Consider the following 72,089-nt stretch of genomic DNA (forward strand, 5'->3'; position numbering starts at 1 on the left):
AAAATTATTTTCATAAAAATCCTCACTACACACTGTGACACTAGCTCCAGTATCAACTTCAAATATGGTTTCTCGACCTTGCACTAGGACTTTAATCTTAATTGGGTCAACTCTAATTCTTTTACCGTGAGTTTCATTTACTTTAAATAAATTCTGTATGTCCTCGACATAACTCTCAAGATTTTCATCACTCTGAACATAATTCTTAGAATTATTTGAATCTGACAGTTCTGAACTATCATTTACAAAATTATGTATCTTATAATCTTTGTTTTTCTTGTTTTGAAAATTAGACTGATAAGATATACCTTTCTTAACTTTCGAAAGCTGATTGTCTGGTAACTTACTAATTTCAGTAGATCGACATACCTTAGATATGTGATTTCTTTTACCACATTTGTGACACACAACACCAAACAATTTGCACTGCTTCCTATAGTGACCACACTGCCCACAGCACGTACACTGCACCTTGACTTCGTGCCTTGCGTTGTAGCTCGCGCTGCCACCGCTGCCGCCGACTCTCACATGTGGGTGGTGATGCGCTGCCATCCGCTGGACCCGGCTGCCGCCGTTCACTGTCAATGCCGCTGCATTCTTCTCCGCCGTTTCCACTGAGCAGACGATTTTCACAGCCTGGTCGAAGGTTAGGGTGGTCTCTCCCAACAGCCTCTGCTTGGTCGACTCACTCCTGATGCCGCTCACCAGTCTGTCTCTGAGATAGTCGTTGAGGGATGCGCCAAACTCGCAGTATGCAGACAATTTCTTGAGGCTGGCGATGTACTCTGCGACTGATTCTCCTTCCTGTTGATTCCTTTTGCTGAATTTGTACCTTTCAGCTATGAATGATGGCTTCGGGTACAAATGGTCCTGAATTAACTTCACTAATTCATCAAACTTTTTCACTGAAGGTTTTTCCGGCGTACATAAATCTCGTAACAAACTGTACGTTTTCACACCCACGACTGTTAGTAACGTACTAACCTTTTTGTCGTCACTAATACTGTTACAGTCAACGAATAATTCAAATCGTTCAACACACGAATTCCAAGTTTCTGCACTGTTGTCGAAGTCACCAATTCCGCCAATAATTCCCGCCATTTTTACTGTTTCACTAAATAAAGACGAAATGTTCTAATTTACGACCTTGTCTTCCAACATCAAAATGTACCGATTTTGAGTCCACGTGACGCCAAACTACAGACACACTTCCTCCCACTATAATTTTCGGAGAAATTATTTACGCACAATCGAACAGGTTGCATTGCACTCGCGGGATCGCATTAATACCTCGTCGCCAATTGTTGTGTACGGGTTACGGGGAATCGGAATAAAAGACTGAATTAGTTTACATCATCGACTGTGCTCGGTTAAGGTTGGAGGGTAACAGAGAGAGAGACAAGGGCAGGACACTGGAAGTGGTAGGTGGTGTGATCTGGTGGCGTGATGAGAACAGCCAATGGCATTTATTCAAACTAATCACCCCATATGACGTCACAGCATCATAGATCATACAGTTGGTCTTTGGCTGTGGCTTTAACTTGCCAGTAACAATTTATAATATGTATAATAATTATTATTATAATTATTATTGTAATTCAATACATTACATTAATGTTCATGCTGTACAATCCACAATGCTTTCTGTGAGCCATGTTAAAGTTAGAAGACAACAACATCAATCTCAAGAATAATCCACTGCAAGACACCCGAGCCCTCGTTACTGTCTGTACTTCACTGTACACGAGGTGTAACTGTCCATGCTGGACAATCCACAATAGTTTGTGTGAGACAAGTTAAAGTTAGATGACAACAACATCAATCACAAGAATAATCCACTGCCAGACACCTGGAGCCTCGTTACTGTCTGTACTTCACTGTACACGAGGTGTAACTGTTGTAAGACATGCTGTACAATCCACAATAGTTTGTGTGAGACATGTTAAAGTTAGATGTCAACAACATCAATCACAAGAATAATCCACTGCCAGACACCCGGGCTCTCGTTACTGTCTGTACTTCACTGTACACACGGTGTTAATGTGTTGTAAGACATGCTATACAATCCACTATAGTTTGTGTGAGACATGTTAAAGTTAGAAGACAACAACATCAATCACAAGAATAATCCACTGCAAGACACCCGAGCCTTTGTTACTGTATGTACTTCACTGTACACACGGTGTTAATGTGCTGTAAGACATGCTATACAATCCACTATAGTTTGTGTGAGACATGTTAAAGTTAGAAGACAACAAAATCAATCAAAAGAATAATCCACTGCAAGACACCCGAGCCTTTGTTACTGTCTGTAATTCACTGTACACACGGTGTTAATGTGTTGTAAGACATGCTGTACAATCCACAATGCTTTCTGTGAGACATGTTAGAGTTAGAAGACAACAACATAAATCACAGAAGTAATCTACTGCCAGACACCCGAGCCCTTGTTACTGTCTGTACTTCACTGTTCACGAGGTGTAACTGTCCATGCTGGACAATCCACAGTACTTTGTGTGAGACATATTACAGTTAGAAGACAACAACATCAATCGCAAGAATAATCCACTGCAAGACACCCGAGCCCTCGGTACTGTCTGTACTTCACTGTACACGAGGTGTAACTGTCCATGCTGGACAATCCACAGTACTTTGTGTGAGACATATTACAGTTAGAAGACAACAACATCAATCGCAAGAATAATCCACTGCAAGACACCTGGAGCCCTCGTTACTGTCTGTACTTCACTGTACACGAGGTGTAACTGTTCATGCTGTACAATCCACAATAGTTTGTGTGAGACATGTTAAAGTTAGATGACAACAACATCAATCACAAGAATAATCCAATGCCAGACACCTGGAGCCTCGTTACTGTCTGTACTTCACTGTACACGAGGTGTAACTGTTCATGATGTACAATCCACATTAGTTTGTGTGAGACATGTTAAAGTTAGAAGACAACAAAATCAATCACAAGAATAATCCACTGCAAGACACCCGGGCTCTCGTTACTGTCTGTACTTCACTGTACACACGGTGTTAATGTGTTGTAAGACATGCTATACAATCCACTATAGTTTGTGTGAGACATGTTAAAGTTAGATGACAACAACATCAATCACAAGAATAATCCACTGCCAGACACCTGGAGCCTCGTTACTGTCTGTACTTCACTGTACACGAGGTGTAACTGTTCATGATGTACAATCCACATTAGTTTGTGTGAGACATGTTAAAGTTAGAAGACAACAACATCAATCACAGAAGTAATCTACTGCCAGACACCCGAGCCTTTGTTACTGTCTGTACTTCACTGTACACACGGTGTTAATGTGTTGTAAGACATGCTATACAATCCACTATAGTTTGTGTGAGACATGTTAAAGTTAGAAGACAACAATATCAATTACAAGAATAATCCACTGCAAGACACCCGAGCCTTTGTTACTGTCTGTACTTCACTGTACACACGGTGTTAATGTGTTGTAAGACATGCTATACAATCCACTATAGTTTGTGTGAGACATGTTAAAGTTAGAAAACAACAACATCAATCACAAAAATAATCCACTGCAAGACACCCGGGCTCTCGTTACTGTCTGTACTTCACTGTACACGAGGTGTAACTGTTCATGCTGTACAATCCACAATGCTTTCTGTGAGACATGTTAGAGTTAGAAGACAACAACATAAATCACAGAAGTAATCTACTGCCAGACACCCGAGCCCTTGTTACTGTCTGTACTTCACTGTATATGAGGTGTTAATGTTCATGCTGTACAATCCACAATATTTTGTGTGAGACATGTTAGAGTTAGCAGATATCTACTGCTGGAGTTTCGTCAGGTACGAGACTGCAGCAGGAGGTTTAGGTACCTTCGGCACGGCCGCTATTATCGCTGTAGTTATCAGCTGGACAAGGGTCAATTATTTACCTACTGATATCCTCAATCAAGCTTTCGCTTATGTACCGCTTACATATACTGGGTGCTTACTCTCTTTTCTCGTGCTATTCCAGTCAGTGCATAAGATTAACTTTACTACTGATTTGGGTTGGATGGTGAAACAGTCAGCAAATTCAAGCTAACCCAAGACTTGGCTGCGGTTGCGATTATCATACTACAGCCTGCCATTATATGACCTAAAAACTAGTAAAATAATATTCATATCGATTGGCCTGTTAAGTGGAAATATTGCTGAAAGGTTTTTCTTCATTCTAAAAAAATACTTCTTTCAATTAATATCTGTCTTTAAATACGGCTATGTTATCTATATGTAAATCCAGTACATATTTATGTTTATTTTACAAACTTGTTGCTTACAAAGTATAATCTCTTCATCAATCTGTAAGCCCTATTAACAGTTCTATACCACAAAGGGTATCACGCTTGTAATCAAAATGCTTACCAACTACTGAGCTCAGTAACCTTACTGATATGAAGTATTTATCTCGTATTTATTTAATGGCTTAGTAATTTCGTTTCTACAAATTCGAAAACATTAGAACATCGGAAACCATTTGTTTAAGAACAATAGCGCTTTAAAAAAGTTAATATCTTTCAAAAAAATATCTATGTAAGTAGAATATAGCACGTTAAAAATTCATTACGATATGGCACAATAAAAGATCTACCGGACTCTGCCCAGCCAGATCCAATAATCCCACATTATCTGCGTGGAAGGGTTTCAAAACATCCTTCTTCTGTCTCCCTGAGTCGGCATTGTTATTGAAATCAATGTTATCTTGTGGGATATATTTATAGGTTCTTTATACATTCAACTTGAGGGTTCCAGTTTCTCCTCAGAGATATGTTTTATTATATTGCTACAGGAGAGATTGTAAAACTAGTCTTCAGTGTTTATCCAAAACGGCTGCGTGCACCCTTATCTATTATGTTTCCTCTAAATTGAAAACTGTGAGACCCAAGATACCTATTATGGTAAATATTTCATAGTTAAAGAAACCTTCAAGTATTTTATAAAGATAAGCGGACTGAGTTGTAATTTTGGACTGACAGTTTCCTTAACCCCAGAAGAGTTTAACAAATACTCATCTATCGAAAAATGTATAGCTGTAGAAAAATATACAGGGTGATACATATTTTGGAACCACCACTATAACAGTTGAACGGTGTCTAGTATGAGGTGTCTGTAGAGGAGACGCTACGTTTAAAAGCTATGCCATTAGTGCCGGCCATCTTGAAACCCACTATCTTGGATCTGGTAAGAAATATTCAAATGGAAAGGAGGTTAAGTGACGTACCATTTTGAATCACCACCTTACCAGGGCAAAAATGTCATAAATCCTACACAAATAAAGATGTCTTAAACATGTGTTGTTCCAGAGAATCAGGGAGTTTAAAATTGTGTGCCTGAAGATCATCGTCCTATTTGATGAAGTATTCCAAAATTCGAAATTGCGGATTTTCAGATTACATCCGTTGTTCCATAGCCCCCAAAAGATGCAGTCCTCATACGATTCCCCACTTCAGCCGCTATTATGATTCATCATTCCATTTGACTTTTATAGAAGTGCATTCAGAATTTTGCCTCAACATTTAAAAGTTAATGCTTTATAATTAAATAATTACACAATGTATTGTACCAATTGTATTAAATTGTAATTCTGAGGTAACTGGATAACCGGTGGAAGGAGTAAGCCCAGAAGAATGATAAGGACTGGACAGTACAAAAGAGGCTTCTATCAGCGAGACGCGCATCGCAGATGGGAGTGTTTGATAACGAAATTGAGTGGTGGGGTGAGGTAGACGTGCCGTACCTCCCGTCTCAGTTGATCAGTAGTAGCAGTAACGAGTACTTTGAAAGTTATTCTTGCTAATCGTCATCGATCCTTTGAAAATTGAATAAAGGATAAAGCTGTAAGAACTTTGCACATTTTTGAGTGACTGAATATTACAAGTTTCGTTTTAAAAGTCATCAAGAAGTTTTAATTTTAATTTTAAATCCAGTAATTATATTCAAGAAAAAGTTTTATTTTAGTTTGTACTTTATTTATTTCAGAAGATTTTCTTTTCCTTTTTGAACCTTCACAAAAATTTAAATTTCAAAGCTAACTCCTCATGTGCCAGTAAAACGGTACACAATTTTTAAATTTTAATGCCTTCTGAAATATAAAGTGCTTATCACAGACAACAGTGATTAAGATGTGCACCAAGCCCTGTTTATATTATATTTACAATCCAAATTAGTTCCTATTGTTTTTTTCAGAAGTGTAGTATCACCTCCAACGCCACTATGTCGACGCTTGGTGGCAGCAAAGACACAAGATTGATGGATCTAGGGAGAGAAACTTGGGAGACTGAGGGCGATGATTAATCTGACCTATCTCGTCCTTGTCTTGAACACAACACTGAAAAACACAAGTTTACCACTGGCAGCTAAACTCATCTTTGTAGAATACTTAATTGTTTGTAACAGTTTTATAATATTTTATTACAGTGGTACAATAACATTAATAAATACGTATATTTTTTATTGTATAAAGATGGACTAATAACTTATACACTAGTTAATTTTTATGTTTAATATTCTAATTTAGAGACACCAAAAATATGTTTATATTTTTATTGAATAAAAGAATATTTAATAATAGGTATAATGTCGCTTAGTAATTTCCTACTTGATTTAAAAAACTTGCCAAGGTGATGCAATGAATGGAATAGCATAAATACTAGCTTTTCAATACTGTATAGATTGAAAAATAGTTTTTTTCTTTAAACTTATAGTCCTTTAAAATTTTTGAGTAGAAAATGTATGCAATTTTGTAAGGAGATTAAACAATTATTTACTAATATTTTTCATTTCTGTTCTAGGTTCTTCTCGATAATCATGATGACATGACACATCTGGGAACAAAAAGATGTTTGAACCATTACAGTCAACCAAATTACAGTCAACCAAATGTCCTATCTTTGTAGCTATGGCGGAAAGGATCTATACAATCTGAAAGTTGAGGCTTGATTCAGATTTCACACGCTGGCCTTAGCGGAAGGTAAATCGGAGCTAAACTTAACTTTCACGTATATGGCCTTTCATCAAAATATCACCTGCTATATTTTTACACACACTTATCATTAGCAGTTAATTTTCTTACAGTGTCAAAACTGCTTTAATGACGGCTTTCAATTACCAATGATATTTAATTTTTTTTGGCTAAATTTAAATTAACGTTTTGCTCACATATACAAGGTGTTTTAAAACGGTTCAAAAATAGTTCAAGACCTTATCGAGAGTTTAAGACTTGGAGCAAAAAATAAATCAATGGACAATATCTCCGAAAGTGCTCTGTTCTTTGTATATGTGTAGGTGGGATTTAGAAAATATTCTTTCCGTTAAAGCTTACTATGGTACGTATCGTTATCTACTTCTTAAAGATTACAAAGTATCTTTAATAAACGATACAGGTTGGTAGGTATCGCAGGTTAGTATATATGAGTATACGTTAAAGCTTACTATGGTACGTATCGTAATCCACCTATTAAAGATTACAAAGTATCTTTAATAAACGATACAGGTTGGTAGGTATCGCAGGTTAGTATATATGTATATACGTTAAAGCTTACTATGGTACGTATCGTTATCCACCTATTAAAGCTTACTGAGTACCTTTAATAAACGATACAGGTTGGTAGGTATCGCAGGTTAGTATATATGTATATACGTTAAAGCTTACTATGGTACGTATCGTTATCCACCTATTAAAGCTTACTGAGTACCTTTAATAAACGATACAGGTTGGTAGGTATCGCAGGTTAGTATATATGTGTATCCGTTAAAGCTTACTATGGTACGTATCGTTATCCACCTATTAAAGATTACAAAGTATCTTTAATAAACGATACAGGTTGCTAGGTATCGCAGGTTAGAATATATGTGTATACGTTAAAGCTTACTATGGTACGTATCGTTATCCACCTATTAAAGATTACAAAGTATCTTTAATAAACGATACAGGTTGGTAGGTATCGCAGGTTAGAATATATGTGTATATGTTAAAGCTTACTATGGTACGTATCGTTATCCACCTATTAAAGATTACAAAGTATCTTTAATAAACGATACAGGTTGCTAGGTATCGCAGGTTAGAATATATGTGTATACGTTAAAGCTTACTATGGTACGTATCGTTATCCACCTATTAAAGATTACTAAGTACCTTTAATAAACGATACAGGTTGGTAGGTATCGCAAGTTAGTATATATGTGTATACATTAAAGCTTACTATGGTACGTATCGTTATCCACCTATTAAAGATTACAAAGTATCTTTAATAAACGATACAGGTTGGTAGGTATCGCAGGTTAGAATATATGTGTATACGTTAAAGCTTACTATGGTACGTATCGTTATCCACCTATTAAAGATTACAAAGTATCTTTAATAAACGATACAGGTTGGTAGGTATCGCAGGTTAGAATATATGTGTATACGTTAAAGCTTACTATGGTACGTATCGTTATCCACCTATTAAAGATTACAAAGTATCTTTAATAAACGATAAAGGTTGGTAGGTATCGCAGGTTAGTATATATGTGTATACGTTAAAGCTTACTATGGTACGTATCGTTATCCACCTATTAAAGATTACAAAGTATCTTTAATAAACGATACAGGTTGGTAGGTATCGCAGGTTAGAATATATGTGTATACGTTAAAGCTTACTATGGTACGTATCGTTATCCACCTATTAAAGATTACAAAGTATCTTTAATAAACGATACAGGTTGGTAGGTATCGCAGGTTAGAATATATGTGTGCTTGCTTTGGTACATTCGTTATATACTTATTAAAGATTACTAATTATCTTTAATAAACGATACGGTTTTGTACGTATTGCAGGTTAGTATAAATGTGTATATGTTAATTATAATAAACAAAACATAGAATCCACCTTTTATTCATTAATAATGGAGGAATTTCAAAATATTAGTAGTTAATAATAATACATTTAAACCTTATCTAAGTAGACGTTATAAATAAATGGTACTGTGTTTAAAAAAATGGTTGGCATTCACCGAATAATCTTAATTTTACTTCTTAGTTAATGTTTGTTGTTTTGCGGTGTGTAGTTAATTATATAAATCTAACTTTACAATGCCCGTTGATGATAATTATTGCAATAGCCTTCAGTACGGATATATTAATCAAGTGGGTCGATTCAACCAAAGGATAAGCTGTCATGAACATGCATAATAGAGAATGTTGTCTCAGCTCCAACATGTAGTGTCTTTATCAGTACAGGAGCAACTGTCAGCTGATAAGGTGGATTAATGACGTCAATGGGAACGTGTCAGCTATCCTCTATTGTTTGGAAGATTCATAAATAAATGGTAAAATCTTTATTAATAGACAGTTTATGTAGTATAATGTACAGTCAGCGTTTATTCTTTTGCGATGTGAAAATATGTTATATAAATAAATTGAATTAATTTAAAATTCTAATAAATTACGAGTATAAATGTTTAAGTGCCTTTGTGTGTTTGTTTGCCTTTCTCACGTAAAATATTCATCTGATTGTACTGAAACTTAACGTGGATCTTTTATTCTCAATTTCACAAAACTGACACTCATTGCTATTGATCCATATCTCTGATAATATTATGGTTTCAGGAAATTTATTCATATTTTTTAATTCTATCAAAAAAGTTCAAAGTTTTATTTTAAGCTAAGAATATTTTGATGTATTATTTCAAAATTATTAGTTAAACTACATGATTGAGTCTGAACTACCATCTTTTAAGTTAGAAATATAAAAATAAAATTTTAAAGTACTGATTACAAGAACATTAATTTAAGTCTAATAAAACCAAGATTTTTCAAAACAATGACATTGTTAATTGTATGATTTATTTTTCCTTTAAAAAAAGGAGTTTAGGACTACAATAAATATTACTGAAAAAACAATCATTAAACTTCACTGACTTAAATTTACTAATTTTTTAAACTTTTACAACTTACTAAAGTCATCTTGGCATGTTACATGTCCCACTGGCTGTCCATAATCTCGTCTCAAAAATATCTTGGCATTTCGGATCCATAAATACTTAAAGTTCTTCGTCTTCTTTGCCTCCCGGGCCATGAAAAAAAGTCTTTTCTTGCCGGTGACAGTGACTCGTTTATATAAATTTGGCTGTCCATGGTAATGTAGATGTGCCGTGTAGAGAAATTCCTCTACACGTATGAATATAGGTCTATGCGTATTTCGAAAACCCCTCTAGGCTACTTCCCACTGGTTTTTAAAGTTGCTCAAAATCCCATCTTGGTCTCTGAATTTGTGAGATATTAATTAAAATAGTCTGTAAAATGAAATCAACAGTTATGTGCAACAATATTGCTTATAACAGAACGGTTTAGTAAATAATTAAACATAAATTATTTAACCACTATTTTCATTTTGTTTACATGTATATCGTGAAAGCATAGAGTAAGCTTGAGTAACAACATTTCTTATTTCGATTATATACATGTTACTACAAATCTAAAGCCTTATAAAGCCCATCTTAGTTGAATTATAACAGAAATAGCCTTCTCAGATATGTATATGTATATATTTTTTCTTGATCGGGAAAATCAACTATTGAACAAAAGATACCTAGACCCGAACAAATTAAAATGACTATAAGTATACATTTTTGACAGATTTACTTTTTTGTTCTCTTTGAAGCCTCAGCTTCAGCGATACAGGCTTCGATGTAAACTGGTTTGTTTTGAAAGTGCACTCGCTGTTTCATGTCTATACATTATTGGCCCTCCCTGGGATTTGAACCCGGGATCTCTCAGTTAGACAGCCGAGACTATAACCATTAGTCTACGGAGGAGGATAAAGATTTACTTGATTGTGGCAACAAAGCAAACTAAATAGTGGCTTCGGTAATATAATACACTGAAAACAATCAGAAGTGCTCGTACACATGCAACACATCTATAACAAGTTTATTCTATCATAAAATGTCAATTAGCGATTCTAAAAACCGTGACGTTTTGCTACTAGCTTATTTTCTAAAATCATATCTTGACGTTGGCCAGAATTGAAATGTATGGCTCTAACCAGAACTTATAAAAGTATTTAAAAAATTATATTTCCTCTCCTAAGATAACTCCTATGACTACATAAACTATAGAGGTTGTACAGCAGAAGGTCTGATGATCCGTGACACCTCTTGTACAGTGAATTAGAGGCTCTGACGAGGGTCCAAGTGGCTGGCAGTAGATTACTCCTGTGAGTACACAAACTATTGTGGTTTTCCTGTAGAAGATCTGATGATCCGTGACACCTCTTGTCCAGTGAAGTAGAGGCGCTGACGAGGGTCCAAGTGGCTGGCAGTAGATTATTCCTGTGACTACACAAATTATTGTGGTTTTCCAGTAGAAGATCTGATGATCCGTAACACCTTTTGTACAGTGAAGTAGAGACACTGACGAGGGTCCAAGTGGCTGGCAGTAGATTATTCCTGTGACTACACAAATTATTGTGGTTTTCCAGTACTAGATCTGATGATCCGTGACACCTCTTGTACAGTGAAGTAGAGGCACTGACGAGGGTCCAAGTGGCTGGCAGTAGATTATTCCTGTTACTACACAAATTATTGTGGTTTTCTAGTAGAAGATCTGATGATCCGTGACACCTCTTGTACAGTGAAGTAGAGACACTGACGAGGGTCCAAGTGGCTGGCAGTAGATTACTCCTGTGAATATACAAATTATTGTGGTTTTCAAGTAGAAGATCTGATGATCCGTGACACCTCTTGCACAGTGAAGTAGAGACACTGACGAGGGTCCAAGTGCGTGACAGTAGATTACTCTTGTGATTTATGTTGTATACTAACCTGTGGGTTGTTTCCATCCCACGTTTGTTGTAATAATGTCTGACGTCAGAGTTGTTTATACTGTACGTCACATATGCTACTCGGTTTCTGTTCATCCCAATTAAATGCATCACGATTAGTACTGGAAATTGACTTTAGACATGACATATATTACGTCGACTTAAGAAGTTTGAATTGGACCACGATGTGTGTTTAGATCTCATTTAGTTTATAATACGTTACAAGAAAAAAGTCCTTAGTCATCAAATCTTTTCAAATAGTATCTTTTCAAGTCCAATAATATAAAAAGTATGTAATTTGAAATCCTAATAATCATCCTTCCAGCTATTTATTTATATATAACTGAAAGAGAGAATTATGTAATATTATATACTACTTCAACGTGTTAGAATTTTGGTCACGTGTATTTTGTTACACTATTTTATTTGTATTATGTACAATCATTTGTGTAGTAAGTATTTAAAATAGTTTGTTACCAATTTTTGAAGTTTAATTAAATGTATTACGACCATGATGTATAATTCATTGAATATAATACGAAGTCACAACTCCTACCGCTCGATGAGGTACAAACGTCCATGGGGCTGCTTCAAAGATCTCTAAAAAGGCATAGCCAGCTAAGGGTTCCAAGGGGTTCGAACCCCCCAAATTTTAAGTTTTTTCAATTATGTTTTTAGTAAACGAATATTATTATTTACTTAGTAGTACCAATATTTTACTGTTGAGATATATTTATATATATCTCAACAGCGTATATATATATATATATATATATATATATATATATATATATATATACGCTCGGTAAACTATGGGAAACTAAGTTGTCTGGTCCTCCCTCCAAATTATTTCCTGGCTACGTTCTTCTCTAATCAAGATTAATCAAATAATCGAAATTTGCATCTGTAGCTTAAATAATATGTGACACGTAATTCCTGCTGTGAATAAGCAAGCAAGAATAGATGTCACTGCTACTAATCTAGAAGCAGAGTACCAATTTGTAGCGATTAAGCGCGCAACCTGGTTTTATTTATTTATTGTATAAGGTTAACACCATTTTTACATTACATGATAAATTTACAGCTTGGATTTAGATGGCTAACAATACAGGCATCTAATTCAATGTATAGTTCTAATATATAATACACAGACAACCTGCAGTTATAATATCCGTAGCTGCAAACATTACAACAGGCACTAATATTCATGTTTATATCAGGTTACCTCCGCCCTTATTACTATTAAATACATAAGATACACTCTTATACACAAAACCCAAATTAATCAACAGACCATGCAATTGATTTAAATAAATAATTAAAAAGACGTACAACTTGTGCTAAATCATTACAAGTATTAAGAAACCTTATTATTATATTATAAATATATATATAGAAATGGTTCTAAACAACAGGAAAGTTCAAAATATGTCTACACTCTACATATTCCAGAATAAACAGATCACCATTCAAAAATAAAACTTGGAGAGTTCTTTTTTAAAAGTTACCTCAGACATAGTAAAGAAATCAATGTGATCTGGTAAGCTATTTCCCAGGCGGTGAAGACGTGGCACTGAGCTGTGGTAAGAATACAGAGTCTGACATTATTTCCTCTCAAACATATGATTTGTTCTGGCCAATCTTGAGCAGCGAAAATCTATTCTCCCAAGTAGATCAGGGGAATCCACTGAAGATGTAATAATCTTTCGGAGAAGAAGTAAATCATTGATCTTCCGCCTGGTGCTCAGAGATTGAAGACCAAACTGATGGCTGATGTCATCCAAAGGAACCTCCGCATAATGAAAGCCAAGTTTCATTCCTAGAACTCGAAGAAACTTCCTCTGTATGCTCTCAATGGAATGAATATGGCCTATCTGATATGGCGACCACACTGGTGAACAATATTCTAATATGGGGCGAACTAATTGTACATAGAGTGTTCTAAGCGCTACAGGGGAAAACCCATCCCTGGATACCCTAATAATAAATCGAAGAGCTGAATTTGCCCTACGGCTAATAAAGTCAATGTGACTTTTAGGATTAAGTGAAGATGTCATAGTCACACCAAGATCCTTAATCATAGAACATCTGCTGAGTGGTTCCTCTCCAAGAAAGTACTCGAAGGTCTCCTCATTCATCCGTCGGGAGAAAGTAAGTACTGAGCACTTTGATACATTAACCTCCATTTTATTTCTAGAACACCACAATAGTACACCATTCCAGTCAGCCTGTAGATCTCTGCAATCAGACTTCGAAGTGATCTACTTGTATATTTTGGCATCATCTGCAAAGAGCAATATCTTGGAGTGTTTAATGACAGAAACCATATCATTAACATAAATGGCAAAAAGCAAAGGCCCAAGGAGGGAACCCTGAGGGACTCCAGAAAGCACAAGCAAAGCTGTGAATTTCAAACCTCTGTATCTAACCACCTGATGACGATCACTCAAATAACTTCGAAACCATCGTAGCATGGGACCAACAACGCCCAAAATACTAAGCTTGGTTAGCAGATGCCAAGCTTAGTAGTTAGTAGTTAGTGGATTGGTTTTATTGAATCCATATTGGGAATTCGTCTAAGAAAGAAATGGAAGGAAATGGAAATGGTCAGATGCACTAATTTTAGTGGAGGTCAAAATGGGAGAGTCACGAAAGGGTTTATAATAATGTAATATAACAGTTTGAAATGATGCAAATCATATTTCTCTATGCTTGACAGTCTAAAAACCGACCGTCAGATAAAGTCAAATATAACATGCTTGAAAGTGAATACTTTAACAGCATTTATATACTTCATTGACGCTGATTTAAAAATGTTTACGCGTCTGACGTATGGTTCCCAAGTGATTAATCCTTTTATTAAGTTCACTTTAATAAAGTCGATTGTTTGTGATAATCCATCCATTATGTAAAATAATCAGTTCTCACATACCGTTCTATCCAGACCTCTATAAAGCTGTTTGATCTTATAACGAGCTGTAATGAGTTTTATTACTGATACTTAGTTACACTTATAACACTTAAAAGCAAAGAGCACTTTTAAACCAAACATTAAGAATGAACTAAAAAGAAACAATTTATTACCTTAATAGTAAAACAAATATACTGTTGGACTAATGAAGATGCATTATTAAACTAGAAGGTTCTTAATACTAGAAGGTTGTACATTTTCATTTTCAAAAACAAAAAGAGATAACTTTGTTAACAATAAATTAAACTATAGAAAAGTATCCATATGTACAGTATTTGGTATTTTTACTAAGTTTCATGTAAATAAACCTCAAGGTAAGCTCATGACACCAACGTTATATAGAATAACACATACAAGTAATGAACCGTGTACAGTCAGGATATCACACAAGTTGTGAGCAGTGTACAGTCAGGATATCACACAAGTTGTGGGCAGTGTACAGTCAGGATGTATCACAAGTTGTGAGCAGTGTACAGTCAGGATATCACACAAGTTGTGAGCAGTGTACAGTCAGGATGTATCACAAGTTGTGAGCAGTGTACAGTCAGGATATCACACAAGTTGTGAGCAGTGTACAGTCAGGATATCACACAAGTTGTGAGCAGTGTACAGTCAGGATGTATCACAAGTTGTGAGCAGTGTACAGTCAGGATATCACACAAGTTGTGGGCAGTGTACAGTCAGGATGTATCACAAGTTGTGAGCAGTGTACAGTCAGGATATCACACAAGTTGTGAGCAGTGTACAGTCAGGATGTATCACAAGTTGTGAGCAGTGTACAGTCAGGATATCACACAAGTTGTGGGCAGTGTACAGTCAGGATGTATCACAAGTTGTGAGCAGTGTACAGTCAGGATATCACACAAGTTGTGAGCAGTGTACAGTCAGGATATCACACAAGTTGTGAGCAGTGTACAGTCAGGATGTATCACAAGTTGTGAGCAGTGTACAGTCAGGATATCACACAAGTTGTGGGCAGTGTACAGTCAGGATATCACACAAGTTGTGAGCAGTGTACAGTCAGGATGTATCACAAGGGAGATAATGTAATCTAGAAACTTGTTTTGACTCTAAATGAGCTTAGAATACGTGACAGTAATTGAAAGTAAGTTTTGACGTTTTAGAGCAACTTAAATTAGTTTCACAGGATAGTTATTATTATTAAAGGCCTGGGGAAAATAGCACAAAACTTTAGTACAAACAGTGTTTTTCTTTAATTTTAAACGTTTTTGGTAATTCGACTGTCAAAAGAATTGAAAAGTTGAAAAACAGCACTTGAATTTATAAGGTATAGCCTACTTACCTATCATCTTTGTTCATTTTCATGATCTGAGCTGGCATCCATTAAGTTGAGCTTCATATTATTATTCAAATAATAAAATTCTACACACACAAACTCACTATAGAATGACGTACGAATTAGGGATAGTTAGGATACACGTCTTAATATCACATATTTGAACCTAAAATTGTGTATTGAGCATGTTTACAATCGTATCATTCTGCTGTTTTCTCGTTGCCATCATGGTTACCAACCTGGCCAATGTAAACATTGGCTCAGGCTTTTTTTTTATCTCTTTTAAGAGTCAGCTTCTGCTATGTAGGCTGCGATGTTCACTGGTTTATTATTATTTTTCAAAGTACACTGTTTCGGGTCTATACATGATTGGACCCGGGATTTGAACCCATGATCTCTCGGTTAGAAAGCCGAGACTATAACCATTAGTCTACGGAGGAGGACAATTGGCTCAGTCAAACCCACCACCAAACCAACCATTATTGAACTCAGTGCTCCTCATATAGAAATGAACTGTTAATCAGTCATAATTTCAAGTCTGTAGATCAGATATTTTTTCACTTATTTTTCAATATATTTTTCGGAGAGACAGATAAACAAAATTGAATTTTTCCAGCTCCACCTGCGATAGCCTTTGCTAACGCTAAGCCAATAATGCGATTATAATATGCGAGCTTCAGAGTTAATTAATTAATTAAAAGTAAAAGTTAACAAATTAAATCAACGGTAAAATGTGACTAATTAAACCAGTGGTGACAAAACTTAGAGATGGTTACTATAAAATCCATACTAAAATTACTATAAAACCATAGTGACAGATAAATACAGTATTATTCTTACAGAAAGAATGTAGTAGTATGGTAGCAGTTATGTTCTTATGAATATAACTGATAACATAAAACATGCCAATATAATAGCTACTCGTATTGGCAGATAACGAGTGAAAATTCGGCATTAACGTGTAAAGAATTGAAATCGGAAATAGTTTCCTGAAAAACATACGCTAACATAGCAATGAAATAGTGAGGTAATAATAGACAAATGACAACTTTAATAACAGCACCTAACTCTTCTAAAAGTTATAGTGGCATGTTACCAATAATTTAAAAACTACAGGAGTTTCTTATGTCTCAGCATAGCTATTGTAGACAGGAAAAAACGGGATACGAGCTCTGCTCACACAGCCCATCTAGTTTGTTGCTAGCTATAAATGGGGGAAGTAAATTCCTTCACCCGCTTTGACTAGCTGTGACAGACTTAGCCTCCTGTATATATACCTTGAGCAGTCGTAGTCTACTACGGAGTAAGACTGCTGGTGTGGGTGGAGCTTCCTTACAGTTAAAGGCTGTTGCTAGCTAAACATGGGGGAGTAACTACCTCTACCCGCTTTGACCAGCTGTGACAGACTTAGCCTCCTGTATATATACCATGAACAGTCGTAGTCTACTACGAAGTAAGACTGCTGGTGTGGGTGGAGCTTCCTTAGAGTTAAAGGCTGTTGCTATCTAAACATGGGGAGTAACTTCCCCTACCCGCTTTGACTGGCTGTGACAGACTTAGCCTCCTGTATATATACCATGAACAGTCGTAGTCTACTACGAAGTAAGACTGCTGGTGTGGGTGGAGCTTCCTTAGAGTTAAAGGCTGTTGCTATCTAAACATGGGGAGTAACTTCCCCTACCCGCTTTGACCGGCTGTGACAGACTTAGCCTCCTGTATATATATCATGAACAGTCGTAGTCTACTACGGAGTAAGACTGCTGGTGTGGGTGGAGCTTCCTTAGAGTTAAAGGCTGTTGCTATCTAAACATGGGGAGTAACTTCCCCTACCCGCTTTGACTAGCTGTGACAGACTTAGCCTCCTGTATATATATCATGAACAGTCGTAGTCTACTACGGAGTAAGACTGCTGGTGTGGGTGTAGCTTCCTTAGAGTTAAAAACTGTTGCTAGCTAAACATGGGGGAGTAACTAGCTCTACCCGCTTTGACCAGCTGTGACAGACTTAGCCTCCTCTTCTCTCAGGGTGACATGACTGGGATATAGTACCCGCTATCCCTAAAGTGACCAGACCTCCCACTTTTGACGGGACAGTCCCGACTTAGCGAGTCACGTCCCGGCACCCCCACGATACCCGTAGGGACAGACAAATGTCCCGCTGCAGTATTTTGTTTCAAATTGTAGTATGTCAATTAATTGATCCGTGACTAAGATAATTTGAAAATAATTATGGAATAAGAATAATCTCTTAACTAAAAGGAAATAAGATATGTAAAACGAATTGTATAGAGGAAAGAAAGATATGCGTCAGTGAAGTCAGTTCCATAGTTTGAAGCGTGAGCGTTACTTCGTGAATGTTCGTGAACTGTCGGTCATTATCGGACTCGGCACTTTCCGCTGAACTTGGGTATGTTTAGTCTGTACGTGGTGTTGCTGCGCGGGTTGATTTGAGTTTAGTTCTTTTGTTGTCGTTTTATATATACAAGTGATATTGAGTTTACGATATTAATATTATGCCAATGGTATTGCTTGCGTTAAAATGTCTAAACGGAGCTGTAAGTTCAACAGTGATTTGGAGAAAGAGTTTAAATCTTTAGGAAAACGATAAGTGTGTGATGTGAGATTTTTAATGCCGACTTCAGTTTGTCTCACGGGCAAGATCAGGTGCAAACAAACACACTAATAGAGATAGTGTTTCAAAAACACTATTCTAGGAAACAACGAAGTTTAATTAGCAGCATCCGAAGGGTCCCTCGCCTTTCATATAGTGAACCACAATCAAATATTTCGCTCAAGCCATTATACTTCAAAGTTAATTCAAAATATGTTTGATCAAAAATGTTCTTGTTGGTGTTCAAAGTCCGAGGCAACAATAGTTAATGTGTTGGCCCCGCATGTCATGGATGAACTGAAAGTACACCTTGAGGAAGCAAAATAAATTGTATCGGTTTATATTAAGACTTCAAATCACAAAGCCGAAACTCTTTCCTATTTTGGTGCGTTATTTTGATTTAGTTAAGAAAGCTCAAGTCTGCTTCTAGAAATATGATTAGTTCAGGGTGAGACTTCAGACTTAATTTATGACTATTTATTGGATGTCATTAAAGTCAATAAACTGACAGTTACATTATTCAGGTTTTGTTCTGACAACACCAACACCAACTTTGGCGGTGCATCTCGAAGAAGACAAAGTAATTTCTTTTCTAAAGTGAAACAAGCTATCAATTATGACGTTATTGGAAGTGGTCGTGCGGTGCACGTAATTAACAATGCCATTTAAACAGCTGCAGATGGACTTCCACTATTGATGTTGAAACAATAATTATGAACTTGTACTTGCATTTTTACATTTACACAATGCGTCTAAAGATTTTAAAGAGCTTTTTATGCAGCTAGTGTTGAGCACTAGAAATTGTTCGGTTACAGCGAAACCAAGTGGTTAGCGTTGATGCCTGAAGCTATTTGAGCCCTTAAAATCATATTTTATGGCTAATGATAAATGTTCGAAACTACTCAGAGATTATTTTAAACCTTACAGACGAGCTGCACACAGCCAAGCAGTCATCTCCCATCAAACTGTTTTACAAATCGAGGGCCAACACATAAATTCCGTTGAAGTAGCCGACGTTCTCTCTGATTTGACAAAACTATATGAAGAAAACTTCTTTCTTGTCACATTCTTACAAGCAGCAGTAAAAACACTTTGAAGCCAAGCCAAGTTTTGTGAGTGCTGCAATTGGATTTGATGATACCAGGGTAAAGTACCTCAAGCAATGGTCAGGCTTGAGAAAATTTCGAGGAGCTTGAGGAACTTGGTTGGCTCTGTCTGAAGAAAGTTCCAGTTTGGGAAAATGCAATTTCAGGTAAAAATGCTTCACCCCTGTACTATTTTTAATGTTGTAAAACAAATTTAACAGAGCGATAAGTTGCTGATCTTAAGCTATTAAGCTGATAAGGTAAATTGGAAATTATAATAGGGCTTTTTTACAGGGTCGAGTTGTTTATGAACAAATTTATCAACAGAAGTTCTATTTCCATTGATAACAATGTGCTCTTTGACGAGTTCAACTGCTTAAAAAAGTATTTGAATGAAGAAAAACTCATCTAGTGGCGAGAGCTTAAGATTTCTGGAATGCAAAAAAATCACAGTTGAATGGTGAATGAATGAAATGTATGTTGTTGCTGAAATGTAACGTAAATTTAGGCTGTGCAGTTTTAAGATAACATAACATAACATTCTAAGTTAGTACAATCTATTTACCCCTCTGAGAAGTATCAGTATTTTTGTAGACCTCACACACATCACTTGTTTTTTTATTTAACTTCTATGTGAATATAACTAAAAACTCTGCTTTACAATATAGGGAGTTTTCGGACCAAAACTCAATATAATTTTATTTAACTTTCTATATGAAACCTAGAGTAGTGGCTACGAAATACTACGACTACACAGAAACTGTTCTTATAGTACAGCAAAGTAATAAACAGCAAATATCAATGGATGTATGAGGCGGCATGGGATATCCCAAAGGCTATTTTCATAGAGCTAACAATTAGACAAGAAAAGAAAGTAAGTATAAACAGCTGTAAAATTAATCTCAAAAACAGCAAAAAGTTTAAAGTTTACTTTCAGTTTTAAAAACCTTCCGGCGTCCCGCTTTGACATTTCAAAATTATGGTCACCTTAGCTATCCTTCCACATTAAATGTTCATTATAGCGGTAGTGACCTATCCTTACCAATCCTGAAATTACATTAATTCAGAAGCAAACGAAAAGGTCCTATTAGGATTAAGTTTAATGAGAGATTGCCTTCTCCTTGTCCTAAATGAACAATTAGTCTTATTTCTATGTTATTTTTCCGCTCTTACACACACAATTCTTTTTTTACTTTATTCATTTACTTGCTATGGAACATTTTGGTTCCAAAAAGTGTTGTTCAGGTAAACTCGTCACAATAAATATAAAATATTATTACCTTGTATAACAAAGTATATTAAATTTGTAGGTTCTAGGCCTACCTCAATCCAGTCCAATAAACCGTCAGGACATGGAAACCGATAAACTGAAATTAATTTATTCCCTTAATAGTACAAAACAAATTTCTTTGATTATTAACATATCACATTCCTGCCTTTTTTATTTTAAAACAATCCTTAAGATCGCTTGACGCAATACTGGTAAGAGGAATAAATAAACACGACAGCATTCCTGGTATTAATGTTGTTTTAATATCCTTTAGTTTTGAAATTATCATACTTTAATTTTAAAGAAAGCTATAACCAACTTGTATTATAAAAACTTTACTGGTTCTAAACATTTTTCACAAATAGAATATGTTGTAGAATTGCAGATTTTTGTAATCCAATCATATTTGTTTTGATATGGCGAGATCAAGCGGACTTCAACTGCAACACAGTTAATGTTGCCTCGAACCTGAGGCTCGCCATTCCTCCAAATGGCGATATTAAACGGTTCCCAGGTCGAGGCCCACACAAAACTGCCGCTGTTAATGCTCATCCCCGCAGTCCAATATGTGAAGGGCCCAGTGAGCAAAGGATGCCAGTTGTCTAGGTGGGATCAGTAAGTTGCACGATCATTTGATATAAAATGTGCATAATTTCCAAATGAATATAAATAAGAGCAAAAACCTTAAGCGTATATATGTAAATACTTAAAGAGTGTATACTGTGATACTTAAATTTGGTATACTACTACTACTACTACTACTACTACTACTACTACTACTACTACTACTACTACTACTACTACTACTACACACACACACACACACACACACACACACACACACACACACACACACACACACACACACACACACACACACACACACACACACACACACACACACACACACACACACTCATCTCTCTATCCATTTCAAAAACTGTTGTTTTAAAAAGTTAAAAGCTTATATGCTGGGAATATACAGTATAGAGATTATCGGAGAAAATTAGAAGAGTAGGTAGAAAGTACAACATTAGAACCGTGTTTAAAATACACAACACTCTTAGACAAAGTCTCGTAAAAACAAAACCAAAAAATGGCACACAGGATTCCAAAAACTGTGTTTACAGTATAAAATGCAGTTGCAATAGGGAATACATAGGCGAGACAAAAAGACCACTATACGTAAGGATAAAAGAGCACAAAGAAAACACGAGAAAGAGTCTAACAGAAAAGTCAAAAAATGCACACCATTGTTGGTCCGAGGACCATCATATGAATTGGGATGAAGCCAACATAATACATCGGGAACCACATTTCTTCAAAAGGAAATTAATTGAGGCAACATACATTAAATTGGCAGACCAACCAATCAGTCAACCATCAGTCGAGATTAGGCCGCTTTGGTTGCCAATTCTAAAAAATGAACTAAAGAGAAAACCAAAAGTATCAAACGGATAAGATATTTGTAATAAACCAATGCGTAGTCACAATATGGTTTTAAGAAGTTCATCTCGCATGAACCAATAATAACGAAAGGGCCCATTCCTGTCCCCCTTCCTTTTTATTTCCGCCATCTCGTTTTAGTCTGCCGTCACGATTATCATTGGCTAGTCCCTTTGATTAGTCGTAGGTGGTTAGTAGACGAATGAAGACGCATTGTGACCTGTATTCCGTAGTTCAGTTTTAATGATTAGTGTTTTGTATAGTTTTTTATTAAGTGCATGTTTATAGAGTTAGTGAAGTTGACAAACAACATGTAGGCTGTGATTCCTGACTTAGGCGTGCCACAACGCTTTGGTAAGATTTGCTTATTTTTAACCTAGTTTGTTATATTATGTATTAGGTTAGTTCTTTATCTGAAGAAGAGATCAGATTGCAGATCTGGAAACGTAGTGTTGCTGATTTATTGTTTCACTGAACGATGGCAAATGTCCGGAAAAATCCTGTTTCCTTGGGAATATATCTTGAACATTTTAATTTAGGCACCCAAAAGATCCTTTTAAGTACATTCGTGCTTAAAGGATACTTGTAAAGGACATTTTATTTCCATTACAATATTACAATATCGTGAAAAGACTTTTTACTTGTTTAAATATTGATATTATTGCTACTATTGCAACAAGTGTAATTTATTATGATTCAATTAAAATGTTCTGGATGGTATAATCAATTCTAAATAAAATCCAAATCTGGTTTTGGATATGAATGTAAAACGAAGTTCTAAAATTTGTCATAGCTGTTCACAAAATTCTAGTGTTTTTTTATTAACACACTCATTGTCCAAACATATTGAAATATGGTGGTTAATTCTAAATTTATGTGAATCTAGAGAGTATGAGTTGAGTTATGTTTCCTTTTTTTTATTAAAAAAAACTAAACATTGCACAAATAAATGTGAAAGGACGTCTACTAGAGCGTTTTAACGTAACAACTACGATTTATTAAGATGCATTCTCAGGGTTTAATTTTGAATTTTAGAAAATTTTAAAATTATCTTTATAAAATCTTTGTACTTTGAAAAAACTGACTTGTGGTATCAGATAAAAGCTTAGTGGCTTATTTTGTTTCGTGTATCTCACCAGAGGTCAGTTCACTAATTAAATGGACATACCAAGGCGATAAGTCGGTAAGCGTTTATTGTACATCGCGTTAGGGATATCCATGCAGTATTACATGCAACTGTGTATTCTATTATTTTTAATCGGTTATTTTTTGGCCGGAAAATTTTCTCAAATGTATACTGTAGAGAGATCCACATAACCCACAAAATCTCTTTGCATAATTTTTAATTTATTTATCTGCACTTATGTTTCTAGTTTAAATATTAATTAATTATATTTGTTAGTGAAAAATAATTAATAATATAACCAAATACTTATACGACCACTTGCATTGTAAAAGTTTTCTGGTTTCAAATAAAATAAATTTAATTTAATTGAAATATTGACTAAAAAGTTAAATTTCGTATAAAATTCAAATAAAGTTGTTTCAAAATTAATTCAAACTAAAATCTCTATTATAAGCGAAGCCAGATAAAACTAAACTAAAGCCTTGCTGAAAATGACTTTGTACCACATGTGTCACTTCCTATTACTGTTGGTACAGATTCAAAGTTAAAACTGTAACTAAACTATATCCCACCCAAAAATAATTACTAAAAACTTAATATCTTGATGTATTAAATTTATACCTGACTGTTCTAATTAAATATTTTTGGTTCGGTGCCTAGCAACGATCATATGTTATTGATTTTTTTAGTTGACAGTTTTGTTTCTTTACTTTAAATACTTTAGTCAGTCCAGTATTGTGCTTAATATAACATAAGATTTGTTTACCTGTGTATGTATTTTTATTTTATTTTCAATAGGAATTAACACAACACTTTCCTATACTAGTAACCTATACTAATATTAAAATTTAAAACTTTACTTGGAAATTTCTTGCTAAAACTTGTACTCTATTGCCTACTTACTTTACTTAGTTTTTTCATAAGCCTCTTAATTCCCTTAGTATCTAAATGATACAATAATCCCTGTAAAAGAGAGCTAACATTAGTTAACAACAAATTTCCCACAAGAAGATCGTAATTCGACTACACAGTTTATACTTACACAAAATCCCACGTAGATTGTGTAAGGAAACAGAAAAACCGGAAATACCACAAATCAAATCCGCTGAATACTAAAAAGAACACGCCGAGACGCGCGTGTGGGAGTTTTTATACAGTCTCCTTCCCTAACCAAAACTTCGTCATCACCGACACCCTTGGTTAGCCTCACAAAGCTAGCTAAAGAAATGAACAATTGTCAACAATTACAGTACATACGTTTTAATGCCATTCCTTCCTTCACCGATGTCCACTCTTCAATGTTGTTGATGGTGACCAGCTGTCTTCCAAACTTCTTGCACTCGGCCATGGCTTCATACCACGTAATCTTAACAAAATAAATTGAAATAACAAAAATTATATTAATTATTTATAAAACACAGATTATTAATAAGATAACAGTAGGCCACACCACGTGTCGTGCAACAGGATTCGCTTAGGTTGCATGCAAAATGTGATTTCATTCTCAGGATTTCCTGTGAACAGATAGATAGACGGACTCATAAAAGCAGAGTATAAAAAGAAAATAAATGTTGACATTCCCCGCCGACCAAAGAGAATTTTTCAACTTATTGAGTAATGGATTTCAATGACGCTCAGCCCAATCCTCTGGTTGGTCATGTAACATTATATATATCTCATACTTCTTTTTTATTGACATAGAGTTTTATTCAACATTTACAAAGTACACTAATAAAATCTTTCTTAATATATTATGAACAAAAATACATTCAATCTGCTGTTCAAGAAGTTAGGAGTCATAGCAGTGTTTAAGTAATATAAGTTCCCGAGAGGATATTATTACGCAAGATTGCACTTAAATAAAATCTCACGCAAAATTAACATTGATTTCCACTCTATCATGTATTTTTTATTTTTAAGCTTCACGTGTTGATATGCTAATGTTAAGATCTCCTAAGATTGTTTCCGGTTTGTTTAAAAAGTTTTTTATTGTACAATGTTCCCTTTATCATTATTGTGGCCCATAAGACCAATGAGAAAATATTCGCTAACGTTCAGCGAAATCGTATGAAGTGACATGCACCATCATCGAATTCGATGTTGCTTATATTATAGAAGTGCTTAGCAGTGCTTAATTTCTAAAATTTTAGGTGTGGGAACTCTTAAAGCGGGAAGCTCAGACCGGTGGGTATGGAATACACCCCAGGAAGGAGGGGGGCCCTCACCCAGGAAAACTTTTGAAAATTATAACTGTAAACCTTTGTTTTTAGGCCACCCAGACATAATAATGCATTCATTTTTATAAAATACCAAGTGATATTTTAATGCTGTTTATTTTCTTTAAGGTGCTTGATTAGAATGTAAGAAAATAAAAACATGAATTTAAATTATTGAGTTTACTCTCTACTCTACTCTACTCTACTCCATTAACACCTTGTTGCCTACTTTAAATTTCCCAGAAATATTTGGTTTGATTTCATTGACCATTTTGTTTGAAACAATGAAGCTCGCCAATATTAATTTTTTAATGAATGGTAAAATAAAAACAAATTGAGCCTTATTCACAGTTTTATTTATACACATTACAGTAGTAATAATAATACATATTAATATGTAAATGGATGTTTGTTAATATAACAGCTTTTTTACAAGTTTGCATATTTTACAAAAAAATTGCATACCTTATGGGTACAAAACAATATTAATACATTCAAAATAAACCAACTTCTTGGAAAGGAAAAGGAAGCGTTTAATTACACACAAAATAAATGACACACAGAGTGGAGTAACACGGTTTCATTTTTTAAAATTTAGTGTAGTTTTAAAAAGTTAAGGTTGATTATTTTATTTGCTTATTAGTTATTATAACAAATATGTACGGATTTGTAGTATAATATTGTAAGGCAATGCCAAGACTGTTGGTAAACTTAGTTTTAGTTGTTTGTTAATATTTTAAAGTGAAAACTACAAAAGAAACAAAACAACAATACACAAAACTAACTGTAAGTACAAAAAAGAACTCAGAAACTTGAGTTCAGAACACAACTATAAGTTAGGCATAGGCTAGTTATTTTAATGAAAACTTAATGTTCTGAAATTCTAAAAGATATTTAAAAAACAGATTTAGGAAAAAAGTTCCCACAATACAATGCTGTCTTCATGGTAAGTTTTCTGCCCTCGTTGTTTTGACTTGGTGTCAAGTGCAGAATGGTGTCCCTTCGCCAGCCAGGTTTTGACGTGTCGCTCGGGATTGTATCTAGCCACAGGAGGTCCTAGGAGCATGATCCGCAATAAATCGCAAACAGTGCTAATGTAGAGTGAAGATCTAAGAGGAGACATAATTAGATTCATTGCAGAAAACCCACGTTCACATTCAGCACTAGACACTGCAATACTATTTATGATGGAAATCAGTTTCTTAAACGACGGCGGTTGCTCTAGAATAGTAGGTTTCTCTCCACTTAACATAGGCTTCAGTCCCTGCTTAAAGTGTCTGAAGTCTCTAATTATATCCTGAGAGCTGCTAATCTTAAATCTATCGCAGATTCACTGGATCTCACATTCTCCGTAGGTGATGGATAAGTCTTTTGGCCAATACATGGGGTGGATCACTTTGATGTCATTCATGATTTTGGTGTAGTGTTCAGCCGCATTTGAAGATGATGATAGCAACCTTGAAGTCAAGTTGTTAGCGAGGCTCCGATAGAACTGTTTTTCTGGAATACTGGGTATCTTGGATCTTACACAAAGTTTAACATCTTGAAACATCAAATCGTCAATAGCAATTTTAGCTTCCACTGAACGTCTACCCATGTTTTCAACTCGGTTTTCAAACACTTTGATTAACAGTGTTACATCACTGTGGGCTTGGATAAGGTTGAGGCTTGATTTTTGAAGCTGTAAGGACAAATCCGATAACTCTTCTAGAGCATCGAACATCAATGCCAGGTTGTGTACAAAAGTTGTAGAAGATAATGTACTACAAAGCCCTTTGTAAGTTGAACGTTGCTTCGAGTCCCTTTGTTTGTCTTCAGATGCTTCAATGAAATGATTGTACAAAGCTTTAAAATCTGTCCAAACTGCTTTCACCGCCATTAAGCTGGAGGCTACCCAACGAGTATCTAAAACACGGCCGATTTTCAACATTTGCTCCTCTAGTCCTTTAGCAACTTCTGCCAACTCCCTGCTGTTTTTCGGTGAACAACTAAACATGTTTCTAATTTTATCCATGAATATCTTAAAATGATTGATTCCAGCTACTTCTTCTATGGAATCGTGCACGGCAAGCTCTAAACGATGGTTCAAACAATGCCAAATGAACAAGTTGGGGAACGTTTCAGTAAGCTGTATAGCAAGGCCAGATTTCTTGCCTAGTAGCATTGAAGCACCATCACAAGTTAGAGCAATCATATGGTCTTTCATGAATTCAAAGCTTAGACCTAATGCTTGTAACTGATTTAAAAGTTCTTGTAATATACCAGCTGATGTTGTGCTATTTAGCTCAAAAAGTGTTAAGAACACTGTCATAGGGTTTTGCATTCCCTTTAGAACAGTTCTGATATCAACCACCAAAGCATTTTTGTTTGAAACTGAAGTGGCTTCATCCAAAAGCAGGGAAAATTTATAGTCTGGCTTGATTAGGCCATTTATCAAGTCTGATTTCATTTCATCATAAATATGATGAATTATATTGGAGCAAGCAACATTTGAATGTAGGATTCGCCTCATATCTAAGCCATTCATTATTTGAAGATCAATTTCAGTTTCAAACTCAAAAAATGGCCTATTTAGTTTAGCTTGCTTATAAGCCGTGCGGAAAATGCGCTCAGTTACAATCTGCTGCTCTTTATGCATAGAAGCAACAGCTTTTTTCATTGTATCTTTCTTAGCTTCTATGAGTATTTTTTCAGCTAAAGAATGAGCTCGAGACCCACTGTGTAAAAATATCTTTTTCCTAAGAGAGGATTGCTGGTCTTTTTTATTGTTTCCATAAGCGGTAACAGTTCCTAAAACCCACTCTTCGCTAATCTTTAGGCCCTTCGTTTTCTCTGCACCTAGAGTACTCACACTACGGCAAACGTTGCAACCTAGTTCTCTGTTCACAATTAACCATGGATTTTTAGCTTTAAATTCAACAATTTGTTTTTCAGACCAACAAACTGGCTGTTCACCCCTATTAACAAAATCATTATTTTCATTACTAACCTTAGCTTCGTCTGCATCAGATCCCAAACCCACCAACCTGGATACTATTTTGACCGACGAGGAAGTCGAAGGGGAATGGTAATCGCAATTATCCTCATTGATCCCGATTGCGTCTTCTTTTTTATCTTGATCAACAATTGAAGTTGTAGTCAATGCTTCCGAACTGCAGTTCTCATTATTCGCATAACCTTTTTGTTTCTTAGGGTTAGGTTGAAAGAAATCAACAATTTTTCTGGTAGTCATAGTCAATTAGGAAACTATTTAGCTGCACCAGCACTAATAAGCATAAACACGAACACAATCAACGACCTGCACCTCAAAAACGAACTTAAGCGTGATGGGATGCGATGCAACTTGTAACTTAAACGCGAAACACACCAAGGTCAAGTCAACTAGTCAACACACTTGTGATCACTGGGGCGGTGGCGCGGTGAAGGAATGGAGGGGGAAAGGAAGGGGGTGGGGTGGGTATTGCTTTGTTATTGAGAGGCGCAGCCGCGCATGCGCGAACTAGGATGACTCGCCCGTCACCTTCCTCCTGCCTGATTCCGTGCAAGACTCATCACAGCACAGCTCACAACTGCTTGTAAGGGCGCTTACTATCTGCTTACGAGTCACTCGCAAACAAAGCATAGCATAATATTGATCCTACCTACAATTTTTTTTAACTAAAACTTGTACTCGTAGTTTTAAAAGCGTTCCCTTGCGTTCCGGCACTCTTGGGAGGTAAGGGAACGCCGTTCCCTTGCGTTCCCACTGAAATTAACCACTGGTGCTTAGTAAAACATTTCAAACCTATAGGCAGTTCGTTCGTAAAATGTCGTGCGGATATACAGACAGACAGAGAGCAATAACAATTTTCCATCCCCTGTACGGATAGGCATCCCTGACGCTCAGCCCATTATACATTAAATTTACCCATGTGTAAATTTAATGTATAATATGTAGTATTCCCAGATGTAGTATTCAATTGTAAACCTTAAAGGTATTTAAGACTTTGGATAACATATGCATAACTGGTAAAGTGGTGTAGCCTACATTGAATTGTGTTGTTGACATCCTTATCCTATATACACTGAGGTTAGTTGAATAATTTCAAATCTATATCTCATTTCATTCTTGAGATAACCTGTGGTCATAAATCTATTTTTAGACACACAATCGTACAGAATAGCAAGTGCATCCTCCCTCCTGGCAAATAAAGGAGTAAAAGAGAAATTGTGTTAGTCTCCTGAGTGAATGCCTTCTATAACGATCAGCCTATTCTAATCTCAACGATAAAATTCAATGGTTAGCACCCAACATGACGAAACTTCATATTTAAAATGAGTTTTCATGCAAAATTTCTGGTTTCAGGGTAATCTTTCTTAAGATACTTTGGCACGTGATATTTTACTTTTTATTACGTACAGTTTAACTGCACTGATTAACCAAAACAAGTTTCGGTGAGTAAATGAGGGTACTGAAAACACATGAGTGAGCTGAAATAAAATCTGATCACTAATTTATAACATTTACTTTTCACTCCATAATTTATCTTTTTACCTCTATGAATCCTCATATGATCTTACCCAGTTTATTGCATATGTATTTATCCAGCCATTTTCTCATTGCCATAACAGGAACCCATATGACCAATTAAAAATGTTCGCTAAAACCCATCCAAATCCCGTGGAGACAAATATGAATTTTTAATTAATTAAGAGTTTACTGTGTTAAAAAAAATGAATCAATCCTGCATGAAAGTTTTTTCTTGGTAACAGAAAAATACATATTCCATTATACATATATATATATATATATATATAAATAATACATATACATATTAATATTACATTATACTATAGTAATAATACTATTAATAATAATAATATTACATAATACATATACATATTCCATTAAATAGTATAATCATTACAGTATTATACATTCTAATGTTTTATCTTTTTGCTTGTTTTATTTTGAAATATTTCATTTTCAGATTATATTACGTGAGGATATATACTAGTATTTTGGTATAATAGTGTAAAATGTGTATTAATGTAAATGTGTTAGTTATGTTACCAGTATTGTATTGTAAGATAACCTGTGTGAGTATATAAAGATGATAAATAGTGTAGGGGGTACGTCGTTTGAACTTAAAATACAGTCCGAGTGCTGTCAGAAGTCAAAACATTTTCGGGTTCTCATAGAGATGAGGCATCTTTAGTGAAGATTCACTGAAGATGCCTCTCCAGAGCGAAACTAAAACACTTTGTATTTGATTATGCTCCAGTCGCGTAACGCTAACTTATTTTTATATACGTAAACTTGTTAGCCTACACATGTTATTTATTACCTTCTTATCAATGAAAAAATAGTTTTTCATGCATTCCTTAGGTTTCGCCACCTCAACTTGACGGGGCTGACACACCTCACACGGAGTACACGGTCTGCAGTGTTCAGCTCCTACATGTCCAGCTACTCGTCCGCTGTCTATATCTTTAACAAAAGCATTTGGAAATTTAATGTTCTATGTCTCAAGTGAGCGTGAGATTGATAAAGACTCCTGAAATTGGAAATCATGTTCGTCTGAATAGATAAAAAAGGCAATGACGACGAAACTGAAAATAGAATCTTTACATCCTTTCGACAGTCTGTGCCAGCGGCACATTCCAGACGCTGCAGTGAGAGGAAAGTGAACTGGAGCTAAACTCATCATTCACATAAGAGTTACTCAAAATAACTGCATATAATCCGTCCTCATTTAGTTATGTAGTACTCAACAACATTAAACAATGTGATGGTGTTTGAGATTTCAACTTTCGGTTTTAGCTACTAATGTTTACATTAATTTTTACTTATTTACATAATTAGAACAATACAGCTCTACAACGAAAAGCACTTAAATTACATTTTTACTCAGCTGCACTACTAACAAACTGTTACAAGTTTGCAAAAATAGATTCCTCTAAATATTGTCTACGCTTTACATGTTAGCAACTCTAATCTGTTACATAAAAAAAGTCCCAATCCGAAATCGCTAAATATCTTCGATATTAAAGACATAGCTTCAATTAAATAGTTGTTTAGGCTTTACAGTCCGCAACAGTATCCTCAAAAGTTTACGCTTTGTGATAAACAGAGCCAAAATAGTTTTGATTTTATTGTGGTACTGCGTTACCACAATTACTATAATATGTAGTATTGTACAAAATACAGTTTGTTATTTTTTTAAATAGCCACAAGTTTTTGTGGAGCAATGGAAAACAGAGTGCGTTACTTGATCGAACACAAAACTTGCACACTGCTGTCTGCCCCTGGAGCTATCTTCTGTAACTTAAACAAACTGCTGTTTAAAAATAAAATCAATGCAGTGATAAATTAAAAGGGGGAATTTTAAGATGTTATCTGACAGAAAATATTTCAATCATTTAAGATTATGATGGCTATACTATTTTTAAGTTCAATTGGAAAACACTCAAAATGTTTGAGCATTTAACTAAAATATAATGTAAGGGGAATATGGATATTAAAATATTTTTTGGAATAGTAGAACAAAACAGGTTTTATGAAATCTAAATGCACCCAGAGAATGATATAACTGGAATTTGTGAAAGTAAAATTGAATAAAATATATTAATAGAGGGAAATTTCATTGATTTACATTGAACAGTGGTAACACTGGCCTGTTTATCAGAATGAAGAAGATAGCCTCCCTATCGAAAGGCCTCACACAAAAATGAAAGTATTAAATATTAGTTTAATGAATTAATGTAAGTTAACAATAACCAATGTAAGCTCCATCTACAGCATATAAAGTTAGTATTTAAAAATATATAAATTCACGGAGATCGTGTTAGATGATTCCGTTGAGTTTCAATTTATTCATTGAACGTTTTGATGACGAAAATTATAAATTTGAATTGATGATAATTTTCCAGGTTTCTCTCAACGGATTAACTAACCAAAGGAACTATTAATTCTGTTGGACCATTAATCTGGAAAACTAAGTATCAAGAACTAAATTATTGCATTTGGTTCTAATTTTTTTAAATTAAAAACCTTATCTACTTATATACTGATATTGTTTAGTGAATGAAAGGGCACGATTAGAATAACCTCTAATAGTTTCTATTAAAAATTTAAGTATAATTTGTTTTTCAACATCCCATTGTTTTTCAATGAAGACGATTCCGAATTCATGTTGCAATGTTTATTAATAGTTTTCATACTAAAAATGACCAGTTATCTTTTTTCAAGTTCAGCGCCCTTGCTTCTAAGATACTTCTAAATAAAAGGCTAATTTTTTATGCGAAAGATAAACCAATATGGCATTACACTTATTTGTATGACTATTAGAATGACATGAAAGTCACAAAAAAATAAAATAAGTTTATTTTCCTTTACATTATGTGGAATGTTATTTGACGATCGCTATAACGTGTTTCTGCCACACTCTGTGTATGGAAACCTACAATTAGACAACCAAAGTCAAACACGAGATGTCGTGTTTTGTAAATAATATGTTAATTGTGGTCTTATTTTTAAATTTTATATTATGTTCATCGCTGAATGTCTAGCGCATGCACGCATTTGGACGTCGACCGATTATCGGTGGTAAAAAACACACAGTTAGTAATTTCTTGTCTTTAAATTTGTGTAGCTGTGTAGACAGTAAATTTATACTCTATACACATTCTGATTTATATCCCAATATGTTTTATTAGGGATGGCATGGTTTGAAGTTAAAAAAGATTTACATTTAAAATAGATATTGTTTTGGAAATATAAAAAGTCGTCCTATCGTATTTTCATTTAAACGATATGTATCCTGGGATACATACAAGTTATGTAGCAATAATGTTAGATATGAACCATTTTAGAATACATAATTCCAGTTACAAGGTGGAGGGTGTGCTATGTAGTTCTTAAAGTATACGCATTTTGCCTAGACTCTGTCATTCGTTTTAATACTGCCTCGTTTTCTTAAAATTCTGTTCTGCGATCGGTTGGTCACAAAAGGTTACATTTTCACCTATATTGTAGCTTTAATTGTAGAGCATATAATTAGAATAATAATAATGCTCTTAGATTGCTGTCAAAACTACAATTTTAAATATTATTAGTATTCGATATATTCGAGAGGGGAGGGCTCCCCGAGCTCAGATTTCAGCCGCTACACTATGCGTGAAGGTTCAAACGGAGTGTCAAGTCTTAGAACGATACAATTGAAGAAATGCCGCTACAGAAGGTAAAGAAAATAAAATCCACTCCAAGATTGCTACCCAGCTGAAGTACGAAGAAACATGTCTGTAAATTCCCCATAGTTGAGGAAGGTTTTTTTTTGTCAATGGGAGAAGAAGCTGAGAAATGGCACTTAGTCCAAAAAGGACTCTTTGTTTTGTTTTTAAATGATCTGATACGTTTGTACACTATATTGTTGAGTAACAGATACAATGTTACCAGAGGGATGGCATCCTGCGTAAGGACACCCCGTGTAGCCATCCTTGCAGAGACAGAACGGCTGATGATGTACCACTTCACATATCGTATTGTTTCCACATTTCCCCGGACAAGGATCTGAACATTTTTCTTCCAAACACCTCCTCGTCTGGGGGCAGTCGGAGTTAATCTTGCAACATTGTGTCTCTGTAAAGAAAATGTGTTTAAAATATTGTTTCGCCCTTAACTTTAAAACAATAACGTTAATTCTAATTAACTTACTTTACAATTATTGATTCAAACGTCGAAAATGAAAACCCTTAACGTTTAGCATCTATCAAACTGTATTTTCTACATTTTACATATTATTAGGGCTAATGAAAATTCCTGTTTATCTGTCCTCCATGTTTAACCGAAGCCGAAACCTCAAATTTGAGATAAATACCAATCCTTGTACAAGATCCTCCAAATGTACTTAGCCTATATAGTTGTATAACCAAAGTTACACAATCGTTATATTTATTACTCTGTGTATGTGAAAACTGCTCACTTTTGTGAAAGAATAAAAAAGTCAATTTTTGAACTAAACAATATCACACATCATATAGTAGTTATTGTTCTACTAACAACCGACCGTAATAGTTCAAATCATTGGATAAATATTAATTGATAGACATTCCATTAGGATTGAATCAGCCAAAAATGTAACCACTTCCGTGTTCGACCATTAATTCGACCAACTTATAAAACTATAATAATACTAATTACCGTTTCATATATAGTAATTTACTTTATAATATAGTAACTGCAAGTAGATAATCAATAAAGGCAGTTATTACATAAATTAAAACAATTTATTACATTAAATAAATTGAAAGGTTTTATAAATAATAATTTTATTGACAGCATCCCCAACACCTATCACAAGTATTATGTCAAGTATAAACCTTACATAATTTCATTTCATTTTACACATTGGCCATACATTTAGACAACACATTGAAAAAAATGAGCATCATAATAAAAACTATTGTTTATCATTAAATAATAAGAAATTGTTTACTACTTCATTTTTGCAATTTAACTACGAAAAATTAATGAGTGGTTTTATGTTATAACAATTGGTTGTTAGAGTTGTTTTCAAATATATTCAACGGGAAATGGAACTTATCAAACAACGTCTAATATATTGTCAAGAATAGTTTATTCCGGTTCACCATGCCACAGTACACACTTAGACAGGGTTATCTCATAGTATACAAGTAGAGTCACACTACCTTGTGATGTAGAGGTTGTTGCAGTGGTAGCAGAGCCGGCAGTGAATGCTACAAGTGTCGTGAGTACGAACACAAGACAGCGGAGGACAACATCCATGTTGACTGAGTACTAACTAGACATGGCCAGAGATAATATTATAGGCGCCTTATCAACGCCCTGCTGACCTGGGGTACAACGGTTCATTATTTTCCAATAGTTACTATTTAAGATGCTTACGTTGTTTAAGTTTTTTAAGTGTTATTTGCACGTGTTCATTACGCTTATTGCCCTTTCGCACTATATCACTGTGTTCCACTGTTGCAGTTGTTTTCCTTGTCGCCACTGTAAGCGACGTTCCACAATCCCATCCTTGTCGCCACTGTAAGCGACGTTCCACAATCCCATCCTCGTCGCCACTGTATGATATGCGGGTCGTCACTGTACACTATATGCGTCGGGATAGGTAATAAGACGTTACATTTTAGAGTACCATTGCTCTAAGACCGCTCATAAAGGAACGGACGGGACACGGAGGTTTACATCACGGTGTCTGGTGGTGGACTGCTGGCTAGCCAGATTGGACCGTTGGTTGTAGGGTAATGGCGTGATGTGACGTCACAGGAGAGAAGCCTATGATAATTCTTTATTCGTATCAGACTACATCGTATGATACATCGCCTGACAATACATACTGCCAACATAACTGGTGCAGATATTAAACATTGCTATGGGTACAATACCAACTTAGTATTTATCACACTAAATACACTACAAATACATGGATTTTCCGACTGCATCATTGATTGTTAATAATTTAATGATTAGCTGAAACAATTAATCGAAGAGTAATATTTAACTGTAAAGAAAACAAGATGAGTTTTGCTATGTGAATTCATTACTAAATCAAGATTATTATTAGCCGTTGACCTGTTACTGTGTTCTGTGATTTATTCAGATTATATTTCAATCAAACGCTAGTGAGATGTTGACCAGAAGAGCTTTTAATTTTGAGGTCGGGAAACAGTTAATAATTTCACACTTGTTTCAACGAGCAACTATAGACAGTATATTTATTCCTTTGAAACAGAAAATAATAGGTATTACAGGTATTAATCCATCTGCAACTTAAGCAAGACCTGCCAATGAAAAGATTCGCTGTAAGATCTGCACTGTAACAAAACAAAGATTTACCCATACCCGATACGGATTTACCCAAACCTGATACAGATTTATCCATACCCGAGACAGATTTACCCATATCCAATACAGATTTACCCAAACCCGATACAGATTTACCCATACTGTATCTTTACTGTTCACTGTTACTCTCAATCCTCCTTCTGCGCAATGAGGCATCTGCCACAGTCAGTGTGAAAAACGTAATATTTTCTGTATTACCAATGGGCTGTGCACGCCTTTCTACAGTACTATAAGCTCTGTTATCTAAATTGTATGAACTATTTGGAGGTTTCGTTGTGGGATATATCCCCATATAAAATGTACGAGCATCTACTAATGCATCAATCTTTATGCTATACTTTGCTGGTTTATTACACAAAAAGAAAAAATAAACATTGCCGAAAAGTTGAAAACCTGTGTGAGTTTAATACAGATGATAAGTAGTGTAGGGGGTAGGTCGTTTGAACTTAAAATACAGTCCGGGTGCTGTCAGAAGTCAAAACACTTTCGGGTTCCCATAGAAATGAGGCATCTTGAGTGAAGATTTACTGAAGAGTTACTCAAACTCCCTGCATATAATCCGTCGTTATTTAGTTGTGTAGTACTTAACAGCATTAAACAACGTGAAGGTAGTAGTGGAAAGAATGGCCTGTTTATCTGAATGAAACATTTAGATTTTAATATAGCAGAGTTACCCATAAAGTTAGTATTAAAAAATATATACATTTCATTGAGATCATGTGAGATAATCCCGTTGAGTTTCAATTTATCCATATAGAATTTTGATTAAGAAAATCGTAAATTTGATTTGATGATAATTTTCCAGGTTTCCCTCAACGGATTAACTAACCAAAGGAACTATTAATTCAGTTGGACCATTAATCTGTAAAACTAAGTATCAAGAACTGAATTATTGCCTTTAAGTATTAAAAAACGTTGTCTACTTATAAATTGATATTGTTTAGTGAGTGAAAGGGCACAATTTGAATAACCTCTAATAGTGTCTATTAAATATATATAATTTGTTTTTCAACATCCCATTGGTTTTCAATGAACACGAATCCGAATTCATGTTGCAATGTGGTGTTGCAGTGTTGGTGTGGTGATGTATATATATATATATATATATAGATATATACAAATATGATATTGTACATTCCATTGTACTCAACAATATTTTCATATGCTGACGACACAAACAATTGTTTGTTCTGCAAATAATTAAAATGCATTAAGACAAATAGTTAACCAAGACTTAAAATCTATTTCAATTTGGCTAATTGAAATTAAAATAATAATACATAGTAGTAAGTAAAAATTTATATCATGTTTTGACCAAAATAAAGAATGTAGAGAGCTACAAGATAAAAATAACTTTTCTGTCATCAACATTATGCCTTTATAAAATGTTTATGTGAGGGTATTGAGATAGTTGATAATGTAACGTACATAGGGTATATGATAGTTTGAAAGTTAAAATGGGACTTCCACGCAAAATATATAGTAGGAAAGCTTATAATCATAAATTATGCTTTATACCATACGAGGGAATATCTAAAGTCTGACCAGTTAAAGAAACTGTGTTTGCCTTGGTTTGGGGGAACCATAAGGTATGGTATTATACACTATGGTGGGCAGGTGAATATGTTACACAGATTTGCAGTGAGGAATGTGTACAATGATACAGTGGAACGTCTACAGTGCATGAGTTTCTTTTAATTCATATATATATATATATATATATATATTAATATATACATAATGATATATACATATATTATTATGTATATATCATTAAAAGAAAAAGAAGAATTGTTGAAAATCAATCTATCTACTGTCAATATCAATCAATCTATATATATATAGATATCTATATCTATATATATATATATATCAATCTATCACCTGTCAATCAATCTATATATATATATATATATACTATATATATATATTTATATAAATATATACATAATGATATATACATATATTATTATGTATATATCATTAAAAGAAAAAGAAGAATTGTTGAAAATTAACCTATCTACTGTCAGAGTTGAATTCACTGAGAGATGCCTATTCACTGTACGTTTTATTTAATTAACAGCCAGTTTTTTATATTTCTGTGGCAGTAGCCGATCCTTGCCAGTAACAAGTATCCAACGTTTGCTAGGCGGTATTTTAAGACAATTAAATGAACAATTAAACGTTTGACAGTATACGAGACCCTAATACCAGTTTTGTGGCTCTCTGGCATTTGTGGGGTTGTGTAAACATAGGTTCCATCAAAAATTGAAACGGTGTGTGGTATAATATGATATATTGTATAATCATCATGCAAATCATAAATACCTTACTTTTTAAAAACGTCTTCCTGGCAACTTTTGTTCAAAATCTAAAATTGCGCCCAAATTAGTTAGATATTTAATCTCACAAAATTAATAAAAATGTAATTTGGTAAAAAATTACATTCAGATTTGTTTAGAATCCCTATGTAAATGATACCCAATGCAAAAAAGTGGTATTTAAATTTTTGAAGTGGAGGTTACACCAACTTTGTGTGGCATAATACATAAATTAAATATTAGAAACCAAACCATTGCAATAATCTATAAGATTAATAAACTTACCGTTACAAGTAAATTCTTTTCTTTTTCACATATGATTCCAGAGTATAATTTAACAAATTTCTCATTACAGAAAACTAAGAACATACAATATTCAAGAACTGATACAATATTGTTATTTAGAGAACTAACAGGAATGAGCCTACATAGAAAAGCATTAGAGGTATTATAGTAAGGGTAGAGTTATCATGAGGTGTAAATTTTAAAAACTTTAAATATTATTGAATATTAGATACTTTATTCACATAAATAGTATTTAGGTATTTATTTATAATGTTTAGTATGAGAATAAATGTTGACGATGGAGCTTGTATTGGATACTGTTAACTTAATTACATTTAAAACACATAAATCAATACATAAAACTTTTATTTTCGTTGACCTATCGATAGCAAGGCTATCTTCGTCAGGCAGACCATGCGTCACAACTTTTTGATGTGTCTAACAAAGATAGCCTTGCTATCGAAAGGCCTCACAAAAATAAAAGTTTTAATTATTGGTTTGTGCGTTTTACATGTAATTATGATATTAAACGTTTACACTTCTGAATATACAGGGTGGCCATGTCCTAGTGTAAACATTTGCGGTGGGTGATAATGCAACATAAATGTTACACAAATACTGAAATTAAAAGTTTGTATTACTCACACAAATTGTAAGAATCTTTATTATCGGTTTTTATAAAAAATTTACATATTGAAAAAGATGTAAATTTCTGTACCGTTTATAAATAGTTAAGTAATCTGAGAGGCATAGTTTTGTTGGATTAGAGCAATTATCCTTAGAAAATAGGCTTCCAGGAGCAATGTGTAAAATTGAATAATTTGTTATCGAACACATTCGGGCTCTCAATAGTCACAGATCCTCGGCTCGTGATCAGCGAGGGGAGCGGCGTGAACTAGTTGTACATCGAGTAACTTATCTGTCTTACCAAGGAGTGACTTGCGCTGCTACTTTTCTGACAGGTGAGTAAACCTTACCGAGTAAGTAAACTACTGATTTCTATTGTTAATTTGAATATTGATTCTCACCTTTTGATTATTGTACGTGCCCGAATTATTTTATGTGAATTAGCTAAAATAAAGTTATAGTTTGCCCCTTTTATAATGTGCTCTAAATCGCGTAAGATAGTAGAGCCTTTTTAATTTGTTGTTCCTTTTTACAAATATACATTCTAGGCAGTAAATTAAAAATAAATCAAAACAAATTTATTGAGGTACCGAACAAGTTGTGGAGAGCAGTTTAATTAGAAGCCAAATTAATAAATGTTGTGTGAAATAATTTAAACCATAAATTATTAGAAGTCCTTTATTGCAAAAAATAAGGAAAATCCAAATATAAAGAAGAATACAGTGACAAAAATCGATTTAAATTTGCAGTGGAAGAAATATATAAAGGATCTACAACATCATTTCATTAAACCTCTTATTTAGAAGGGTTAAAACTTTGGTTTTATTTTTTTTTTAAATCATCGTTTCCAAATTAACTCAAATCCTGGTCGGCGAGTACCGAGTACAGAAGTATTTAAAAGGCTGCGTTTGATAGAACGTAGATCTTTGCACAAGGAGCGGAGTGAGTTGGGGGTAGTAACGTTGGATTTGAACGCAGAAGTACAAATATTGGACAGAGTTAGACAAGACCCGGAGATAAGTAGCAGGGATATTTCAGGTGATATCTTGAGCTAAAGTACAATTCTGAAAGTTTTACAGAAGAATAAATTCGAACCTTATCATTTTACAAAAGGGTACGGCCTGGAACCTAATGATTATGGTGTTAGGCGAGCAATTTGTAGCAATTTATTAAATTCTGACATTGAACAATAAAGAAGTTTTTTTTTAGAATCTTACGGACAGATGAATTTGTTTTTACAAGACAAGGGGTATTTAGCTTTCAAAACATGCACTTGCAGAATACTGAAAACCCAAAATCTGCAAGAGAGCAGTAATTTCAGAGAATATTTCGTATGAATGTTTGGGCAGGTGTCATTGGTGATCGTTTCTTGAGCCTCACATTTTTCAGGAAAGTTTAATTGGAGTTATGTATTTTGACTTTGTGTAACACAATTTGCCTCAAATGTTGGAAGTGTTCGACCCCATACACTGCCAAGGTATTATTTATTGACAAGATGGGGTTCTTCCCCACTTTGCTATAGACGTCAGAAAATGGCTAAATGTTATTTTCCTAAAACAAAAACCTAAAACTATATAAGTTGGATAGGAATAAAATAATCCTGTACCTTAGCCTGTAAGATCTCCTGACCTCAATTCCGTGGACTTTTTCCCATTACTTTTAAACCAGACATTAAGAATAAAAGAAAAGAAACAATGTATTACCGTAATAGTAAAATAAATATATTTTTGGACTAATGAAGATGGATTATTAAACTAGAAGGTTCTTAATACTAGAAGGTTGTACTTTTTCATTTTCAAAAACAAAAAGAGATAACTTTGTTGACAATAAATTAAACTATAGAAAAGTATCCATATGTATTTGTATTTGAGTATTTGGACTTTTTTACTAGGTTTCATGTAAATAAACCTCAAGGTAAGCTCATGACACCAACGTTATATAGAATAACACATACAAGTAATGAACCGTGTACAGTCAGGATATCACACAAGTTGTGAGCAGTGTACTGTCAGGATATCACACAAGTTGTGAGTAGTGTACAGTCAGGATGTATCACAAGTTGTGAGCAGTGTACAGTCAGGATATCACACAAGTTGTGAGCAGTGTACAGTCAGTATATCACACAAGTTGTGAGCAGTGTACAGTCAGGATATCACACAAGTTGTGAGCAGTGTACAGTCAGGATATCACACAAGTTGTGAGCAGTGTACAGTCAGGATATCACACAAGTTGTGAGCAGTGTACAGTCAGGATATCACACAAGTTGTGAGCAGTGTACAGTCAGGATATCACACAAGTTGTGAGCAGTGTACAGTCAGGATATCACACAAGTTGTGAGCAGTGTACAGTCAGGATATCACACAAGTTGTGAGCAGTGTACAGTCAGTATGTATCACAAGGGAGATAATGTAATCCAGAAACTTGTTTTGACTCTAAATGAGCTTAGAATACGTGACAGTAATTGAAAGTAAGTTTTGACGTTTTAGGGGAACTTAAATTAGTTTCACAGGTTAGTTATTATTATTAAAAGCAAGGGAAAAATAGCGCTAAACTTTATTACAAACTGTTTTTTTTTAATACCCAACATCAAATATTAAGGGCCGTATTAGTTTCTACTACAATATTTGGTTTAGGGCATAAACATGCTATATCATGTGCTAAAAACATGTAAAAGTACTATTTAATCTAAAATAAATTATGACTAGAAAATTTTTAAATTTTATGTCGAAAACTTGTTTGTAAATAAAGTATTGCTTTACGAACAATGTGTTTTAATACAAAATATCGTGATTATATAATAAAACTATTTAGTAATTTGTACAAACTGAAGCAAACGTGTTCAACTTCGAATAAATATGTTTTAAATTTTGTCGTAAATAAGTATTTGTAATAAGCACAATATTTAAGAAACAATTTATGATGTAACGCATTCACAGCATTATAATTTTACATCTAGAAGTTTGAATGCTTTGAGCCACTATAATATCGAGAATAAGAATGACAACATATTATATATTATAAAGTGTACACATTTATTTGTCATAGTAAACAGTATGAATATAATATAAAACAACTAACACTCTTTATGGAAATAAACTAATCATAATCATATATCGTGATTATATAATAAAACTATTTAGTAATTTGTACAAACTGAAACAAACGTGTTCAACTTCGAATAAATATGTTTTAAATTTTGTCGTAAATAAGTATTTGTAATAAGCACAATATTTAAGAAACAATTTATGATGTAACGCATTCACAGCATTATAATTTTACATCTAGAAGTTTGAATGCTTTGAGCCACTATAATATCGAGAATAAGAATGACAACATATCATATATTCTAAAGTGTACACATTTATTTGTCATAGTAAACAGTATGAATATAACATAAAACAACTAACACTCTTTATGGAAATAAACTACCATATTACTCTTAGGAAATTTACTCTGGTTACGTTGACAAACAGTGTAAACCGGTTATTACTTTATTCAACACTCAGGGGCTGAAAACATATTACTCTTAGGAAATTTACTCTGGTTACGTTGACAAACAGTGTAAACCGTTTATTACTTTATTCAACACTCAGGGGCTGAAAACATATTACTCTTAGGAAATTTACTCTGGTTACGTTGACAAACAGTGTAAACCGTTTATTACTTTATTCAACACTCAGGGGCTGAAAACATATTACTCTTAGGAAATTTACTCTGGTTACGTTGACAAACAGTGTAAACCGTTTATTACTTTATTCAACACTCAGGGGCTGAAAACATATTACTCTTAGGAAATTTACTCTGGTTACGTTGACAAACAGTGTAAAACCGTTTATTACTTTATTCAACACTCAGGGGCTGAAAACATATTACTCTTAGGAAATTTACTCTGGTTACGTTGACAAACAGTGTAAACCGGTTATTACTTTATTCAACACTCAGGGTCTGTACATATGTATGTTCTTTTGGTATGTCCGTTGCCATAATATATAGAAAGTGAATTAAAGCATTTATATGAGATGGAAGGTCAAATGTGTTTCTACACATTTAGTTTCTGAACGAAATCATCATCAGGTGAAACAACTTAATAGATAAAAGTGAGTTTTTGTTACTTCAAGTTTTAATAAAATATTCATTCAGTTAGAGAACTTCCCTTGAGGTGTTACAAAACAAACTTTATTCTCTGCTCAGTGCGATTCTGTTTAAATTCACACTCGGTTACTACGAAATAGTTGGTCATACCAAAGTGTATTAACAAATTTAAAAGCGCTGCAATTATTTTATATTTACTTATTTTTATTATAATGTATTTCAATATTTTATGTTAGTATTTCCCAAAATCATTAAAACATTGAGGATCGTATTTAAAACACGCACAAAACTTCCTTTAGTCTGCTTGATATTCTAGACAATAGTATCAGCGACGATACTGAATCAGTTAAGCTTGGGCTTAGTCGTTATTGCATTGAAATTATGTGTGATTTGCCTCTGGGCCATGAATTCATTAAATCCTTCAGTTCGTAAGAAAGAACAGCTGGAGACGTGTATCAAAATGAATGCGTGCGTATAACACTCGTTTCACACTTCTTACAAAAAATTTGTAAAATAATTCTTATGTGGAAAAAAGTGGATTTACTTGTAACGGTAAGTTTATTAATTTCATAGATTATTACAATGGTTGGCTTTATAATATTTAATATTTGGGTTGTTATGACAAACTATTGTTGGGGTAACCTCCACTTAAAAACTACACATTACACATTTTGGCACTGGCTCTCATATGTACATTTACTAAGTTAATTAGTTGAGTTACAACTTATAGGATTGTTTATTGGTATTGCATATTTATTCTAGATTAATTTAATTTATTAAAAACTGTGTTTGTGGTACTCAAAAAATCTGATTTTTTAGTCTGGGATCGGCCTCGCTGTTAGGTTGCATCTAACAATTTTATTATTGTTAAAATAAGAGTGTTATATCGGCTAGATTTCTAAGGCGCTAGCTTTTAGCTCAGATAGAGGCCTGAGTTCAAAGCAATAATTTACTTGGGGTGGTGATAGGATCAGAAATTTTGGAGGGGGTTGTTAGTTTCTTCCTAACCGCAGGACCGCTCACGTCGCTGCTCCCGTTAGATTTTATCTAGCCCCGGGCCTGATTGTGTGTGTTTTTTTCAGAGTACTTAACCTATATTTTGTTTTGTTTAAACTTAATACTTTTTGTGTTGTTTATTAACTAGAAGCTTCTGTCACATTTTACTGCCAATATATTACCCACGATTTATTTATGAGAGTATGGTAAACAATGAGGAAATATTGTCTGGTTAGAAGAAACTGAAGATTAAAATTGTAGTGTTTTCCAAGACGTGATATCATTACGATCTTAGAGAACATTACAGGTGATAACGGAACAGATGGATGAGAAGACGTAATTACAGAAGAAAATTTACATCCTGTCCCTGTGGCCTCATGTAACACAAATACTCAGTATATTTTAGGCAAAAATACTAAGAAAGGTTAATTGACAAGGCAAATATTTAAAGATTTTCTAAAAAAGCCAAGAAAACTACACCTTGGGTGCTCTTACGACAATCGAACCCGTTCGAGCCTTTCCTTGGAAAATACAAGCTCAAGGTATATATGTGTAATAAACCAGCAAAGTATGGCATAAAAATTGATACACTTCTCGTATATTTTATATGGGGATATATCTCGCCACGAAACCTCCAAATAGTTCATACAATTTTGATAACAGAGCTTATACTGTAGTACTGTAGAAAGGCGTGCACAGCCCATTGGTAATACAGAAAATATTAAGTTTTTCACAATGACTGTGGCAGATGCCTCATTGCGCTGAAGGAGGATTGAGAGTAACAGTGAACAGTAACGATACAGTATGTTTAAATCTGTATTGGGTTTGGGTAAATCCGTATCGGGTATGGGTAAATCTGTCTCGGGTTTGTGTAATGCGGTATCGGGTATGGGTAAATCTGTCTCGGGTTTGGGTAAATCCGTATCGGGTATGGGTAAATCTGTATCAGGTTTGGGTAAATCTCTATCAGGTTTAGGTAAATCTGTATCAGGTTTAGGTAAATCTGTATCGGGTTTGGGTAAATCTGAATCAGGTTTGGGTACATCTGTATCGGGTTTGGGTAAATCAGTATCGGGTATGTTTAAATGTGTATAGGGTTTGGGTAAATCCGTATCGAATTTGGGTAAATCTGTATCAGGTTTGGGTAAATCTGTATCAGGTTTGGGTAAATCTGAATCAGGTTTGGGTACATCTGTATCGGGTTTGGGTAAATCAGTATCGGGTATGTTTAAATGTGTATAGGGTTTGGGTAAATCCGTATCGAATTTGGGTAAATCTGTATCAGGTTTGGGTAAATCTGTATCAGGTTTGGGTAAATCTGAATCAGGTTTGGGTACATCTGTATCGGGTTTGGGTAAATCAGTATCGGGTATGTTTAAATGTGTATAGGGTTTGGGAAAATCCGTATCGGATATGGGTAAATCTGTATAGGTTTTAGGTAAATCCGTATCGGGTATGGGTAAATCTGTGTTTTGTTACAGTTCAGGTCATACAGCGAACCTTCTCATTGGCAGCTCTTCGTTAAGGTGCAGATGGTTCAATACTTGTAGTACCTTTAATTTCTGTTCAAAGGAATACATATACTGTTAATAGTTGCTCGTTGAAACAAGTGTAAGTTATTAACTGTGTCCCGATCTCAAAAGTAAAAGCTCTTCTGGTCAACATCTCACTAGCGTTTGATTGAAATATAATCTGAATAATTCACAGAACACAGTAACAGGTCAACGGCTAATAATAATCTTGATTTAGTAAAGAATTCACATAGCAAAACTCATCTTGTTTTCTTTACAGTTAAATAGCACTCTTCGATTATTTCTTTCAGCTTATCATTATATTATTAGCACTAAATGATGCAGTCGAAAAATCCATGTATTGTAAACAACTGAAATAATAAATATTGGAAAATAATGAACCGTTGTACTCCAGGTCAGCAGGGCGTTGATAAGGCGGCTATAATTTTATCTCTGGCCATGTCTAGTTAGTACTCAGTCAACATGGACGTTGTTCTCCGCTGTCTTGGGTTGGTACTCACGACACTTGTAGCGTTCACTGTCGGCTCTGCTACCACTGCAACAACCTCTACATCACAAGGTAGTGTGACTCTACTTGTATACTATAAGATAACCCTGTCTAAGTGTGTACTGTGGCATGGTGAACCGGAATAAACTATTCTTGACAATATATTAGACGTTGTTTTATAAGTTCCATTTTACGTTGAATATATTTGAAAACAACTCTAACTACCAAATGTTATAATATAAAACCACTCATTATTTTTCGTATTTAAATTACAAAAATGAAGTAGTAAACAATTTCTTATTATTTAATAATAAACAATATTTTTTATTATAATGCTCATTTTTTTCAATGTGTTATCTACATGTATGGCCAATTTGTAAAATTAAATGATATTATGTAACGTTTATACTTGAAATAATACTTGTGATAGCTGTTGGGGATGCCATCGAAAAAAAAAAATATTTATAAAACCTTTCAAATTATTTAATGTAATCAATTGTTTTAATTTATGTAATAACTGCCTTTATTGATTATCTATTTGTAGTTACTTTATTATTAAGTAAATTACTATATATGAAACGGTAATTAGTATTATTATTATAGTTTTATAAGCTGGTCGAATTAATGGTCGAATACGGAAGTGGTTACATTTTTGGCTGATTCAATCCTAATCGAATGTCTATCAATTAATATTAATCCAATTATTTGAACTATTATAGTCGGTTGTTAATAGAACAATAACTACTATATGATGTGTGATATTGTTTAGTTTAAAAATTGACTTTTGTATTCTTTCACACAAGCGAGCAGTTTTCACATACACAGAGTAATAAATATAACAATTGTGTAACTTTGGTTATACAACTATATAAGTACATTTGGAGGATCTTGTACAAGGATTGGTATTTATCTCAAATTTGAGGTTTCAGCTTCGGTTAAACATGGAGGACAGATACAGATAAACAGGAATTTTCATTAGCAATAATAATATGTAAAATGTAGAAAATACAGTTTGATAGATGCTAAACGTTAAGTGTTTTCATTTTCAACGTTTGAATCGCTAATTGTAAAGTAAGTTAATTAGAATTAACGTTATTCTGTTAAAGAAGGGCGAAGCAATATTTTAAACACATTTTCTTTACAGAGACACAATGTTGCAAGATTAACTCCGACTGCCCCCAGACGAGGAGGTGTTTGGACGAAAAATGTTCAGATCCTTGTCCGGGGAAATGTGGAAAAAATACGATATGTGAAGTGGTACATCATCAGCCGTTCTGTCTCTGCAAGGATGGCTACACGGGGTGTCCTTACACAGGGTGTCATCCTTCTGGTAACATTATATCTGTTACTCAGCAATATAGTGTACAAACGCTGAAGTACGAACAAACATGTCTGTACATTCCCCGTATATGAGGAGGCTGTTTGAAACGTTTGTACACTATATTGCTGAGTAACAGATATAATGTTACCAGAAGGATGACACCCTGTGTAAGGACACCCCGTGTAGCCATCCTTGCAGAGACAGAACGGCTGATGATGTACCACTTCACATATCGTATTTTTTCCACATTTCCCCGGACAAGGATCTGAACATTTTTCGTCCAAACACCTCCTCGTCTGGGGGCAGTCGGAGTTAATCTTGCAACATTGTGTCTCTGTAAAGAAAATGTGTTTAAAATATTGCTTCGCCCTTCTTTAACAGAATAACGTTAATTCTAATTAACTTACTTTACAATTAGCGATTCAAACGTTGAAAATGAAAACACTTAACGTTTAGCATCTATCAAACTTTATTTTCTACATTTTACATATTATTATTGCTAATGAAAATTCCTTTTTATCTGTATCTGTCCTCCATGTTTAACCGAAGCTGAAACCTCAAATTTGAGATAAATACCATTTCTTATACAAGATCCTCCAAATGTACTTATATAGTTGTATAACCAAAGTTACACAATTGTTATATTTATTACTTTGTGTATGTGAAAACTGCTCGCTTGTGTGAAAGAATACAAAAGTCAATTTTTAAACTAAACAATATCACACATCATATAGTAGTTATTGTTCTATTAACAACCGACTATAATAGTTCAAATAATTGGATTAATATTAGTTGATAGACATTCGATTAGGATTGAATCAGCCAAAAATAAAACCACTTCCGTATTCGACCATTAATTCGACCAGCTTATAAAACTATAATAATACTAATTACCGTTTCATATATAGTAATCTACTTAATAATAAAGTAACTACAAATAGATAATCAATAAAGGCAGTTATTACAAGATTTAAAACAATTTATTACATTAAATTAATAAATATTAATCATTAAATAATAAGAAATTGTTTACTACTTCATATTTTTAAATTAAATACGAAAAATAATGAGTGGTTTTATATTATAACATTTGGTTGTTGCAGTTGTTTTCAAATTTTTACAGTGTAAAATGGAAGTTATCATACAACGTCTACTATATTGTCAAGAATAGTTTATTCCGGTTCACCATGCCACAGTACACACTTAGACAGGGTCATCTTATATTATACAAGTAGAGTCACACTACCTTGTGATGTAGAGAGTGTTGCAGTGGTAGCAGAGCCGGCAGTGAACGCTACAAGTGTCGTAAGTACCAACCCAAGACAGCGGAGGGCAACATCCATGTTGGCTGAGTACTAACTAGACATGGCCAGAGATAATATTATAGGCGCCTTATCAACGCCCTGCTGACCTGGGGTACAACGGTTCATTACTTTCCAATAGTTATTATTTAAGGTGCTTACGTTGTTTAAGTTTTTTAAGTGTTATTTGCACGTGTTCATTACGCTTATTTCCCTTTCGCACTATATCACTGTGTTCCACTGTTGCAGTTGTTTTCCTCGTCGCCACTGTAAGCGACGTTCCACAATCCCATCCTCGTCGCCACTGTAAGATATGCGGGTCGTCACTGTACACTATATGGGTCGGGATAAATAATAAGAAGTCACATTTTAGAGTACCATTGCTCTAAGACCGCTCATAAAGGAACGGACGGGACACGTAGGTTTACATCACGGTGTCTGGTGGTGGACTGCTGGCTAGCCAGCTTGGACCGTTGGTTGTAGGGTAATTGCGTGATGTGACGTCACAGGAGATTAAAGTGAAACAGAAATTAAAGGTACTACAAAGTATTGAGCCATCTGCACCTTAAGGCAGAGCTGCCAATGAGAAGGTTCGCTGTATGACCTGCACTATAACAAAACACAGATTTACCCATACCCAATACGGATTTACCCAAAACCCTATACAGATTTACCCATACCCGATACGGATTTACCCAAACCCGATAAGATTTACCCAAACCCGATACAGATTTACCTATATCCGATACGGAATTAACCCAAACCCGATACGATTTACCCAAACCCGATACGATTTACCCAAACCCGATACAGATTTACCCATATCCGATACGGATTTACCCAAACCCGATACGATTTACCCAAACCCGATACAGATTTACCCATATCCGATACGGATTTACCCAAACCCGATACGATTTACCCAAACCCGATACAGATTTACCCATATCCGATACGGATTTACCCAAACCCGATACGATTTACCCAAACCCGATACAGATTTACCCATATCCGATACGTATTTACCCAAACCCGATACGATTTACCCAAACCCGATACAGATTTACCCATATCCGATACGATTTACCCAAACCCGATACGATTTACCCAAACCCGATACAGATTTACCCATATCCGATACGGATTTACCCAAACCCGATACGATTTACCCAAACCCGATACAGATTTACCCATATCCGATACGATTTACCCAAACCCGATACGATTTACCCAAACCCGATACAGATTTACCCATATCCGATACGGATTTACCCAAACCCGATACGATTTACCCAAAGCCGATACAGATTTATCCTTATGCGATACGGATTTACTTAAACCCGATACGATTTACCCAAACCCGATACAGATTTACCCAAACCCGATACGATTTACCCAAACCCGATACAGATTTACCCAAACCCGATACGATTTACCCAAACCTGATACAGATTTACTCATACTGTATCTTTACTGTTCACTGTTGCCATAAATCTTCCTTCAGTGCAATGAGGTATCTGCCACAGTCAGTGTGTAAAACTTAATATTTTCTGTATTACCAATGGGCTGTGCACGCCTTTCTACAGTACTATAAGCTCTATTATCTAAATTGTATGAACTATTTGGAGGTTTCGTTTTGGGATATATCCCCATATAAAATATACGAGTATCCACTAATTCATAAATATTTTTGCCATACTTTGCTGGTTTATTACACATATATACCCTGAGCTTGTATTTTCCTCGGGAAGGCTCGAACATTTTTTCGATTGTTGTAAAAGCACCCAAGGTGTAGTTTTCTTGGTTTTTTTAGAAAATCTTTAAATATTTGCCTTGTCAATTAACCTTCCAGATCCCTTAGTATTTTTACCTAAAATATACTGAGCATTTGTGTTTGTTACACGAGGCCACAGGGACAGGATGTAAACGTTCTTCTGTAATTACGTCTTCTCATCCATCTGTTCCGTTATCAGTGAAATGTTCACTAGGATCGTTGTGATATCACGTCTTGGAAAACACTACAATTTTAATCTTCAGTTTCTTCTAACCAGACAATACGTCCTCATTGCTTTCCATATTCTAATAAATAAATCGTGAGTAATAAATTGACAGTAAAATGTGACAGAAACTTCTAGTTAATAAACAACACAAAAAGTATTAAGTTTAAAATAAAACAAAATATAGGTTAAGCAATCTCAAAAAATCACAAATTGTCAGACCCGGGGATAGATAAAATATAACAGGAGCAGCCCCGTGAGCGGTCCTGCGTTAGGAAGAAACTAACAAACCCTCCAAAATGTCTTCAACCACCCCAAGTAAATTATTGCTTTGCACTCAGGCCTTGACCTGGGCTAAAAGCTAGCGCCCTAAAAATCTAGCTGTTAATATAACACTTTTATTTTAACAATAATAAAATTGTTAGATTCAACCTAACAGCGAGACCGAACCCGGGCTAAAAAATCAGATTTTTTGAGTACCACAAACACAGTTTTAAATAAATTAAATTAATCTAGAATAAATATGCAATACCAATAAAAAATCCTATAAGTTGTAACTCAACTAATTAACTTAGTAAATGTACATATGAGAGCCAGTGCCAAAATGTGGAATGTACAGTTTTTAAGCGGAGGTTACCCCAACAATAGTTTGTCATAACAACCCAAATATTAAATATTATAAAGCCAACCATTGTAATAATCTATGAAATTAATAAACTTACCGTTACAAGTAAATCCACTTTTTTCCACATAAGAATTATTTTACAAATTTTTTGTAAGAAGTGTGAAACGAGTGTTATACGCACGCATTCATTTTGATACACGTCTCCAGCTGTTCTTTCTTACGAACTGAAGGATTTAATGAATTCATGGCCCAGAGGCAAATCACACATAATTTCAATGCAATAACGACTAAGCCCAAGCTTAACTGATTCAGTATCGTCGCTGATACTATTGTCTAGAATATCAAGCAGACTAAAGGAAGTTTTGTGCGTGTTTTTAAATACGATCCTCAATGTTTTAATGATTTTGGGAAATACTAACATAAAATATTGAAATACATTATAATAAAAATAAGTAAATATAAAATAATTGCAGCGCTTTTAAATTTGTTAATACACTTTGGTATGACCAACTATTTCGTAGTAACCGAGTGTGAATTTAAACAGAATCGCACTGAGCAGAGAATAAAGTTTGTTTTGTAACACCTCAAGGGAAGTTCTCTAACTGAATGAATATTTTATTAAAACTTGAAGTAACAAAAACTCACTTTTATCTATTAAGTTGTTTCACCTGATGATGATTTCGTTCGGAAACTAAATGTGTAGAAACACATTTGACCTTCCATCTCATATAAATGCTTTAATTCACTTTCTATATATTATGACAACGGACATACCAAAAGAACATACATATGTACAGACCCTGAGTGTTGAATAAAGTAATAACCGGTTTACACTGTTTGTCAACGTAACCAGAGTAAATTTCCTAAGAGTAATATGTTTTCAGCCCCTGAGTGTTGAATAAAGTAATAAACGGTTTACACTGTTTGTTAACGTAACCAGAGTAAATTTCCTAAGAGTAATATGTTTTCAGCCCCTGAGTGTTGAATAAAGTAATAACCGATTTACACTGTTTGTCAACGTAACCAGAGTAAATTTCCTAAGAGTAATATCTTTTCAGCCCCTGAGTGTTGAATAAAGTAATAAACGGTTTACACTGTTTGTTAACGTAACCAGAGTAAATTTCCTAAGAGTAATATCTTTTCAGCCCCTGAGTGTTGAATAAAGTAATAACCGGTTTACACTGTTTGTCAACGTAACCAGAGTAAATTTCCTAAGAGTAATATCTTTTCAGCCCCTGAGTGTTGAATAAAGTAATAAACGGTTTACACTGTTTGTTAACGTAACCAGAGTAAATTTCCTAAGTGTAATATGTTTTCAGCCCCTGAGTGTTGAATAAAGTAATAAACGGTTTACACTGTTTGTCAAATTAACCAGAGTAAATTTCCTAAGTGTAATATTTTTTCAGCCCCTGAGTGTTGAATAAAGTAATAACCGGTTTACACTGTTTGTCAACGTAACCAGAGTAAATTTCCTAAGTGTAATAAATTTTCAGCCCCTGAGTGTTGAATAAAGTAATAAAAGGTTTACACTGTTCGTCAACGTAACCAGAGTAAATTTCCTAAGAGTAATATGTTTTCAGCCCCTGAGTGTTGAATAAAGTAATAAACGGTTTACACTGTTTGTCAACGTAACCAGTGTAAATTTCCTAAGTGTAATAAATTTTCAGCCCCTGAGTGTTGAATAAAGTAATAACCGGTTTACACTGTTTGTCAACGTAACCAGAGTAAATTTCCTAAGTGTAATAAATTTTTCAGCCCCTGAGTGTTGAATAAAGTAATAAACGGTTTACACTGTTCGTCAACGTAACCAGAGTAAATTTCCTAAGAGTAATATGTTTTCAGCCCCTGAGTGTTGAATAAAGTAATAAACGGTTTACACTGTTTGTCAAATTAACCAGAGTAAATTTCCTAAGTGTAATATGTTTTCAGCCCCTGAGTGTTGAATAAAGTAATAACCGGTTTACACTGTTTGTCAACGTAACCAGAGTAAATTTCCTAAGTGTAATAAATTTTCAGCCCCTGAGTGTTGAATAAAGTAATAAAAGGTTTACACTGTTCGTCAACGTAACCAGAGTAAATTTCCTAAGAGTAATATGTTCTCAGCCCCTGAGTGTTGAATAAAGTAATAAACGGTTTACACTGTTTGTCAACGTAACCAGTGTAAATTTCCTAAGTGTAATAAATTTTCAGCCCCTGAGTGTTGAATAAAGTAATAACCGGTTTACACTGTTTGTCAACGTAACCAGAGTAAATTTCCTAAGTGTAATAAATTTTCAGCCCCTGAGTGTTGAATAAAGTAATAAACGGTTTACACTGTTCGTCAACGTAACCAGAGTAAATTTCCTAAGAGTAATATGTTTTCAGCCCCTGAGTGTTGAATAAAGTAATAAACGGTTTACACTGTTTGTAACGTAACCAGACTAAATTTCCTAAGGGTAATATGTTTTCAGCCCCTTAGTGTTGAATAAAGTAATAAACTGTTTACACTGTTTGTCAACGTAACCAGAGTAAATTTCCTAAGAGTAATATGTTTTCAGCCCCTGAGTGTTGAATAAAGTAATAAACGGTTTACACTGTTTGTTAACGTAACCAGAGTAAATTTCCTAAGAGTAATATGGTAGTTTATTTCCATAAAGAGTGTTAGTTGTTTTATGTTATATTCATACTGTTTACTATGACAAATAAATGTGTAAACTTTAGAATATATAATATGTTGTCATTCTTATTCTCGATATTATGGTGGCTCAAAGCATTCAAACTTCTAGATGTAAAATTATAATGCTGTGAATGGGTTACATCATAAATTGTTTCTTAAATATTGTGCTTATTACAAATACTTATTTACGACAAAATTTAAAACATATTTATTCGAAGTTGAACACGTTTTTTTCAGTTTGTACAAATTACCAAATAGTTTTATTATATAATCACGATATTTTGTATTAAAACACATTGTTCGTAAAGCAATACTTTATTTACAAACAAGTTTTCGACATAAAATTTAAAATTTATCTAGTCATAATTTATTTTAGATTAAATAGTACTTTTACATGTTTTTAGCACAAGACATAGAACGTTTATGCCGTAAACCACATATTGTAGTAGAAAATAATACGGCCCTTAATATTTGATGTTGGGTATAACGTCAATCTAGCAAATAATATATAATTTTCACGCGCTAAAACACATATTATAGGGATAGTAACATGACTTATTGTGGGTGTATAACAGTGCATCAGTATAGCAATATAACTGATATTGGATGTTTATGGCCTAAATCACATATTGTATTAGATACTAATATAGCCATACATTATTGATTGCAGGTGTATAATAATACGTCAATCTCAATGGAGCTCTAATTAGGGGCCACTAATTAACTCAGGGCGCAATGATAATTAGTCCCTGTGCCTAATAAGGCCAAATGGCTGTCATTATAGATATGAATATACAATGATTCAAAACAATGATACAATTTAATGTAGTATTTTTATATAAAATAAAATAAATATACTTTTCTCAGTAAATTATTAATTTTTCAGATGCTATGAGCCTTCATACTACACTTTTCTATGGATTTATAGTTTAAAAATCTGTTATTGCGTTAATGTTTCGCAAACAATTAACTTTTAATTAATACTGACACATAAACCTGAAATTACTTGTGTATTTCATGGATTTTGCTCTATGAAGGAGGCAGTTCTACCTGCATTCCAACTTAATTCTAAAAATGCTTACTGAATTGAGATGTTACTTCTTATATTTGGGGTTTAGATACTACTATGACATAAATTAAAGAACGAAAATTATATGATCGTATTGAATTTCGAGTTTGGCTCCAGTTCGCCACCTTTTTACTCCAGCGTCTGGTGTCTGACAGAGTCTAAGGCTTGACTTCTGGAATCTGGAGTTAACTGGAGCTACTAACTACTAATCTGTTTCGATACTTCCTGATTCTCAAAAGTTAATACATGGGTATTGTATCATATCTATAATGACAGTATACAAATTTTAGATATAATAAGTACCTTAATACTCATGGCAATTATGTAGAAAAGTATATACAAGTGTAAGCTTTCATGTCAAAATAAAATTGTTACAAAAAGTTTACTAGTGTTTTTTATATATAACAATAGTACTTACTTAAAAAACATGCCTTGTACAAAGTCAAAGTCAGTTATGAGAGACTCAAAATATTATGTTGTTTAGATGCAAAATGGAGGTAATTTGGATTGCGAAACATTAGGAATTTGATCTATTTTTGTTAGAAATCAGACAAAATATGACTTGTTGAGACCAGTTTGGAATCCATCAAGAACTAAAATATCTAGAATGCCATTTTTTAGGAAAGTTTGAGTTGTTTAGATTGATGATCAATTTAACAGGGCAGAAAGGTCTGGAGGTCTTGGGAGTGGTGGTGGTGGTGAAATTAGGAAGGAAAACAAAAATAAGACACAAGGGAGGTTGGTAGAATGAGCATGGATATTAACTTAGGTTGGATATTAAATGGATATTAAATTACGTTAAATGTGCAGCGCATTAAATATAAAAACAAATAAAGAAATATATATATTTTTTTTTCTCTTAAGACAAGAAGCTTATAAATTGCACTTAGTCCTGTAAGAAAATTTGCGCTGCTTCCGGAGTGACAGGATATTCAGTATGGGTAAGGTTAAGGAGGACGGGCCGCCTCCTATCGAGATCCAGGAGGAAGAATTAGGGCACTAATCTCAGTCATGTCTCCCCGGAAGAAAGGGAGGCCAGCTCTGAACCAGCCTTTCCAGTCAAAGTAGGCAGGGGGTAGCACACCCTTATTGAGGTTAGCAAGAACTTCTTAGGTTAGGGAAAACCTCACTAACTCCAAAAGTCATCTCCCGTAGTAGACTAGACCTATCGAATTGCTCATGAACCCCAGAATCTCGACATTTGCGGTTAGTGATGTGCCGCTCCTGGACATACATAAGGTTGCCCAGACTAAAGTGACACATCGGCTTTTGCTGTGCCCAGTGGAGGGTTCAACTAGAAGGTATAAACCAGCCTGAAGTGATCCCTGCTGGGTAGCATTAAATATTACCATGTCCAGACTTGACTCTGGAACGTGGAGTTAAGTTCGTCTGTAGAGAACAAAAAAGTGTCTAATTCGTTGTAGTACTCAAATGTGCACATCATGAGACAATGAGAATACCTCTTTACGTAGATTACTATATTTTGCAGTCTAGGTGTCTCTTATGTCGAAACCTCACAAGAAAATGTTATTTTAAGTTTTTCGCCACCCACTTTTTTGGATCTCTTCAAATTCCAGGAGTCATGTCTGTGACAGTTTCAGATTCCAGACGCTGCACTAAGAGGAAGGTGAACTGGAGCTAAACACAACATTCACATATATGGTAATATTCTTACTAGGAACATACCTAATAAAAGCTATGATTATTTTAATTGATAAGAGCCTAACATGTTCTGTGTGCGCGTACGGTATGTAACTACTGATAGTAATGTAGAGAGTTAAAACTCGGTATGAATGTTCCTCAAGAAAGGACACTTAAAAAAATAAAACTAGAATCACGTAATTTGTACGTTACTCTGCTAACTGAATCGAAAAAATCCCAGAAAATCACGTTTTTGAAAGCAAATTTAGTAACAATTACATGACATTTAATCAGGTGACGTAGTAACACGTGCTTTTTGGATTGTTTTAGTAAATCTTTCATTACTTGTCTGCATTTCGATACTCTATTGTATCAGTGTACGTAATATATGTGGGCTAAAAACTAGCATATAAGTTTCCTGTAAGCGTTTTGGCTTACCAATCGCTGTAAAAACTTACAAAGTATAATGCTTTGTAGTCAAAATAATGAATAATTTTTATTGTTTATTTACTAGCCAATTTTACCTTTTTGGAAACTAGTTTCAAGAATATGTGTTATTCCTGTGCAACTTCACTCCAAGAAGATCTCGTCAAAGACCGAGGAGCGTAGAATAGACCCACCCTCCATTACAATAATGAAAGCTACTCTAGAGGTCTTTGTCAGGGTAATCAAAGTGGCCAGGACGTGACGTCAGACAAAGACGTACAAAGGTGTGTTTGCTTATTGTACTCGTATGTCGGCTACACGATTGTTCTGTTTTGCTTGGATAAGGAAATGGTTTCTTTGAGTATTCAGAATGAAGCAACTACTAAAACTTCAAACTTACAATAATTACTGATAGTCAAAAGCTGTACATTTGAGTGTTAATATTATATGTACTTTTCAAAATATCACAATCAAGTTATTACAATAACATTAAATTTTCAATATAACATAGCTTAGCTTGTTTTGTTAAAATAAATGTATCTTAACGAGTGCTGACAAGCAGTTATTTTATGGGTAAAACGTTTTTGACCTGTTACAAACAAGGTGCAACAAATCACTTGGATTGTAGGATTGTAGGTCCACGCCTAGTTTTGACGAGGGTGGCGGAAGTCACTTTTCTGCAGGGTAGGACAGTTAGTCCACTCCGACACCCGTGGACTTACATTGGAATTTGCTAACAAAGTTAGGACAAAACACTATTTTTCAACCAATCCTACCAAATTACCATGCATTGAAAACAGAATTGATGAGTCACTAATTAAGTTTAAATCTAAATCTAGTTGGGAAGCACCCAAACTAAGTTCGGATCATCCTCTTGAACAATTTCTCAATATTGTCATATCTAATGTAGCTGATCCAAATTTTCCTGATTTTCTTCCGAAAACCACTAATATTAATGACAAACAAATAAAAGCCATAAAATCTTTACGACAAAACATGAACATACTTATTGTTCCCGCAGATAAAGGAAATACTACGGTAATAATGAATACAGTTGATTATGTGTCAGAAATAAACAAACAATTAAGTGATGAAGATACATATAAGAAACTGGACAAAAACTTAACAGAACAGTTCTATTCCAACATTTCAAAATATTTAAATAAAAATTGTGAAAATGAAAATCTTTCCAAAAGTTCAATAGCTTTAATGATACCACAACATCCAAAGTACACCAGTCTTTTATATTCTTCCCAAATTACACAAGAAAATTATGCCACCACCAGGACGTCCGATAGTATCTTCTTGTTCATCACTTACAGAAAGAATTTCTGCATATGTGGATCACCAGCTACAGGACTTTTTCCAAAATCTACCATCATTCATAAAAAATTCTGATGGCTTTTTAGATAAACTTAAAAATGTACCCCAACCTCTTCCTAACGATGCAATATTGGTCGCTGTTGATGTCACTTCTTTATACACAAATATAGAACACGATGAAGGAATTGAAGCTGTAACATATTATCTTAATCAAAGACAAATTGACACAAAACCTAGTATTTTATTTATTACAAAATTAATCTATTTTGTGCTTACAATGAATTGCTTCCGTTTTCAGAATACATTTTATTTACAACAAAAATGCACAGCCCACGAGTTCCCATTCGTATGGCTCAGTCATATGCAAATCTTTTCATGGGAAAACTAGAAACAGATTTCCTCAACAGTCAAAATTACAAGCCTATATTTTGGAAACGTTTTATTGATGATTTTTTTTTATTTGGACACATGGGAAGCATAATTTAACCAAATTTTTAGAACATTTAAACAATTTTAGCAAATTAAAATTCACATTTGAGACGTCTTCAACATCAGTCAAAGTTTTAGATGTGAAAGTATTTATTGAAAATGGACATTTAAAAATCAAAATAAACGTAAAACAAACGAATAATTTGAAGTATTTAAACTACGACAGCTGTCATCCAGTCCATATCAAGAGGAATATACCAAAAAGTTTAGCATGCAGAGCTCAAAAATTATGTAGTAACACAAATGACTTGGAAAAATACATTGACGATATTATGTACGCATTCTTAAGAAGAGGTTATCCAAGAAAATTACTTAAAAATAAACTTAATATAAAAAAGAAAACACTACATTCTAAATTTGAAAACAGTGATCCGAAATTAATAGTTCAATACCATCCAGGGCTTCACAAAATTAATAATATTCTTAAAATAGCATTTAATACCTTACAAAATTCTAGTTCAACTAATGATATTTTTAAAACAACTCCTAGAGTAATCTTTAAAAGACCTCCTATTCTTAAAGATATATTGGTCAAACCTAAATTACCAATGACAAAAACCAATGAAACAATACAAAAACAAAAAGGACCACATCCGTGTAATAAACCAAGATGTTTAATTTGTAAAATGTTACCAAATTCTTCAAAATTCACTAGTAGCAAAACACGCAAGGCATATTCTATCATCGGCAACTTGTCTTGTGAATCTAAAAATGTGATTTGCCAAATTCAATGTAAAAAATGTCCAGCAGATTATATTGGCTCAACAACAAATACCTTGAGGACAAGAATGACAGGACACCGATTTGATTATAAACACCAAGATTTAAAGAAAACTGTCGTGACTCATGGTATAAATCACAATGAAACTTTTGAAAATACATATTCAGTCAAACCTATTCGGCAAGTACATACAAATTCAAACCAAATTTACCTCAGAACATTAGAACAAGCACACCAGTAGGTTTTAAAGAGCAAAATTCCACATGGACTCAACATCAGATAACTTAGCCAAAAACGTCTAAGTTTGAAATCAACATAAGGAATAATTATTTAGTCATGTCATCTGTATTTATTATTAGTATTTGTTCACTGTTTATTTACTTTCGTTTGTACGGTTTTCTTCTTATATATTTATACAATGTATGCACCTGAAGACGGTTTTCACCGGAATATAGTGCCAATGTTTTAAAAACACTTTTTAAATTTATTTTTAATTTACAGTAATTTACTAAAAATAATATATATACATACACACACTAATATATCATTTCTAAACAGGGTTTTCTGTTGTAGGTGTCAAATGGTTACATAAATAAACTACGCAAACTTTTTCAATCTTAACTATTTCATCACATTATTAGTTTTTCCGTTATAGAACTGTATAAGCCGTTAGCAATCCAACTGTACCTAATTTTAATTTTGCATACTTATTGGTTTGTAAAATATACATACGGCGATATACTATGTATTTTTTATCCCAAGAAAAACTCTCACAATATTAAAAAAAGTTCATCCTGTAGTGTGAATTTATAGATATATTTCTGGAAAAAACCACGTGACTGTCAAAGATCTTAATCTTTATTATCTTTCCAGTTATTCGTCAAAGTCGACCTATCAAATATCACACAGTCTATACTGTACGTTGTGAGGAAACCATATCATTTGCTAATTTCCGGAACTTTAACTATGTGCATCTTTCGTTTTCTTCAGAATGTTTACCAATTTATAAAACAGCTCGAGGCTGTAACGAACGTGAAGGTAAGATAAAAACTATAAGTATAAACTGTAACTACAAAAACAAAGTTAGAATTGTTGTACTTATTTACTAGTATTCTATAGCAAGGCTTTTAGGGTGTACGAGTAGGTAAAGAGGCCAATATCGTTATTACAAAGGAAATAATTTAATGTATAAATTACTTCTAAAATAGTTAAACATTTTCATTGAGGTTCCATGAGTAATATTAGACCCTGTTGTGTTTCATGGTAATGTAGAATGTACAATCAATTAGGGCACCTAATCACAAAAGTGCGCCCGTTATTACACAATCATTATTGTCGACTTTTACTGGAGTACATGACTTGAGAATAAACGAATAAGTAGGACGATTTGTTTACAAACCTGTCTTGTATGATACAACTGCAAAATACGGCTGGAGATACAGGTCTTTGTTGACAGAACATAAACTTTGAATTTTTAAAGATAACGAGTACTTACGGTTACGGTGACGGTGTATTGAATCTCTGGAGTGGCTGCAGACTAAATTCATAAGATTGATGGGATTGCGGCTTGGCTACTCATATCTGGACGTTCCGGTTGAGAGCTTGAGAAAGGATTTTGGCCTTCCTTCCTTGCGGACGAGAAGAAAATTGGCTGACCTCTCGTTGCTGCACAAACTGGTGAACGGGGTAATTGACTGTCCTCAGTTACTTGCACTAGTGGAATTTCGGCTTCCAGGAAACACTCGCTCTCAGGACATCTTCTCTAGGAGAGCCATGCCCACACTCTACAGTCATCACAGTTGTATTCCTCGTCTGGGGAGGGAGGGTTAACGAAGTCTCTGGTGAGGTGGACTTCTTCAGCACCTCTCCGGCTGCCTTCAAGAAGTGCCTAAGACAAATAACCTTTCCACCACAGACATAATGTGAATACTCCTATAGCTTTATTTAATAGTTCTTGTTGTTCTGCGTTGTTCTCTGTTACTGTACTTAATATTTTTGTTTATTGCCATTTGTTATTTATTACTACTGTTGTGAAGCTCGACTGTTTGATTTTTCTTTAATATATTCAGTTCTCATATCGTAATTGCACTGTTGATCTATTGTTCTCTTACTTCATACTTTATTATCTGTTACTTGTTACTGTCTATAGTTTATATTGTTACCCTACTCATGTTATTATTAGTATCTTTGTTATTTATGAAAACATTGTTAATTACTTTTATATTATTATATTTTGTTCAAGCATGCTATGCCTACCACAATATAATCAATTGTAAAAATGGGTTACCGTTGGAAATAAGATAAATAAATAGATAAATACTTCCCGGATTTCTGAGCTGTATCCCGACGTCCTGGAATTGTCGTAGAATGTCCCGGATTTCAGGATGTATTAAATGAAAGCCTACGCAAACGTAGGCTGAGGTCCGATAATAATTCCAATACGCTTTACGCCCGCATCGCGCTAATTTACCATACATGTATTTTCTGACAGGAGAGCAGAAAGTACTCTAGTTTGACCGATGCTGCTATAAAACAGTAGAAATCGCATCTGTCAAACTGCCTCACTACGCAGCACATCTTGGGTATTGAGTAATGGACTAGTGGTTGTGTCGTACGTAGCTTTTTACCTTTTTGATTTTCTAGTGATTGTTTAAAACTAGTGATAGTGATAAAAAATGGACACAACGCAAATGTGTTTATTCAATGAAATATTTTCAAAAAGGCCATCCTTCATTTGCTAAACGTAATAATCCACATTCAGTGTACACAATCTAACAGTGGAATCAGTATAGCCTCTTAAGGTAAGTCTGACTTAAAAGATTACCTGAAATCTAAAAATATTTAAATACTGAAGGAAACAGGATTTTCCGGACATTTGCCATCGTTCAGTGAAATAAAAGTAACACTACGTTTCGAGATCTGCAATCTGATCTCTTCTTTCGGTAAATAACTATCCTAATACATTACGTTTATTTGTATATAACATTACGAAATGTAGTGTTAGTGATTTTCTGTTTCACTGAAGAATGGCAAATGTCCGGAAAAATCCAGTTTCCTTCACAATCCTTCCATCGTCAAAAATAAACTTCAAACAAAGAATTTAAATGCTTTTCTACTATTGCAGTGAACACATAAATGAACAAATTTTTACTAATAGCGATTCTCAGAAAAATCTAATTGTTTCTAAGGAAGCGGTAATAGCCTATCACGTGTTTAAACATAACCATAGCTTTAGGTCTCTGGATTGAACTTTAAAGCTCATATCATGCTCGTTTGAGCCAAAATTTTCACTTGCGAGAACAAAAAAAATTGGCAATGGTGAAAATGTTTAGCTTTTGAAGCTCAAAGACAAATGATTGAATATTTGGCCGAAACGTCCTGTCCGTCATTAATGGTTGATTCATCCAATCATGACTCTGATAAACTACTGCCAGTCGTAGTAAAATATTTCCAAGAAATGGTACACTCTTAGAGTTATAAACTTTACCTGTAGGGACCATTAGTGAGTAAGTGGCTCTAAACAAACATGAACTTGTGGAGAAAGTAGTTGGTTCGTCAGCAGCAATAGCAATACCAAGAAAAGGAACTACAAATATATTCAAAGAATTATCTATAAGCTGCTATAAAAACTTTGACTGGTACATGGGCTGCCTTGCTCACGTTACGATCTGTACCGAAAAATCTTCTGATACTTTGCCATTCGATGCGGACTTCATTATTGCGAAACTCGGACAAGAAACTGGTTATTGTTTGATAACATTTTGTCAGCCAACGCGTCATCTGATGACATGTTCAACGAAATGTTGATATTAAAATCGTATCTTACAATAAACCACCCACTGAGCAATGATGGCTGACTCTCTTCAGGAATTTGACAAACCAAGAGGTAACAGTTTCAAACATAAAAATTGCGACTTTGATTGATCTCTTCCAGGCACGGATGGATTCATTGAAAGAGCATTTTCCTTAATTAACAACTTTTTGGCTTCCAGAAAAACTTTGATGTCCGGAGTGTGTCTCAAAACTCTATTAATTATTCAAATGAACATGTGGATACGTCCATTGAAATATATGAGAAAATAAAGAAAACGCACTGCTGTTAAACAAGTTGTCTTTCTCCAACAAAAACAAATAAAAGGCTTCTTACATAATTACACATATTATTAAGAAATATATTTCAATTGATTTTTATTTGTATGTATTTTCAGTATGGTACTTAAACTATCTGGAGACCAGCGACAATGACATGTCTGTCTGTATACAGGCTCGTCATATGAACTTACACTTCCACCTCGTAGCAAGTTGGTTAATTTCGCTGTCCTATTTATGTCAACATGTCCTGGATTTAAGTACAGAAAATATGGTCACTGTGCGTATAGATATAGTTTGAAACATATAGTACCCAGATGATTCCCAAGTGAATAAATCTTTTATCTACGAAAATGCGTTGCAAACGTGTAAAGACCACCTTTTTTATAAGTTTCCTTGTGATTATTAGGCTAGTAGAAATATTCAATGTGGATACAGTATGGACAGCATTTGAATCTGCGCTTTCTCAAACTTGCATAAAAGTTCAGAAGCCACATAAAGATGTAACCTGTTGCCTCAACTATAAATGTATGCAGATTTCAAGGTAGAACACCACAATCAATCTGAAAAGCACAAAGCTTAAATATTTTATATTGTAATCATTATTTTGCAGTTTTGTAACTCATTTAGCAATCAATTAATTAAATATAACCTATATCCTATACAGCTGCATATGCAACTGACTGATGTGTAGATACACAATCTAACATACTTCTAGAAGTGCTGGAAACTTGAAATTTGCCACGTAGATAGTTTATGAAATGTGACCCACAGGAAAAGTCTGAAAACTGAGAATTAGCGGGTGAACCATTAGAGCTAGTTCAAATCTGACGGAAAATCGTGTCAGGAATGAAGTGAACTACAGAAAAGGTCCATTGACTTTTTGTCCTATTTCTTGTGGTTAAGCGACAAAACGTTCGCATATTTGACATTCCATAGATTTACTTCTTTTAAAATAATGTTTTGAGCCCGACAGTGGCCGAACGGTTGGTACTAGCTACTAAAATCAAATTACCCATTAGATTATTAAATGAAGTAAAAAATGAGTCCAGTAATTTTTTTCCCTACACTAATTGGTTAAGCTGCTAAACGCGTTAACGTGTAAACGGTTTGTAAGTTTTACATGAGAATTTAGATTCCAGGCTAGATAGCGACCTTTGAATCTTAAACTGAAAGGTGAGTGTAAATTAAGAAATAATATGATCTACATATTGGGCTCCTAAGGATTTTTGTCCTATCTGGTATGGTTAGGCCACAACGGTCGCATATTCGAAAAAACCATTGGTTTTTACGTTAAAATTAATGATTTGTGATAGATAGAGGCTGAATGATTAGGAGTATCACAAATTTAGTTATTTTGTCAATTAGAACATGAGGTAATCTACAAATAATGTCCAATGTATGGTTCCCGTATATTTAACTTTAATCCGGAAACGCTCTTAAACCAGCATTAGTAGATAGGGGCAGATAGATTTCAGATACCAAACATTCGTCGTCTCCCACCCGAAATACATTGTGTACCCAATACAGCTGTAGCACGTTTACGTAACGCGACATAAGCAGCTGTTGCGATCACAACTTCGACCTCGCCGCGTCGGATTTAACAACTGAATCCTTCAGAGCATCGGCACGTAAAGTGTGGCATGGCAGGAGTACGGCAGCGACCGGTCACCGGTTGTCAAAATCGCACGGCAGAGACATGGCAGGAGCACGGCAGCGACCGGTCACCGGTTGTCAAAATCGCACGGCAGAGACATGGCAGGAGCACGGCAGCGACCGGTCACCGGTTGTCAAAATCGCACGGCAGAGACATGGCATGAGCACGGCAGCGACCGGTCACCGGTTGTCAAAATCGCACGGCAGAGACATGGCAGGAGCACGGCAGCGACCGGTCACCGGTTGTCAAAATCGCACGGCAGTCACCGGGTGTTGTCAAAATCGCACGGCAGAGACATGGCAGGAGCACGGCAGCGACCGGTCACCGGTTGTCAAAATCGCACGGCAGAGACATGGCAGGAGCACGGCAGCGACCGGTCACCGGTTGTCAAAATCGCACGGCAGAAACATGGCAGGAGCACGGCAGCGACCGGTCACCGGTTGTCAAAATCGCACGGCAGAAACATGGCAGGAACACGGCAGCGACCGGTCACCGGTTGTCAAAATCGCACGGCAGAGACATGGCAGGCTATGTGTAAACCCACCTTAATACATCGCCATGGTGGAAGAGGATGTTATGGTGGATGCTGGGAGAGTATGTTGAGCTGAGTTTTGTAACCTTACTTGTGGTAGGAGGTTTCCCACGCTTTTTAGTACTGACAAAATTGCATTTAATGCAATGCTACTAGGCTAGTCTACTATTAAAAGCTAAACATCCCCACGCTTACTCCACAAATCTCTCTGCAGTGATGGAGAAGTTCGTACTTTGCCCAGCTCGGATTTCATTGGACGCTCCTTCCTCTATTTGATAGAACCATTGAAAAGTAGTAGAGTATCATAACTGATAATAACATCAAGTGCGCTTTCCGTTTAAAATGAAAAATTGTATTTGATTAAATAATAATTATTGAATGAGAAGCCTATCCCTGCAGTGGCTGAAAAATTATAATTATATCTGTCCGAACGATATATCGAAATCGAAATGATATATAGAGTTGTAAATTTGCATGATGCTTTATTTTTGTATATCACTGCATGGGATTTGGCTGAGCGTTAGCACATATATTTAAATTAGTCTTAAAGGTAGCTCTGATAATCATATAGGGAACGAGAATACAGGCGGATAAATAAGTTTGTACACATACTGAGTAGCCTACAACCATGTGGGATTTGACATGTGTCATTTTAATTCATAGAGTATAGGTTAGTTCCTAAACTTCACTTCAACGCACTCTTGGGTTGCGTGAAACTTTCATCTTTTAATTACTTTTATGAAACCTAACTCAATGAAAAAAAAATGAGAATATGGTATCTGGACAGATATCCTGAGAAATATGTAATCCGTAGATCACAAATTTTGCTTGAATTTAATTTCTACATCGGCAAGAGTGTGTTTCGATGATGATACTTGTCTAACATGGAGTTTGACCGGGCGTAGGCTTTGTCTATCTGTGTGCCCCCAGGACACCTTGTTAAAGAGATTCGATTTTTTTAAATAGATCTGAAATTTTTCATCCAACTTCAGCGAAGCCTGTTACAAGCCACCAAGCAAACACCACCGAAGGAGGTCTGGACTTCATAGGCCTTTGACTGGTGGGGCAAGTCTTTCTCGCGCCATTTTACGTAATCAGTAATTAAAAAAAAAAACAGCCAAGTTTATTTACTCACGTTAAACACAACAAAACATTTAGAATCAAGGCAACCAGTAACATAAAAGTGAGGTTATAACCTATATATACTACAAAAACAGAAATAGAATCAGATGATTACTTCGAACAACTGATTGAATACCGTCATATCGTCTGAATTTTGAAGTGGGTCTGAAAGAAAGAAATATAAGAACAACTGCGATCTAGTGGGAACGACGAAAACTACTTGAAACTGTTTCTTATTTATTCCGCTAGATCACATTCGTATTCAAGCGAGAGATTACTCATCACGAAATATTATTATGAAGACTGTTTAGCGTCATATTGCTCCCCCACGGCTATCGGGATTACTGCAGGCGGCACGTAGGGCGCTCCCGAATGTGTTGCGGGATTACTAGTCAAAGAGTTCAAATAGGCTTGATCACAGTCATTACAGCCTCAAGGTAAGTTGGAAATGTTTACGGTGGTCATAAGGCTCCTCAGGTCATAAGGCTCCTAAGTAATGGTTGGTTTTCGATGTTTACACCAGCTATCGTATCTAACTTCTGTCGTCACACACACACACACACACACACACACACACACACACACACACACACACACACACACACACACACACACACACACACACACACACACACACACACACACACACACACACACACACCTTCTCGGGTGCATTGGGAGTGTTTTTGTGAAAGCTGCATAATGTATTAATTGATTTAAAGTAATGTAATAATTTGTTTACAGTGTTTGCATGGAATTGTATAATAATGCATGTATTATTATAATATTTTTTTCTGAATAAAGATGTTTGAACTTGAACTTGAACTTGAACACACACACACACACACACACACACACACACACACACACACACACACACACACACACACACACACACACACACACACACACACACACATAAATGCCTGTTACTATGGTTACAGTCATCGGACATTAATACACATGGTACCAAAATAATTATGATTGTATATAGAACAATATAATACAAACTTTTAATGTAAGTTTTACCTAAATTGACTCCTGACTCCCCTTAGTTTCCAAAAAAGTTTAGATTATAGTATACTATACTTGATACAATAAGTTTTTATAATCAAATACCTGATGGCAAATTGTCATAGATTAACCAGCTTAGGCTAATCAATAGTTTTTCTCCAGAACTAAGACACGCTCCAATCACAAGCTCATTTCCGGTTGTCAAACAGTGTCCGGATGTGGGTTGTCTCCCATGGGAGGTGTGGATGTACGAGTACTCTGTCCCCAACTTTTGTTTGTTTTATTCCACTACAAATTGGAAATAACTTAACAAAGTCAAACTTTTCAATTTACCTCGAGGAAACATTTTATGTGTTTTTTCAAAAGCCTGATGATGTATTTTTCCGTATATTTCCCTTATATATTGCACTATAGTACAATATATAAGTACTATATAGTACTATATATAGTATAGGAAATTATTAATATATAATTATATTTACTATAGTTAACATTTTTAACTGTTTATTTTTCCTTAAGTATTTAATGTTATGGACATAACGATATGGAATCTTTGCCGTATAGCGTCCAGTTCATTATATCTGCTTGCTCTTGCGAGCCCCAGAATCTGGGGTATTGACCTATTAAAACTTCTAGTCTCTGGAATGCCTAGGGCTGTAGGAGTTTCCACTGTCTTTTTTAGCTTTGAACACCTAACTCTGAAATTTGCAGAGGCATTTGGAAGATTTAGGCCTGGAGGCTTTTGTGAATTATGAAAAATCTTCAATCTTGGCCTCTGATTATTGGGATTATTGGATCGGCCGCTGTGAATTCAAGACATCTCCAAGCTCTTAGGGTTCAGCGTCTAGAATTTCCTAGACCTTAGGTGTGGATCCCCAATCTATAGTGTCTCGTGATTTCGGGAATAGTCATTTTTGTTAAGCTTCTGATTGTTTATTACTGGCTTAGGTTAGCCATTTCGTCTAAGATACGATTTATATGTTTAATTTTACTTTTTTAATTCATTTTATTTGGCCAGAGTAGCTAGCAAGAGAACCCAAAGTGTCAAACAGATTAGAGATCTCTTAGGACGAACGCGGATTATGGCTTTGATAGGTTTATCCAGAACGAATAAATAAATAATAAAAAGGGCCCACTCCCGTTTTCTGTTTTACTGCCATCTTATTTTCGCCGATTGACATTTAGGTTACCATTGGCCTCTGGTCAGTTTGCAGTGGCTGGTTGTTCATTGCAGACTTTTTATGACCTGAATTCCTTAGTTATATTTCAATATTTGGTGTTTGATTTAGTAATCTTTGTCTGCATGGAGTTGACAAACAACGTGGCTGTTGTAATTCATGACTTACAAGTCCCACAATGCGCTGTTATTATTTTGTTTTTTTTAGGTTGGATTGAAGTTATGTGTGAGGTTTGTTCTTCACCTGAGCACGAGATCAGATTTATATCTCGAAACGTAGTATTATTCATTTCTTGTATCTCTCAACGAAGTCTGGAAAATCCGGGTTCTTTCACAATTATTCTATAGTAAAAGATACACCTTAACGAAAGGACAGACTTTTCTAGTTTTAACATTTTATGTGCTCAAATTTTTTATTAAGGTAAGCATCTTAAGAAAATATAAAACCCTAGTTACCTAACTCTCGTATTTGCATAACTTTGTAAAGTTATGCATGGGAATCCTTATTGATGCTTATTTCAAACAACAGTGCATTATTCATCTGAAACGTTTACATTGACCTTACAGAAACATTTCATAGCTCCTTGACACGCTATCTAGGATTTCCATGTCTTTTGTTTATCACTCAGAATAAAATATGTTTGTCCCTGGTTCAGACGTAATTCTTATTGTATTCATTGCCTAGGCAACGAATTAATGTTTATGGTCCTAATAGTTTCAAATACCTTATGCTTATTTATGAAATTATGATTGTTGTCTTATGGTGTCTAGGCTATTATCTTTCCAGTCCCTGAAATACCAGAAACGCTTAATATTCCTAAGCGTGCCTTCTACTATTCTGGTTGATCAGAATGTTGTGTAACTTTGGTTTTCATATTGCCTGCACTCAAAACCTGTGGCACCTGCACACAGTACATGTAGCACGTACACAAAGTACATGTAGCACCTACACACAATATCTACTGCACCTATACGCAGTACATCTAGCACATACACACAGTACCTGAAGTACCTACACACAGTACCCGAAGTACCTACACATAGTACGAGTACATCTAGCACATACACACTGTACCTGTGGCACCTGCACACAGTACATGTAGCACCTACACACAGTACCTGAAGTACCTACACATAGTACATGAAGTGCCTACCCACAGTACCTGAAGAACCTACACCCAGTACCCGAAGTACCTACACACAGTACCTGAGCACCTACACATAGAACATGAAGCACCTACACACAGTACCTGTAGCACTCACACGCAGTACCTGTGAACCTGCAAACAGTACCTGAAGTACATATAAACATTACCTGTAGCACCTGCACACAGTGCCTGCAGCACCTGCACACAGTGCCTGCAGCACCTGCACACAGTGCCTGCAGCATCTGTACACAGTGCCTGTAGCACCCACACACAGTACCTGTGGAACTGCAAACGGTACCTGAAGTACCTATATACATTACCTGTAGCACCTGCACACAGTGCCTGCAGCATCTGTACACAGTACCTGTAGCACCCACACACAGTACCTGTGGAACTGCAAACGGTACCTGAAGTACCTATATACATTACCTGTATCACCTGCACACAGTGCCTGCAGCATCTGTACACAGTACCTGTAGCACCCACACACAGTACCTGTGGAACTGCAAACGGTACCTGAAGTACCTATATACATTACCTGTAGCACCTGCACACAGTGCCTGCAGCATCTGTACACAGTACCTGTAGCACCCACACACAGTACCTGTGGAACTGCAAACGGTACCTGAAGTACCTATATACATTACCTGTAGCACCTGCACACAGTGCCTGCAGCATCTGTACACAGTGCCTGTAGCACC

General features: G+C 34.8%; 2 protein-coding genes and 1 long non-coding RNA gene across 5 annotated transcripts; 2 read left to right on the forward strand and 1 right to left on the reverse strand.

Moving 5' to 3' along the window:
- Nucleotides 1-8,905: 8,905 nt before the first annotated feature.
- Nucleotides 8,906-36,212, reverse strand: LOC124367274. Of its 3 annotated transcripts, none has more exons than XM_046823981.1 (5): nucleotides 35,561-36,212; nucleotides 34,305-34,490; nucleotides 31,198-31,340; nucleotides 24,912-25,020; nucleotides 21,402-21,684 (listed from the first exon to the last, which is right to left on the reverse strand). In XM_046823981.1, the coding sequence occupies exons 1-5, from the start codon at nucleotides 35,655-35,657 to the stop codon at nucleotides 21,407-21,409; spliced, it is 813 nt and encodes a 270-aa protein (XP_046679937.1). In that variant the 5' UTR covers nucleotides 35,658-36,212; the 3' UTR covers nucleotides 21,402-21,406. The 3 variants fall into 3 exon arrangements, with proteins under 3 accessions (XP_046679939.1, XP_046679937.1, XP_046679938.1); XM_046823982.1 differs by having other exon boundaries at nucleotides 21,541-21,702; nucleotides 35,561-36,204; XM_046823983.1 differs by lacking the exons at nucleotides 21,402-21,684; nucleotides 24,912-25,020 and adding an exon at nucleotides 8,906-11,709 and having other exon boundaries at nucleotides 35,561-36,202.
- Nucleotides 36,213-38,767: 2,555 nt separating this feature from the next.
- Nucleotides 38,768-58,580, forward strand: LOC124367276. Its single transcript, XR_006922883.1, has 2 exons — nucleotides 38,768-40,308; nucleotides 57,645-58,580. It is a non-coding gene; the product is annotated as an uncharacterized LOC124367276 (long non-coding RNA).
- Nucleotides 46,981-49,418, forward strand: LOC124367275. The gene is made up of 2 exons (XM_046823984.1): nucleotides 46,981-47,152; nucleotides 48,225-49,418. Exons 1-2 carry the CDS (start codon nucleotides 47,056-47,058, stop codon nucleotides 48,491-48,493), a joined length of 366 nt encoding a protein of 121 aa, XP_046679940.1. The 5' UTR covers nucleotides 46,981-47,055; the 3' UTR covers nucleotides 48,494-49,418.
- Nucleotides 58,581-72,089: the final 13,509 nt, after the last annotated feature.

Source organism: Homalodisca vitripennis, chromosome 8 (genome assembly GCF_021130785.1).
Source record: "Homalodisca vitripennis isolate AUS2020 chromosome 8, UT_GWSS_2.1, whole genome shotgun sequence".
NCBI classification, from domain to species: domain Eukaryota; kingdom Metazoa; phylum Arthropoda; class Insecta; order Hemiptera; family Cicadellidae; genus Homalodisca; species Homalodisca vitripennis.

Excerpts from the sequence above, each read along its gene's own strand:
- LOC124367274 (XM_046823981.1), bottom strand. The coding sequence starts at position 35,657 with ATGGATGTTGTCCTCCGCTGTCTTGTGTTCGTACTCACGACACTTGTA. Across the intron at positions 31,341-34,304 it reads CGCAGGATGCCATCCCTCTG|ATATAGACAGCGGACGAGTA; the intron begins GTAACATTGTAT and ends CTTTTGTTAAAG. Across the intron at positions 25,021-31,197 it reads ATTTTTTCATTGATAAGAAG|ATTACGTGGTATGAAGCCAT; the intron begins GTAATAAATAAC and ends TATTTTGTTAAG.
- LOC124367275 (XM_046823984.1), top strand. The coding sequence starts at position 47,056 with ATGGACGTTGTTCTCCGCTGTCTTGGGTTGGTACTCACGACACTTGTA. Across the intron at positions 47,153-48,224 it reads AACAACCTCTACATCACAAG|AGACACAATGTTGCAAGATT; the intron begins GTAGTGTGACTC and ends TTTTCTTTACAG.